Raw genomic sequence first — 67,712 nt, 5'->3', positions numbered from 1 at the left:
TGAGCAATATTAGCAAAGAACTGATTAAATATATGTGCATTAATTTGGTCCGGAGGTGACTCCACCTCATAACTTGCACCATGTTTTTTTATGACTTGCCACATGGCAGCCTGAGGATTACTAGAATTATTGATAAAATAGTCGTTAGCAGTTTTTTTTTGCTTTAGAAATTTCACGCCTATATCTACCCCTAACGGAATTTATCACATCTTTAGTGACAAAACTAGGATCTCTCCTATAAATATAATTCAAGAACCCAATGTAATCCCTCTCATTCTTAAGATGATCATCAAACCAGGATGTACCAGGCAAATTAAAACTGCTACTAAGTTTAGTTTTTAGGGGAAAGCTAAGTTCCACAGCTGAGGTTAATATATCCATGAACAACTCAAATTTCATATTTAAATCAATGGTATCATTTTTTAAAAAAGTCCAATCCTGTCTTTCTACAATTTGATAAAGATGAAAAAACCCGGTAGCTGTCATTGGCCTTAAGTTAACTCTAGAACTGCTTTTTCTTTTTACATTAGATTGTTGAATCGCAATCAATATGCCGGCATGATCTGATAAACTCACATCACAGATCTGAGCAGCAAAATATTGTCGAGGCATGAATTACATCTTGTGCAAGCCGTAATAGTTTTCGACAGGCCATATGAGTGGCAAAGGTTCAATAACAATAGAGTGTCATTGTTATCACAATTATTGAAATTAACATTAAAATCGCCAGTAAACACAATTTTTTTATTCTTATTGAGTTTATTTAGAACTAAATTTAGACGATCCAAAAAAATATCAAAATTACCCTTTGGGGATCTATATACTGTAATTATTTGTAATCCATCACATTCAATACCGCAGAATTCACAGTGTATTTCAACTGAAAGCTCCCTGATACTAGATAAAATGATTGGAGATTATACAGCATTATTTACATAAATACTTACACCACCATGCACAGTGTCAGTTCTACAACAACTAGAGACAGTTCTATAATGTTGTGGCTTTATAACATCAACTTCATGCTCAGTAAGCTAATGTTCATTTATGCATAAAACACTAATAGTGGTAGTATACTGGGATCCATTCACACATGCACACCGAATATTTGTTTTAAAAACACATTTTTAAATCAATTCTCTTCATAAATCCGCTAGGTTCATGCAAATCTATATTCAAAGCAAATAGCAATACTTACATTTTATTCCACATTCATGTAAGATGCAACTATTTTTGTCACACTTAATTCTTGGAAATTTCCTTTACCCTTTTACGTGATACTTTACACACTCTTAGTACAAGAAATGCTAATCATATTATTATTCAAAATTTCAATTTAAGTACCTACTATGAAAACATTTACAATAAACTGTCTGTAACAATTAAATATTTTTCTATAAAACTAAAATTTAAAGAGAAGTTGCATGACTATGTGTAAACATGCATTCTACTGATGAAATTTGTTCTTATATCTCATTGCCACGTGTATACAGGGTGATTCACAAAAAATTTGGGAATAGGTGCGTCATGAAAAATCGAGTCAATATCGTAAAAAAACGTTTGTAAAACCCGAAAAAAAATATTGGAGTTGTAGTATTTTCAACCTCTACATCGCTGGGCTATTGTAGCCTCTAGCGTCATTGGCCCACGTGGCCCCAATTGATTCCAAATACCGAAATCCAATTTTAGTATTATCGTGGTTGCAATAGTGTTTAGATTAGTTTTTCAAGTGTCAAAAATGGCTTACGTGTATAGCAACTCGGAGTTGATGAATATTGTTTTAATTTATGGCAGAGCAAGATACATTTGTATTAGTTCGTAGAAACTGGATAAGACGGACCCAAATGTGTTTACACGTCAGTGGACAAAATTTTGAACAGTTGTTATAACATCAGGTATGTAAATTATTTTATTAATTAAAACCACAAATTAATTTTATTAATTAATAATAACAATAGCACAATAGCAGTTGACTTTGCTGATATAAAATAGATGTTATAAAATTTCATTTATTTCTTTTCTTGGGGAAATAAATTCTTTAAATTTTTTGTCTGTTAATTTTTTATTACACTTTATTTTTATTACTTTTGCCTTGCGTAAGGTTAGGTTTTACAGCGGACCACTTTCTAGTGCCGTGCAGAAGTGTATTTTTAAATCATTTTCGAATTGCCCCTTTTGTTTTTTTTTACAAAATTGTATTTGTAAGAGTCTCCTGTACATCCAAATTTTTTTGGGTAAATTCTGAATCGCCCTGTATATGATTGAGCTTGTAAATAAGTTATTTTATCTGTTACTTTATATATATAGTTTTTACAATGTGAATTTTAAGATATATTATATTTTTGATGATTATTGGACATACTCTAACGTTTCAAATTCTGTATGGTCCATGAGAGTAAAATATTACTACTGCTACTACTATACAGGATAGTCCGAATTTTATCTTGTTTAGTTGCTGTTGCTTGGTAAATATATTTTTATTATTATTTTGATTTAAATTATTCTTATTTGTAGAGAATAAGAGCTCCAGGAAAAAATAAAACACGCCAGGAACACTACCTCACAGATGGTGTAGAAGGGATAGTGCAAATCATTTTGTTGACGTGCTTACAAATTGCACTTACTTTTAAGCATAAACATAAATATTTTTGTAATAATATTATGGTTAGAAGTGTCTGCCACAAGGGGATTGTATTGGTATGAATAACTTGAGAACGGTGAATCTTAGGGAAAAATTAAAATCACCTCTTGTTACATATTTTGTGCATTAGAATATAAATCCATTACAATAACTTGTAAAAAATGCAGTGGCGTATTTTTTTTTATAGAAAAGAAGATGACCCCTACCCAGTTGTACACCACTGGTTGTAGGGAATGTAAGGACTACTATCATAGATTATCTGTACCAAATTTTATTGAGATCGGTTAATAGATACAGAAGATATAAAAAGAAAATCATTTTTTTAACAACTTCAACACCCTGTATCTCTAAAACGGGACTGCTCCAGACCAAAGTTTATAAGGCAAACACATATTATTTTAAAGAGATCTATCTGCCCTCGAAGTTTCCTGCATAATTTTCGGATCACCCTGTATAAAAGGAGAGATTTTATAGTCTTATAGTGTAAATGTAAACAATTATCTATTACTTTAATGGAGATATTTTAGATGAGAAAAAAAACTAAATTTATAAATTTATTTCCTCGATAGATTCTTTTGACACATGGAGTTATCTACTTAAAATTTCTTTTTCTTTCCAGTATGGCAGAAATGCCCAATTAAATTAATTAATTAATTAATTAATTAATATAATTAATAATGTAATGTAATTACAAGTAGTAGTATTTATAATATGTCTTTTATTTAAAATGTTGTAATAGATACTTCTGCAAAATCACACAACAATGTGTATTAAGCTTCTTCTGTAACTATATATATATATATATATATATATATATATATATATAGCTTATATTGGGGAGAATTCGGAGGTGTTTGTCATTCATCAGATCATCAGATCAATCAGTATGAATAATCTTATTTGTGTCTCCGTAATATTACGTAGCTATTTTGCATGTGATAATATAATAAAATAGATAAAGATAAAAATAATTTATTTTAAATGTGTAGAATAATACAGCAAATAAATTATATAAAACATATACATGTATCATTAAAATCTTACGGTTATCAGTGCAAAAATTGATTATAAGCACATTGGTAATTAAAATATGACAGAGAATACAGTTACAGATAGTGCAATATTTATAATAATATATTATATAATTGCTTAGTTTGTGCCAAAATACGTCTTGTTCCCTCTAATATATTGCTGTGTAGAAGATGTACATTTGTTCTGACTTTATATTAAAGAATAGTATCACAGTATCATCTGCAATGATCCAATATCTTATATCTTTAGTAAAAATCATGCATTCACCATTATTATTGAGGTGTAGATAGATTGACAGAAAATCACGCACAAAATTCTTATATTTTTTATTTAAGTGTACTGTTTGAATTTAGTGAAATAAATTTAGATGTTTCTACCAATATAGTGATGTCACAATTAGTTTTTTAAATTGCAACATGAAGTAAATTAAAATTAAAATTTTAATTGGCTGTGGGAACAAAATTATTATTTCTGTAATAATGCATATTCAAGCAGGAAACCCAAATATTTATCTATAGGTATTCTTAAGTTTCTACATAATATTCTTTATGGCGAGTTGCGAGTATTTGACTTCAGATGGACATTTCCGTGAAAAACCTGTTTTGATGTTTTTCGACTGCCTCATAAAAACCAAACAATTTATGACCAAATTTAATCTTAATATAGAGATTTTGTTACGGAAAACTAATCATAATAAATTGTCTTATACTCGATAATACCTTACTACATAGTGTCCATAAAAATGTTTGTAACATAGGTACATATAATATTTTTTATTATTATTAGATATGATACTTCTACATGGATAATCTTTTGCAGTGGCGGCTTGTAAATCTAGAAATACGGTCTATTTTAAACAGTTACTAATTATTTAATATTTGTGTAATGTGTGTAATAACAGTTGTCTCCGTACCTATTAATTTGTAGTTGCTGTCAGTTGCAATAAATTGTTGTAAACATTGTTGATTTCATACCAAAACTGCATACCGACGGGGGAACTACAATGAGTACAGATCGGAAGTAAATGTGGTACGGGGTTCGCTGTAGTCTGGGTTCTTTTTTATATAATTTTATTCAAACAGAAAGTGACACAACCGTTGCCTTTTTATAACTGCTCTCTTATATATTTTTTGCTTTTATATTATGAGAATATACAGCGCTATCCAAAAAGTTCGCAACATATGGGAAAAAACTTTATGTATAAATTTAATAAATTCCTTCGATTGTCAGTTCTCTCTGCATGTCGTCAAATCAAAATAGCACCCATCGAACCTCATAAAACGTTTGTTATATACGGGAGGGGGCTGACGAAAACTGCAAGTCGGCCCAAGAGTAAAGTAGGTACCTACCCTTATTTTCAACCCTAAGTGAATATGTTATAAAGAAAAGTTATTTCCCTCTAAATGATTAACACGATATACAGTTTCAGTTCATTCTGTTTAAAAAGCAATTTCTGACATTTTTGCAACTTTCCCTCGTCCACACAACATCCATCACAAAAGTCACGTTTTTTTAGTACGCTTCTACGAGAAAAAACATTATACTTCTTGAAAATAAATCGAATCAGGAACTAATAAGGCCGTTATAAAAAATGGTGTAGAAAATAAGAACTTTGGTGCAAACTTTATTTTATGTTCAAGAATAATGTAAAAGTAGTTATTTCCCATATGGTGCAAACTTTTTGGATAGCACTGTATATGTAAACAAAAAAGAGATAGTGCTTATTTTTCTACACTAAACGCTTCACATGGAATTTACTATAAAATAATAAGTACTAGCAAATTTTTACTCAAAAAGGATTGTAGAAAGTAATTAACAGTTGCCTTAAATCAGCGGTCGGCAACTGGCGGACAGTGGTCCAGATCCGTACCGCGGAACGTAAAAAACTGGACCGCCAAAAATTTGTTGGAACTATAGTTACTCAAATTATTTAAAAATTTATATTTTTCTATAGATAAAAATACGTTTGAGTGCTACCCTTATCATTTTTTAATGGTTAGTAGGTCAGTAAAAAACTGACTCAATACAGCAAATGTAATTTCTCCATTGATTTTTTAATGCAAATTGCCTATCTGTTGTATTTCATATTATTTTGTGAGTGTAAATTAAAACAAAAAATTAGTAAAAAATATGAGTTTTTTTCTGGACCTCGATAAAAAGTTTCAAAAGTACCCGGACTCCACTTAAAATTACTTGCCGACACCTGAACTAAATGTTCCACGATTAATCGGCTCCGGTGATCGGTAAATACCCATTTCAAAAAAGGAAATAAACGTTCAACATTTACCGAGATCACAGGCTCATATCTAAAATAGTAAGATTTTAGTAGATGCTATTTCTACTAATGAAGGCGAAACATCAACTGCTTCACATTTTAGTAATCCCACAATCCGTGTCATTGTATAATAACATGTACATGTCTGCCACTGATCTGAAGCTTCGCATTGATCAATTTATTCGATACGTATCTAGCGTATCTAATTCCTGGGGCCTTTTGTAGTTAATCCTTTCTTTAGGGATTTCCTAAGAGATCTCTCAAGGGCTTTTTTTGGAAAAAAATACTCTAGATTTATAGAACATGATTAACATTTTAACTTTTTGTGTAAGATAGGTATTGCTTTTTTTCTTAAACATAAGTGAAATCAATTTATAAGCAGTGTAAATTTTACGTATAAATCAATTTTTTATAACTTTATTTTGTAATATAATGAAATTGAAAATTTAAATTTCATAACAATATGAAAAGAATTTTCTAGAGCTGCCTTAGGTATAATAAAAAAAAATGATATGATTATAATTTTTTAAAATTTATTTATAATTTAAAAACAACTTTTTTTATTATATTTTTTTATGGACTTCCATATCTAGGTTTCTTATGTAAAACTGCTTTATCGCTGTCGCATTCTTAGTCTTCTTCGTTATCTTCGTTATCCTCTTGAGATTCTATAACATCATCTTCCATAAATAAAAACATAATAGGTTCAATTTCAACAACTTTATCTTCATTATCTGATGTAACTATATTATTTTCATCTACTGGATCATCAATATTATCCTTAGTATCATCAATTACTTGGATTGAATTTATTATGGCCATCTCCCCATTGAAACAGTCCATGCCTTTACAGGTTCCACAATATTTATTGCACTAAATCCAATTGTCTACAACTGCACCTATTTCTGCAGTTTTTTTACAGTTACAGAGGCTGTCATTGTTGACTCTCCATTCAAATTCGCAAGAATCCATATTATTTCCTAACCAAGTTTGTCACTGCATGCTTTCTGACGGCACCGGCGAAGAAAATTACATTAGTTGCAACTTTTTAATTTGTGTACATTCTTTTTCCAAGAATTTTCCACAATTTCACTTTTGTTATTTAGAAATGAATTAATTTTCTCATAGTCTGTACTTCAATTAAAAAATATACGAGAAAACTATTGGCAAAAATCGAAATTTTTCATAGGAGCAATTTTGTGGGAAATTTAATTTTGAACGTTTGAAACTTTTTTTCGAAAAATTGCATCTTCATTAAGATATTGGCAGTTTTTGACCAAAAAACGCAAAAAATCATATATTTAAGCAAAAATCGAAATTTTTCATAGGAGCAATTTTGTGGGAAATTTAATTTTGAACAACGTTTGAAACTTTTTTTCGAAAAATTGCATCTTCATTGAGATATTGGCAGTTTTTGACCAAAAAACGCAAAAAATCTATCTTATATTTAGATATATCAAAACGCTGGTTGCGTATGTGACACATGTTTTCTGACCTCAAAACCTAAACATTTCTGTAAAAAAATCTCAGAGTAAAAAACATCGCTCATTTTTTTCGTTATTTTTCCTGGATTATATGTTTAATGATCAATATTTATTTAGTTCAAGTTCAGTTCAATATGCACAAACATTCTTACGGACACTGTACAATAATTTATAAAATGTACAAAAAGTAGAATTTCCTTAGAATATTTTCATTTAAAATTAACAGAAAACACTTTTAATGTCTACTTTCAAATACATTCATATAATATAAAAATACAACTTATTAGGCATTTATTATTTTTTGGGTTTTACAGAAACTTATTATAATTACCATATGCTTTATAACATTTCAAGGCGTATATTTTATACAAGGTGTAACACTAGACACATACATCTTGGTCTGTAGATTTGCTGACAACTATTAAACTTTTGAGTAAGAAAATTATGAACACATGCAGTGTCATTGCCTGTATTTTTTCGAGTAGTTCATAAAAGAATTATATAATTTTTTAAATGGGACACTGCATATATTTTTAAAGATCGAAATTTGATATAAAATTTTAGGAACAGTTTTTGAATTTGTTTGTAAAACATTATCTCGACAAATGAAAAAACAAATACGAATCAAATAATAAAAAATCTATTCCATATACATAACACGACCTACATGTTACTGCTTTTCATCAAAATCCGCTTTTAATAAGTTATAAATGATAATCAAATGACATCAAATTAAATTATCGATGAAAACTGAACATGGAATAGAGCTCTAAAACCTGATATAAGACGATCAGCAAATCTTTTGAGATCAAAATATATAGGGTATTTAAAACGATTTACTAAAATTTTTTAAATGAATGAATTAATTAAATGTATTGTTCACAACTTCATATTATTCAATATTTTTGAAATATGATGAATGAACGATACATATTCGCCTTTTTTAAGCTTGAGTATTAAATTTAGACCAAAATGTATGTAATGTGATACTCCGTATAGTAACTTTTTTCTAATCTTAAAAAACATTTGCAAATAAAGTTTTATAATAGATATACTAAGGGACTTTAAGTTACTGTTGGACAAAAACTTGCTTTGCAGGCAAGTGTTAGTAATACTGATTAACATATTACGCTTATGATACATTCTTTTAATTTATTAAGTTTTACCGTGCTCCTATTGACTTGCCGGAAAGACTCACTAATAGAGCAGCAACAAAGTCAGGTTGATGGTGATGGTACCGTTGTTGTGTGAAATTTTGACTCGCGAAATGAGCAATGCCGCCAATAGATCACGTCACTCGAGCCAGATTAACTGAAATAGCTTTTCAAAGAACAGTATATTGTCTGTTAAAGTTAACGAAACAATTTTAATTGTAAAAAAACAGCGTTTTGTTCGTATATGCGTAAAAAAATACGAAATTCGTTAAGTTTCGAAAAAAGTTTTACTAACAAATGTTCTGCGGTCAATTCTCAACCTACATTTTATAACGGCGTTTCTCTTTGAGCTTTGTTGTTTGAATAACACTGTTAAATAACAGAGAAGTTCTTTCTATGAGCATGCCACTATACGTTATCTGTTATTGTTCGCCAGTGGAGCACCAAACCAAGCCAACGAGCAATTCTTTTGATGTGGTGATATCATTCTCTAGTGGATCAGATCCTTGAGAAAGCGTTCTATTGAAATATGTAAAAATATACAAGGTATTTAATTGAAAAGAAAGACAAACAGAATGGACCCCGCACAGACCTTATGGGAATTGGCTCTCGGTTAAATTCGCTGTAACTTTTTGTTCCCCTCGACCTCCTGATCGAAATTTCTCATTGAAACAAGGCCCGAAAATAGAGTTTTCCAGATATCAGATGCTTATAGATTATGTCGTCAGAAAAGACAATGGATGTTCCCTGGGAGTTTCTAGGTGTCCTCTTGGTTTTTCATTATGAAACAAACATCTGGTGACCTTTTCGGTTGCTGATTTCAGATGCTACTAACAGATCCGACCACTGAAACGTTGACAGCTTTAGTAAAACTGTCAAAACGAATTCAACCTCAATAAAAATACCACCAAAACATATGTGTGGATTTTTTCTACTTTTCTTGATACGATACCTTGCTGCTGAAAATGGGTTAGTATTTATAGGCAACAGGTATGCGCAGTAGGTACAAAATCGTCGCAGACATACGCAGTTGAAGCCAAGTGATCGTATAGGCTCGGGTTCTGTCTACGATTCAGAGATTATAAGTATGCAAACTTTCCAAAGTCGTGAATGTTCAGGTGAACAGGATCTATATATTATCAAGGACCAGCTGACCTCCTTCGCTTCTCTCTGCCCTTTAGGAGGCACTTGGGTTGAGGGGATCAAATCGATTATGTCAAGAGTGGATACTAATCATTTTATAGAAAACTGATAAACCTTCAATGAGAAAATTTAATCTTTTCAACTAATACTCGATGTTCTTTTTCTTCCATTTATCATTTTACATCTGTGACCAATCAGTCCAACGTTAATTTCAAAACTGTATTCAATTTTGAAATAGTTTCCTCCATGGAAATAATAGCGAACTGGTTATTTAATTCTGCTTTGTAATACCTCTTCGATATCCTCATTATTCCTGATATGTATCATACCTGTAGAACAGAATAGTTATTTCAAACATCGAGTAATAGCAATGGCTCAAAGACTTCGTTGTTTTGCTTGTGATCTTCAGGGTCATGCCCTTCAAATGCCTCGTATTGGTAATGACAGAGATAATAAAAAAAAAATTATGATTTTCAGGCGCGATGCACTTGATTTACCAGATGCAGATATGAATGAGAACACTCGGCTTTGCTTCAATCATAATCTTTTTATAAGAAATTAACTCAGCTTTTCATTGGTCGGGTCTGTTAGTACCATCTGAAATCCGTATCCGAAAATGTACCCAGATTGAATCAAAGACCAAAAAGACACCTAGAAACTCCCACGATCTTTTCTGTTGGTATAATCGAGCTGCAAAAAGTAGTATTTTAACTTCTGTTATCTAGAAAACTGTGGATTTTCGGGCCATGAGAACAACATATTCTTTGCTTTATATCTCTGAAGCATTAATTAGTTTATCCGCATTGCATTGATATCGGAAGAAAATTTACTAAAACATTTTTTCATAGTGAGGTGCACAGTTTTCACTAATTGTATGTTGAAAGTTCCGCATGAGGCACCTAGTTTCTTTAGTTGCCCGTAAAAAGATCTACTTGAAACTTGTGAAATATAAAACTGATCGTATAAATTTGACTCTGGAGAAAACCATCAGTATAAACAGACCTAATGACGTACAAGTCCAATACGGTCAAAAGAATATGCCATAAAAGTAACGTACAAACATTTGGCTTAATAGTATTGTTAAAGTGCAATTTACTAAATAATTACATTAGCACTTTTAACCTCGGATATATGCTATTGCGGTATAACGGTATGTTTTATAAAACTATACTAGTTTCAAGAAATTTTGTAATTAGGCCAATATCAATATACGTTTGTTAAATCGTACATACACAATTGTTTTAGAATAAACTTTTACGATGACAATGTTTACCTTATTTTAACAATAAATATTTATTATTACTATTAATAAGGAATATAGTACTACTATCTATATACATCTTTGCTCAATACATACTAATTATTATTGAATACTATGTACTGCTTTCTCAAATTTATTTTGGATGAGATACGAATAATATTTTATAATTTTAATAAGGGGAAAGTGCAAAGTGAAAATATGAAAGTGGAACTCTTTCCTTTAACAATAGATGGATATATCTATATAGTAGAAAATCAGTCTCATATACAAGCCTTCATGGCGCTATAATTTGTTTTGCTTAGATATATTTCAACATATTTATAAGATTTACTTTTATGATTAATGGACAAGTTTATATACAATGTTTTATATTTATTTATTTTTTTAAATCAGTTTACTAACAATAAATATTATTTAGTAACAGGAATTACCTAGGTATTTTTAAAATATTATATAGTTTGCTCTAAATCCCTTTATTTTTATAAATGAATGAAGCAAAAATACAATTTTCTTTTTAATTAAAATATGGACGACTAATAATTAATTTCGAATGTCTATTTAAGTATTAATATCCACGTTGAAACAATTTGCCAAATAATACTTAAGGGTGAAAATACTAGAATTGGGTATAAAACTAGTAATATTAAATGTATACAATTAATTTAATTTTTCTAGAGATTTTGTATTCATATCTTCATATAGATTTTTTTATTTTCTGTTTTATGCTATGATTAATTTCGTTTTTAATTATATCCAATATTTTTGCCATTGCGGTCGAAATTACTATTCGTCACTTTTGTAAACGTTTTAAAATTTCATTTGAAAATCACACTTCAGTTAATTTTGCGTTTTCAGACTCTATATAATAATTATTATGTAGATAGGCTTCGTTGGCAAAATGGATCATTTTTCTACTTTTCGGACTAAGATTTTGAATAATGGTTAAGACTTATTAGGCTGTGAATAGGTATTCATATATATTTCATATACTTTTACTCATAATTTAATTTTAGCTTTTTCTGAGCAGAAACAACATAGCCAATTTGTTTTATCGTACCACTACAAGTCTAATGTGGCATCACCAGATTGGTGACTGGCCTGCCTTGATGAACACATAAACGCTGCCCCCTCACGCCAGTCTGCGTTCTGTATGCCCAAGCCTTAACTAAAATCAAAATACTGACCCTTAAATTAATAAGAAATAATTAGTTTCTTTCTGTGTAAAAATGTTGCAAAAATTTCATGTTCTTTCTTATTAGTAAGTATATGAAGTACACAGGTGTCATTAGAGCTTAAATTATTTTTTTTCTATCACGCGCGCTCGCTATGGGACCTATAGCTGGAGCGTTGTGCTATGAAAATAACATCACGCTGTTGTACTTTGTAGCACTTTCCGTGCACCTAACCCCCTATGCTATAGGTCCCATAACGACTCGCACTTGTGATAGAAAATAGTATGTGCAACTCGTTCGGAAAAGTTGCCATAGCGCCACTCGGGCGCTTTCCGCACTCGCTTCGCTCGTGCGTCAACTGCGTCCGCGTGGCGCTATTGGCAACTTTTCCCCACTCGTTACACAATGTACTATTAAATTTATCTCAAAATATCCTTTCTTTTTCGAGCAACAGCTTGTTTAAATAAATAATAACTGCCTTAGTAACTATTACTTGTAATACATTTTTCCCCTTCAAACGTTTAGTACAAAATATCTATTCTACACATTTTTTTAAAGTGATACATTTTAAATATTACAAGAATTTATTGCATCTTTTGTAGGGACATTTTAATTATATGTTTACTTATAAAAAAATATATTTTATATTTGTTAAACAGGTTTTTTTTATACCAAAAATCTAGGTAAGTAAGATATTTAACCTAATTAATAATTATCTATATTAAAAGTTAAAAATGGTATGTGTAAATACTATTAGTATAAAAATACACCTGACACCCTTGATAAAGACCATGGGTATAGTTACAATTTTTGCTTGGGGTGAGTCTACGGCTGCTGCTTTATGATGGCTTCTAGCAAAAAACTCTCGCAATCAGCGACGTACCCATATAAAATTTGAACACGTTTTGATTTGATTCTAAAAAAGTCACGCAGTCACCGATTTACCGATATGACAAACATCTGTGAAACAATGATTTCTGACTACCAAAACGTCATGAAACGCGTCATTACTGGAGAAGAAACTTGCATCTACGTTTACGACCCGGAAATAGCCGATCAATCGATTGAATATCGTGCAAAAGGTGAACCAAGACCGAAAAACCACGCCAACGTCACTCAAAAATCAAGGCCATGTTGGCAGTTTTATTTAATTATCGTGGTGTGGTGCACTGTGAATCTCTTCCAACCGACCAAACTGTTAACAAGCAATATTATTTGAGTGTTATGCTTCGTTTGCGTGACGCTATTCGCCGCAAAAAGCTGGAATTATGGACAGATAATTATTGGTTTTTGCATCATGATAATGCACTGTTTCGCACAGCATTGATAATAATTCAAGAAAATTTCTCCAAAAATTCAACTCGTATTGTTCCGCAACTACCGTATTCGCCTGATTTAGGACCGAGTGACTTCTGGCTATTCCCTAAACTCAAAAGACCACTCCGTGGATACCGTTTCGACTCGATTGAGGAAATCAAAGCTGAATCGACGAGAGCATTGATACCGGAAAAGGACTTTTTAGACTGTTTCGAGAGTTGGAAAAAACGTTGGGATAAGTGCACTGTATCGGGTGGGGATTACATTGAAGGCGACGAAATTGATTTGGAAGCATAAATAAAGATTTTTTATTTTTTAAACATATTCATCTTATTTTTTAGACATTTTTTGTATATAAACGCGTATTGAAAATATAAGAAATTTCTTAGGCTGTTAATTTAAAATTAATTTCTAAAGCTTGATGTGCTAAATAAATGTTTTAAGGGGTGTTTATTGCCGCGCTAATTCGTGACGTAATTTAGTGCGATCGGGAATCAAGAAGATGAATGACAAGAATAAGGCGACCGACAACATGAGCATAGTAAGTAACAAGAGTATAGAGAATATAGAGATAGTAAAATTTACTTTGCTTTGAGGCTGCCTACATGCGCTTTCTTTAAATTAGGTTTCGTCTCTTCGGTATGGAAGTTGCCGAGAGGAAGGTTGTCGCTCAAAAATTCTAACAGAAGTTAAACAGTGTGTTTTATTGGTGTTGGATATGTTGTACATACCTAGATTTTTGGTATAAAAACGTGTTTGACTTCATTTGATAAGATTTAAAAAAAAATCAACTTATTTAACTTTAAAATAAATTAGAAATGCAAGAGCAGAGAGCAAATTATATATTTTTAAAATAGAAATTCTGATTCTAAATTTAAGTGAAATTGAAAAATTCAACGTTTAACGAACAAAATAATAAGAACAAAAATAATTGATTCTTCTTATAAATAGGTATAAGTTTTTGTCTGATCTTCCTTTGAAAGTTCCAAAGTTATTTCGTGAAAATAAAAAAAAAAATAAAGAAAATCTGTATATCGTTATTTTTAAAAATGTTTATACGTATTCTTTTCAGATTTGAAATATATTCTTTTACACAAGACATAGGCACTTATATAGAAATTGTAAGTAATAGTAATTACTTAAAATGTTTATTTGTTAAGGCTCATTTTAATTAGTAGGTCCAGGGCTAAGAATCGATGTGGAACTATTAACAATATGCATCAATGAGTCATTGAGCACGGAGAATAAATCCTTATAACAATTTAAAAAAGCTCCGATCACTTTACAATATTGCGCTTATATTTATGATTGTTCGATGATTAGAATTGTATTAGTAAGTTTTCAATATGAGTATATATTAGCTATCAATATTATTAAACTTATTAGAATTAATCTGAAAATATATTTCCAGAAGTGGTTACTTTCAAAAACATTTCTTGCGGCAATAAAAGTTCGCCTGATTTGTGTCTGCCTCTTTTATAATTTTTGGTTGAGTTTATATTACTTTTTTGTAATTTACTAATACTACTACTCTTGAGTATTTCTACTTTTGGTCCTTTTGTGTGTTGTAGTAATGGGGACGTAGCTCTTGGGGATTCCTCTTCACTTTCAAAACTTTCTGAAGGACTAAGCGGTCTCTCTTTCTTCTTTAAACCAAGTTCTAGCCTTCTGAGAAACCTAAAATAGTGATACAAGGTGTTTTTTAATTGTGATAACTTGATGAGATTGTTCCTCGGGTCATTTTATATTTTATAAAAATCCTTAATAAACCAAAAGTCTAAAACCACAGTTTTAAGAAATACAGAGTGTTGAAGTTTCAAATAATATCACGTTTAGCCAAATATCTCCGAAGTTTACCAATATGTCAACCAGTTGCGGAGATACTAATTGAGAATACGAATATTTCAACTCCACTGAATATTTTGGGAAATTGGTAAGTGCGTTTCAGTCATAATATTGATACAGGTGATATTTGATAAAAATTTTAAAATTTCCTAAATGTACTTTTTCAAATTCAACATCGGATTTAGATTTGTTGATTCATTAAGTCGAATTAGAGTTTACAAGTGAAAAAATTATTAGTAGACATTTTTTTGCAGTTTATGACATGTAGAATGATAATATCAAAAAAGTAACTCGAAAGAAGTGACGTTGGCATATTGCAAATAAGTGGCAAATTTATGTGTTCTTTCACTTTTTTTACTGCACACGTAAATCTAGGTGGCCTATCGGCATATTATTTTACGTTGTAGGCAACTAAATTACCTATCATTCTAGAGTAATTTTTCATTAATTTGTTAACTGTAAAATAAAGGTCGAACGCGGAAATATCAGTTTTGGAAAATTTCACATTATTATTGCAAAAAGCGATGGATGTTGATGATATTTATGGAACAGACGGTCAATTCAAATATATGCCAAAGGCCGATTCATTTGACCGTAAAATCGATGCTCCAGCTATTTGTTACTTAATTTCGTTCGTTTTTTTGCAACGTTTAATTACTAAACGTTAATTTTAGAAGTTAATATCGTAGATATAAGTTCTAATTGATCCAAAGAAACGTATCGAAAAAGAAGAATTTCAAAAAGTTGATATTAAGTTTACTTTACAACTAACAAAGTAGGACGCGTAAATCAGCGTTATAAACAAATTGTCCCAGGGTCAAGCAAAAGCTTCTCGGGAATTCACTCTTTTTGCATTAAATGGAGTTTATTAAAAAAGAGAAATCACCGATGCCTCTTTGTTCCCAAGATAACTTTTGTTTTATAACGTTAATTCTTAATTAACTATTGGACGTATTGAACTGGGATTTTAGAGACAATTAAAGAAAAGTTAAACTTTTATTTTCAAAAAATTTTACATTGATAGTTCATGAAATAAACGCGCTAGCAGCAGTAAAAGTTAACTTTAATGAACGGCCTGCACGTGAGAGAAGGAATTTCGTGGGCAGTAAAAAAAGCGAAAAAAAAAACGTATACTTGCCAGTTATTTGCAATTTGCCAACTTAGCGTCAGTTCTTTCGAGTTACTGTTTTGATATTATCATTCTACATATCCTTCTCCGTAATAAAGTGCAAAAAATGTCTACTAATAATTTTTTCAAGTTTTCTGGTATTGTGATTTAATTCGACTGGAGTAAAGAAAATATTTTTTGGTTCAAAATGACCTAAAGAACAACTTTTTAAAGTTATGACAAAGGCTTAGAAAATACCTGAATACCTGTATATTTTTTGTTAGTATTTGTACTTTTGATATGTTTATTTTATTATCAGTTATTTTTAATTGTTGTAATTCAATTTCAATTTACCTATTAGGATTACAAAGAAAACATTTATTTTAATATATCACGTCCGATGAGAAAATTGAAAAATGTATTGTAAAATTGTTAAAGGTTATTTATTTCATACTGTACTGTAATGAGTTATTTCCCGGACTCATTTAAGTCCGGGAAATAACTCATTACAGTACTGAGTCCGGAAAATTTTTACTTCCCGGACTGCTTTAAAAAAACACGTTGAAGAGCTGGTATTCCTTCTCATAACGAGCAGAAGACTTCGTAGGCACCAATTTACTGGTTGCTTCAGCACATTTTAGCTCGATTTGTTTCATTTTTTACGAAAATTATCACAAAATACGCACGGGATGACAAACTGTCAAATTTGTTATTTTTGTTTTTAGATCACTAAGCTAAATCAAAAGCTATGCGATAAAACAAGAATGGAAACCACGCTAACACCTACATACAGGCAGGTTATGTAAAATAAAACATTAAAATTTCATTTTTAATACAATACAGTATGAAATAAAACGTTGTACGATACACGGCCGTGAAATGTCATTAAAGTACTCGTCTAGAAATTCCTCCGTAAACATCTAGACTTGTACTTTAATATACTATTTCCCGGCCTTGTAACGTAAATAACTATTTCTTAACTATCAGATAAGGAAAAAATAAATTTATGTGAGAATGTTGCTACTGGCCGGAACTTCTCCAAATTAGTGTGCTATTATTTACCAGCAGATACTATTCCTAAAACCAATAATACGTTTTTCCCATAAGCATGGTTCGAAAAATGCTTTCTACAAGAAGGGAGCTCCAAGAAATGCTTTTCTCTAAATATTTTCAAACCTAGTTGACGTAGAATTATGAATCTATGTTGAACTCTTATTAAATGCTAATGAACAGTATAAAACTATTTATAAAATTTAGTGAGGGTTGTCCTAAAAAAGAGGGCTCTCGTGTCAATATTTTCAAATGTCGACATCAGATTTTGTAACGGTAAAGCGCCAGCGGCACAAAAAGGTTACCAACATTACGCCTCTTTCACACGGACGTTATTTTGCCGATCGGTATTTAAAACAATCGGCAAAACAACTACTAAAATTTTAAATTACACATAGTTAAATAGAGCTTTACGCACAGAAACGTCGCCGTCAAGTCTGACGGTCGGCTACCGACCGGCAAAACAATGTGAAAGAGGCGTTAGATGTCCATAGACGACTGACAAAAAATGTTTTTTTTCGAAATCTGCATCAATAATTTTGAAGGTGCAACCAATTCGAAAACGATCCAACTCTACGTACTGTTAAGAGCTACTAATATTCCACTAGCAACAATACACAATGACAAATTAGTAAGTGATGCATATAAAAACTAATGCCAGCTTTTCATTTTGGATAACACGAATAGTCAAAGTCTAAAGGAAAGGGATCAGAGTTAAAAAACCCATCATTTTCTACCTAGGACAGAATTGTCTAGGTGGAAAATGAACAATGAAAACGTTTCCATCGATTCACTGAGCTGATAAGGCGACTTTTAACAAAAATAAGCTAATTAATTTTCATAATACACCTGCTCGGCTAATAATAATCTGAAAGTAGTACGGTGTAATAATTTCCAGCACAAGTGAATCAACATTTAATTTTTTTTACAAAATAATTTGAAAATTTCTTGAAAGACGCACCTGCCAATGTATTAGAAGAAACATGTATTTTGAAGATCGATGAGGGTCCAGCTCATAACAGTAGGGACATAAGAAAAGGTTGGATGAATACTTTCCAGAGAGGTAGATTGGACAACGTCCTACAATCTGACCATCTCGTCTGCCTGATCTTAATCCTCAAGATTACAATATATGGGGCATATGGGACCATTCAAAAATTATTTTTGTAACCCGGGAGGAATTATTAGAAAGAGTATATTTGGCCACTAACATGCTAAGTGATAAAGAATTTGAATTTCTTCGTGTTTCTCAGGGAATAAGAAGTAGGGTTATGCTGCGCATTCAACTATTTTGAACAATTGTTAGAAAATGTTTATTTCTTTTAAATAATTTGATAACCTTGAAACAATTTATTGGCGAAAATATATTGTAGTGGTGAATGACGGTAGGTGTAATGGGGCAAATTAGAGACTTTTTAAATTCAGAATAAAAAAATATTCTATTTTCTTTTCTACTAGCTTCGGCAACATTGAAAAAGAAACTGCGATATGCAGGGTGTTTCGCACCCAAAATATGGTGATTTAACGCAACTTACGTTTATACTAAGCTGCATCCCTGAAAAGTCCTTGAAAGTTGGGTTTCAAATTTCGAAAATAATCAATATCTTAGTAATATATATTTGGCCTTAGCAAAATCAAATTTGGTACAAGCTTTAAGTGTACCACGAGTATTAATCATCAACAGTAAGTAGAGTTCAATTTAAGCATTTCAAAGGGGTTGACGGACTTAAAAAGTTATTTTATTTTATGGGGAATTTAATTCTAAAACTTTTCTTACTCTTGTAAGTTTTCAAACAAACTTCGTCGTTTTCAAGAAAAACTCGAATAATACATATTGTAGCTGTTATTTAAAATCATCGAAAATTCAAAAGTTGGCTATGACAAACAAACAAACAAACAACAAACTTGACGATCAGGAAAAAATCATTTATATTAGTAATTGTTTGCTGAGTGTTTTGAAAATGGCAGGGAAGTTTTCATTTAGCGAACCAGTTGACATGCTATTAAGCACAGAACGCATAAAGCTTTGTTAAAACTGTGCGTCGCAGACGACATATGCGGTTACCAGAATCTTTAGCGTTCAACTTTATCGGTTTTGAAGGGGGAGTGTTTCAGTAGATTTAGTGCTTGTGATTGTATGCTGGTAAATGCAGACGAAAATATTTATTATTAATTGGGCAAAATTTATTTTTATTATGACAATGGCGGTGGAGTTTCCTCCCATGTTTTCTAATGTATGCATTCGCACTAGACGTTCCCGAGCTCATCGCGCTCACATCGCGTTCTCCACCGATCTTTTCCAAAGAATTTCGGGAGACTGCGATGCAGTCGAGACGAGTTTCCTCTTCCATTTCATTTTTTTAACTACTAAAACAATACCTCAACTATACAAGAAGAGCGTGAGCAGGATTGTGTACGATTGCCAAATGCCACTGATTTTCTAAAAGACCGTGATCAGCTCAGCCCAGAACGGACCGCGATGTGACGGGAGCTATGCGTCGCAGATGACATACGCGGTTAGCAGAGTTTATAGAGTTCAACTTTATCGGCTTTGAAGGGCGGTGTTTTGTTAGACTTAGTGCTTGTGATTGTATGCTGGTAAGTGCCGACGAAAATATTTATTATTATTTTGGCAAAATTTATTTTTATTATGACAATGGCGAATACTTTTTGCTGACAATACTTATTGAGGAAGAAGAACAAGAAGAAGATCTTCTTTTGAATTTAATTAGCTGTCGTTGTCAAAATAAAAGTGAAGATCGAAGGACGGTATACCATGGGAGATGTTCACGTACGAGATCGATCAATTTCTCGTATTCCTCTGGTGATAAGTTGGTTGCCATTTTAAAATTCGTTAAAAATAAACGCTGTACGCTGTGACCTCAATTGAACGACTGCGTTGAACAAATAAAATTTGATTTCGACTGAACCGACGATGCACATAATTTTCTGCCTACGTGAGTCCACCTGAGCAGAATCTAACAAACCAGTTACGCATCTTCTTGTGTTCTATATTCCAACGTAAGTCCGATGCGCACAACTAACTGTCTGCTTTGCGTCGCCTATAGCTCTAACAAATCATAGCTTAATGCGTTCTCTAGTTTAGGTTTCTGTAAAGGAAATTACACAAGAAGTGTTGAAGAATATCGGAGAAGATTTCCAAATTGTGTAATCCCCCAAAGAGAAACATTTTCCAACGTTGAAAGACGGGCTCGAGAACAGGCAAGTTTTTCAGTAACACTCGAGAACGTGCTATTGCAATCATAAAAATAAAAACGTTAGACGGCTCTAAACTTTCGATACTTTTTTGTTTTTTTTTATGATTACTTTTTATGATTTGTTTTTACAAGCATCTAGGCCTCAAAAAATGTAACAAAAAACATATAAAGATTTTTGACGTGCATCGTGTATTAAGTGAGATACATAGGAGTGGCCCTCTTATATTTAGTAGACAGTCTGACAGTATGTATATTTATTTATCAAATTTAAATTAAGTTGAAATAAAAGACAATTTAATAAGTATTCTAGTATTCCCTACATTATGCAATAAAACCTTTTAATCGATTATCTGGATTGAAATTTAAATTTTTTTATTTATACCTCTTGTTAATGTGCAACACAACACCTTTCGATTCGAGCAAACCAAATTGTCAAATACATTGAAATAAATAAACTTTTGTTTTCGTGGTCTACCAAACAAATTAATAAATCTTATACTCACTATATTGACATAACTGGGCAAAGATCATTCTTAACACCGAGAATGCGAACTGCTAAAGTTTATCGGTCCAACAAAAATCCTGCAGGTGATTAGAATGTACTCACCCTACTAACAAAAAGTAACCACCACTAAACCAGCCACAAATAATACTCAAACCTAACTTATCCAGAAAAATAACTAATCAACTCAAAACAACTATCGCAGGGCGGACCTATAAACTGCCACCACTCCAACGACTATGGGTCACGCGACTCGAAATCTTGGCCAAAATACGAAATATCAAACGATTGGACTATAAAGTCTTACTTGGGGGTTTTCGAGGTCGTTGATTACGAATTTTTGGTCAAAATTACAAAATTCAAAATGGCGGGTTAAATATGGCGGTGAAAATTTAGATACGTTGACAGATTTGGCTATAAATGCTTACTCGGGGGGTTTTCCAGGGTCTTCCGCGTGCGCAATGACGCGGTAAGTGGTGCCGCCGAAAATCCTGAGTCCATTATAATATCTATGAAAATATACAAATGTTTATTTGCTAAATTTACATTTACATTAACTTATAAAAAAGTGGGTCTCAATATTACAAGAATTCGAGCACATTTTACCATTCACGCATTTTAGTAAAGTTCAACATCGTTATTTGCCAGAAATCGTGGATTCTAAATACTATTTATGTTTGTTGGATATGTTTTGAAAAATGTAAGCATTTATATCTTAGAATCAATCAACGATCTTATACTTCTACATTTCCTACCGTTTACATAATTCAGTATCAATCTATATATACCATTTACCCTAATGCAGTTATATTCAAATTCATTAACTTAACTCAGTTGTTCATTCTTTGCCGAACATTCCAAACAAAAAAATTTAAATTTCAAAGCACACGCACACATATACAGGGTGATTTCATTTTAAATACAGAAATTGCAGATTCATTACCAAAAAATAAGTAGAATTTGTTCTATAAACTTTTTTCCTGCGGGACTCGGTATTCGAGATACTTGGTGTTAAAGTTTACAAAATAATATATATTTTCTGTCATCTCTTCATAATGCCCTGTCGGAATTGAATGAAATTTACTACAGAGTATTCACTTAATTAGACCTTTTATTGAATGTAATATTAACCTTGTAAACAAGTGCAATTTGTTGTATTCTGAAGTGTTTACAAAATGATAAATAATTTATTTTGTTCAAATTCCATACTTGGTTTTTGGCCAGGATTTCGGGTCGCCTGGCCCACAGTGGCAACGGTCACCGTACGTAACTACCCAAGGGCCAACCTATTTGTTACACTTATATGGAACTCTTTTCCGGATCTCAGGGCCGGCTATGGCTATTTTAATTTCTTATTTCGCAAATTTTTTCGTCACAAATATTTTCTATGTTGGTTTAGGAGTCATTCCCTAAAATACATAATAGGCACCACCCTTTACCAGCACGCGTATACAAGCTTCACTTTGTGGATACATTTCACTGTGCTGATGTAAATATCATCAGTAAATAAATTTTAATAGAGCTATTATATTTATATGTTACATTAGCTGTTTGTATAACAGACGACGTGCCTATGAGACTTAATTTTCCTTTTTTTCTGTCTTTTTGTCATATATTATTTATTACACCTCACTGTTGAGGTTTCTAGTTCATGGTCATAAATATTGTGAACGAAAACAAAAATAAACAATTGTGTGTGTAATTAAATCTAGCTCACGTTACTGCTTGCGCGATGATGTAGTCTATCCAATTATTTTTTGAAATACCTTGAAAGTTGTTCAACCGATTTCGATGAAATTTGATATCGTGTTATTACTCAGCATGCGTAATACGAAAATGGTATCAATTTCACTATTGCCGCTAGATGACACCACCTACAGCACCATTGGTCCATTAACATGGCCATAACTTTTTTGTCCGCCTGGTATGTACATTCTCGAACAACATAACAATAAAGAAATAGCATTCAATTTTACACAAACGAGAGAACTTCTTTAAAGAAAAAAAAAGTAGACCGTTTCCGAATTAAACGTAATTTTTCAATGAGATGATTAAATAAAGAAAAACTGTATGTCAAAATAAAAATGTAAAATGATCGAAAAAATATATATTTTTATTAATACTTTTACAAAGTAATTAAGTAAAAGGAAAAGTAAAAAGTAATTAAATAAAATTAAATGATTGACAAAATAATGATCGAAAAGATTGTTCTAAATTAAATTAATCTACAATAATCTTGGAAACAAAACAGCAACAAATTACAATAAATGTTGAAAATGTTCACCAATTACTACAATACATTGTTGTTGTGTTTAATACCAAAACATACTTTGCACAAAGTAAATACAGACTTATGCATCTCATTGAAAAATTATATTTAATCCGAAAACGGTCTACTTTTTTTACTTGAAATTAATATACCTTTTCTTTTGTGTGAAATTTAATGCCATTTCTTTATATTTGTTCGAGAATCTACATACAGGGAAGAAAAATTTATGGCCATGATAATGGACTAACGTTGCTGTAAGTGGCGTCATCTAGTGGCAATGATGAAATTTATACCATTTTCGTATTAAGCATGCTGAGTAATAACACGGCATCAAATTTCATCGAAATCCGTTGATCAGTTTTCAAGATATTTCAAAAAATAATTGGAAAAAAAGTTAATAAAACACCCCGTAGAACGAAAACAACTAACATTTTGCTATGGCATGTTGGGCCCAAGCGCTATCACCCATTAGCTAATGTCCAATTAATTATAGGACACCCTGTATAATACTAAATTTATTTTAGACATACAGGGTGGGCCATTAGTATGAGAAAGTAAAATAACTCCCTTGTTATCTATACTAATATTATAAAGAGGAAATCTATACTAATATTATAAAGAGGAAAGATTTGTATTTTTGTATGTATGTATGTTTGTTACGAATAATCTCAAAAACTACTGGACGGATTTCGATAATTCTTTCACCATTAGAATGTTACATTTTCCCTGAGTAACATAGGCTATATTTTTTATATCCCAAAATGTTTAAAATAAATGTCCATCCGTGCGAAGCCGAAGAAGTTGTATTAGAATATTAACTTTCTACTACTAACACTTGGAGCAAAATATTTGACAGAGTTATAGGCAAATGTTAGGCTAATATCGCTATTTTATACAGGGCATTTTTTATAATACGATCATTTTAAAAAAGTTCAAACTTGATTTTCTTAAATTTTTCAAATGGAACACCCTGTATTTTATTGTTCTATTTTATTCACATATCAGTCCACTTCAACTTTTATTAAGTATGTTCTAAACCTAAAGTTGTTAGTTTTTAAGATATAGCAACATTTCTGGAAAAACCTAATTTTTATTAGTTTCGGTCGGACGAAATGGCTTTGGAAAAAAATGTCACATTGTGTCAACTTGTCAGTTCACAATTTATCTTTCCATTTTGAGTTAATTTTATTGGTTAATATTTATTTGTGGTATTTTATAAAATAATAAAAATTAATTTTTTTCAGAAATGTAGCTATATCTTAAAAATTAATAATTTTAGATTAGATCATGCTCAATAAAAGTTGAAGTGGACCGATATGTGAATAAAATAGAACAATAAAATACAGGGTGTTCCATTTGAAAAATTTTAGAAAGTGAAAGTGAAGCTTAAAGTGAAAGTTAATATAACTTCTTCGAAGTCATGTTTTTTCCAAAATTCGAAGAATTTTCTACATAACTTGGCATCCCCGCACTAAAATGATAAACTGTTTATATTGCCATATATAGAATTTTCTCGGAAATCCATATGTTTAAAAATATACAGGGTATTCCATTTAAAAAATTTAATATTTGGCATGTCCCGTTTTTACTCATCACGCTGTATGTATCAAATTAATTTTGTAGTAAAGGTTTCTTGATTCGGTTTATATAAACTTTTTTTCTGTATTATGAGTAACAAGGGAGTTATTTTACTTTCTCACACTAATGGTCCACCCTGTATGTAATACTAGATAAAAAAATATGTACCTATTGGTCATTTAATTATTCATATAAATTTCAAAATCAATGGCGAGCCAGGTTTTCATAAAAAATATAGATAGATTTTAGGTAAGTTTATTTCATACAAAAAATAGTATTCGAATCATAACATTTTGCACAGGGTGCCCATACTCTCAAATTTTCTTAAATTTTTCATATGAAATTGTATAATATGCAGTAATAACGTTTCTTTGTTTAGATACTAAAAAGTCTTTCCTTTTTTTAGTGGTTTCTAAGATATGACAACTTAAACAATACACAAATATTGTTTACTTCATTAAAAGTTTGTTTTAAAATCAATAAAATAACGAGATGCAATGTTGCGGAATATGATGACGAATAATTTGCCAAAGATACACTTTTGAACTACCTTTTTTATTTCGAAGTTATCAATAAAATTGAAAATTTTGACTTTTTCGTTTTTATTCTTTAATTGAAAGCGAAAAAAGTATCTCTAACGTTATTAGGACACTTTTTTGTGTAAAACGCTTTGCATTTTTGAATTCCGCGTATTTTTTTATCACGTGACGTATTATAAGATATAGTTTGAATCTTCGTTTCTTACGAAATATACAGTTGTTGTATTCAATTTAGAGATAGTGTTTTGAAACATCCATTTATTATTCAAACGAAATTTTTGATGATTCAAGCTTTCCTGTTTAATTAATTTCAAAAATATCTAGCTTTGCTTCATGTTAAAATTTGAGCTTTGACATTGTTAATGAGAATTAAACTAAGCTGAAATTTCATTTAAAGTAATACATAGTTGGAAGTTTCGTTTTCAAAGCACTCTTTGTAAAAATAAATAATGCCGAAATGCGAAAATCCAATATGGCGTCCATAAAAAAAAACAAAATTGAATGTTGTTCCTTCATCCTGGTAGGTGCCACAGCTAATACGACTATATAGGGTGTTCCAATTAAAACTTTCCACCTAGAAAATATCGGAATTAAAAAAAAAAACAAAAAACCTTCGATTTTCATTTCAAGGAGGACACATGACAATTTTGGTATTTAGAAAGCTACCCCTTAGGCAGAGGCGTAAAATACCCTTAAACTTTAAGTGGCACCTTATGTTGAGTGTCACCTCATTTTAAAGCTTTTTCAATTCTGCTCATGACGGCATACGACTTTTTAAATTTTGGTTTGGTTATAACAAAAAAATCATCACATATCAATGAAAATAAATATCATTGAATGAAAGAATGTTATTTTATTCAAATTGGTTTCCCTCCGCTTCCATACAATAATAAAATTTTTGCTCCACTTCCGAACGAACATTTCGAAGCATTTCGGGCGTATTTATAATTTCTCGATAAAAAAATTTGTTTAGATTTTTCGTTTATCATCTGTCAATACAAAAACTTACTCTATCAGTTCAACCTTTTTACCTGTCTTACTTTAAACGTCGTCTTGTCTTGTTGAAACAATATCTCGTAAAATCATGACAAAATCGATTGAATTCCAATTCGTGAAGATGGTATATATAATCTTTGAAAAAGTAAAAATAATTAGTTTGTTTTACAAGAATAATGACTGTGCACGGCAGGCAGCACAGATTTTTAATGATAGTCATCCTGACAAAAACACTTCGCATCGGTACATCCTGAATTTGGTGCATAAATTTTCGGAAACTTGATCGGTTGCAAACAGAAAGCATCAACGTGAACAGGTCGTATGTAATCAGATAGCTGTTCTGGGTCATATTGCAATGGAACCAAATTTGAGTCTGGGGAAACTAGCAAGTATTTCAGGAAGTCCTGTATCTAGTTGTCGACAAATCTTAAAAATTCATAAGTATCACCCATACAAAATGGTTTTGGTATTTTGGTATGGAAATGGTGGAAATTAATGAAGACAATCCTGATTGCTGTTTGCAGTTCTGTGAAGAAATGAGTGATCGTCCTCGAAGGAATCCAATTTTTTTGTACTCAATCTGTTTTTTCGATGAATGTAAGTTCCAATTGGATAGTCGAGTCAACCGTCATAATTACCGCTACTGGAGTGACGAAAATCCAAGCATTTTACATGAAACTCATACGCAGCATCCGAGGAAATTGAATGTTTGGCGGGTATACTGGGAGATCACCTCATAGGGCTTTTCTTTCTGCTGGGAAATATGGATAAAAACATGTATCTGAATCTACAGAAAACGAATATCTACCCGATGATTGTGGAAGTATTAGAAAATGACAACGATTTGTCAGAAGAAAATTTGTGATTTCAGCAGGATGGTGTTCCATCACATTATGTCGTAGCTGTGCGTGATTTTCTTAATCAGAACTTTCCAAATCACTGGATAGGACGCAGATGTTCAATTGAGTGGCCTCCCAGATCGCCAGATCGCCAGATCTAACGCCCTTTGACTTTTTTCTATGGGACACTTAAAGTCGAAAATTTATGCAACAAGACCGAACTCACATGAGGAGCTTCGTCGGCGAATTGTTGAAGAATGTTGTCAGATAACGCCGGAAATGCTTCGAAATGTTCAATCGGAAGCGGAGCAAAGATTTTATTATTGTATGGAAGCGGAGGGAAACTAATATGAACACTTAATAAAATAAAATAATTCTTGTTACTTTGTCTTATTCTTGATACTTAGTCGTATTCTTTAAGTGATGATTTTATGGTCATGTCCTAACCAAAATTTAAAAAGTTGAACGTCCTCGTGAGCAGAATTGAAAAAACTTTAAAATGGAGTGTCACTCAACATAGGGTGCCATGTAAAGTATATTTAAAGGGTATTTCCACCCCAACCTAAGGGGTAGCTTCCAAGACGTGGCCCCTTTGAAAAGAAAATCGACGTCTCATTTTTTTTAATTCCGATATTTTCCAGGTGTGAAGTTATAATTGGAACATCCTGTATAGTTGAACTCTCTACAAATAATTGTCCCAACAATGTCTGAGTTTAAAATTTTCTACCGAAAAATTAAAAAATTTTTAGGATATTTTAAATAGAATGGTGTGGCTCAAAAACCGGAAATAATATAAATGAAAAATAAATGAATATATTTTAACCTTTTGAGTGATTTAGATATGGGTATTCGATTCATATATTAAATACTTCTAATTTTGATAATACAATTAAAACACTTTCATTAGTTTCTGCAATTCTGTAAATTTCTGTAGAATATCTACCTCATATTTTGTGTTAAAATAATGTCACTTTATATAAAATTCTAACAATTACCTTATTTGATGACTTATTGCTCGTAATTTGCTAACTTTTCGATTAGAAATGTCATTTTTGTAGTCAGAAGAGTTTGGCACTTCCGGAAAATTTATGTCTTGTAATTCCTGGAAATTAAAAAAGAGTTTACTTATATAAAACAATTTAACTGTATTATTATTTTATTTTAAAGGTAATCAAGTTTAGTTTAAATAGATAGAAGAAAATTCTGAAGATTCTATAAATATATAAATAGGATTGTTGGAAAAATTTTCAATTTATTTGAATTAGCTTACCACTAAAATATTTTTGTTTTTAAATTGACGTCAAGTTCAGATATACTAAAACATTCATATCAATACTTCTAGTTGTTGAAAATCTATTAATAGTATATTACACTATAAGATCCTTATATCGAAATAGTTCAACATTTTATGTTATCCTGGAACTTTTTTCGTCCAAAAGAGAGAGATAGTTAAATCAATTTTTGTTCATTCTTATCACTACGACTATTATTCTAGCATTTTTGGATAGTAACGGTATTTTTTTTTCATAGCAAAGGCTAACAAGACTTATTAATTTCAGGGATTATAGGTAGGTAATGATAAAAAATTACCGGTCTGGCCCATTATAAACTCTTTACATAGATACTAGCATGCATATTAGCATGATTACTGTTAGTGTATATGGTTCAGGATATCATAAAACGTATTAGTATAGTATTATTGATTACTACTATTGCTACTGTACTATATTTTACGATCATTCAATGAAAATTAAAATATAACGTACGCCACATGAATCCTCTAGTGATTCTCTGTTTGATTTAGAATATTTCTCATTCATCCAAGCTACTGGTGACGACAACAGAATTGTATCTGGACTCGGACTTGAAAGTTTATTTTCTCTAGTTGAAGTAATACTATCAGAACTTGAAGATGAACTAACTACTTGAGACCTAGTAATTCTACGTTTAGGACTTAGTTTTCTAGGTGGTGGAACTTTGTGTAACGGTTCTCTATTAGGAACATCCAAAAGGTTGCAAACAGTTGCGAAGTGATGTGATTTTGTTGAACTAGGTGTTTTACAATTTCGTAATAATTTTTTTTCTCGTTTTCTTCCTACTTTCTTGTGTTGTGTACTACTTGTTATATTTACTTTATCAGAACTAGGAAAATCATAAAGCCCATCTGAATCAGTGAAAGGTAATATATCTTTATTTTTTCCATAAAACTGAGGTGAAAATCTTCCCATTCCTGAAGTTCGATCACTTAACGGACTTTCACTTCGGGAACTCATTGGACTTAAATGTTTTTCATAACCTGGAGAATCGAACTGCACCACGATTGAAGGTAACTGAAGAGAATTTTTATTATTTAAATTTGACGGTGATAAATGTTCACCAGGCTCTTCTATATTCAAACATTTAAGTCCAGTTCGCGGTGTAGTAGAAACTGCAGACAAACTTAATAATGTATTTGGTATATCACCTTCTTTGGTCATAAAAACCTCCAGTTCTTTAGCACTTTTCACTTCACCATCGTCAATTTTTTCATCAATGTGATCTGTACCTATTCCCTCATCATTAGATTCAAGAAGAGGATCATCCGACAATGTTTCTGAATCTGAACGACCTCTTCTTTCATTTTGTATATTTTTATCAGTATTAGTAGAACCAGACAAGTTAGATACAAGCTTTATAGCGGGTGCCAAAGATTGTCTTCTCTTACATCCAGCAAATCCAGGTCCTTGATCATCCATTTCTGAGGGACACAAAGGATTATTAGAACTACACCTGGAAGGTCCAGGACTAGCCATGGAACTGTATCCAGAAGAACTTAAATTTGACTCGGATGCAGTATGATCTCCACGAGTATTCATGGAGAAAGGACTGAGGTAAGTCATGCCACTAGAAGTTACACCTAGATGGACAGTGGGTTTTACAGCAGGAGATTCTGTGTCAGATTCAACCTCACTTAAGTTGCAAGTGATTGTAATCATTGGAGGAGCACAAGGTAAATCCAGTGATGTGGGCTTTTCGAAGTCTTTAAACAATTTTTTAGATTGCTTAGGAGCAGGAAATTGGAAACAAGTTTCACTCTGTGATTTATGAGGTGGTGGTGAACCAGGAAATAAGACCGAGGGTTTAGGAAAGTGAGTGGGAGAAGGGGTTTGAATTGTCAAAGTTGGTATAACAAGAGGTGGCGACTCTGTTATCTCTTTGCTTTCCCTGGGCTGACCAAGAGGTGGCAGTCGATCCTGAAAATTTAATTTATATAATATAAACATATACATTGTGTTTCGCATAAAAATCGACACAGAGCAGGGGTATATAGCGGAATCTAAAATATGGTGATTTAACGCAATTTACCTTTATACTAAGCTGCACCCCTGAGAAGTTATAAGTCTTGAAACAGGGGTTTCAAATTTAAAAAAAAATGAATAATATTATTATTATTTGATATACCATTCAACAGAATATATTCAATTATTGAATGTGTGGGAACACAATACGTACTCGTAATATAAAAAATAAAAATAACAGTAACAATTGGTAAAACAATTCGAAGAAAAATAGCTATAAATAAATTCAAAAGTAATAAAACTTAATAAAGTGTTTTACAGTAATTAAAATATCAGTAGTGCAAAACAGGCATATTATGCTTTAGTAAAATAGAATAAAATACGATAAACATTATGCATATACACAAGCTAAAATGAAAAATGCCCATAAAGACACAACATAAAATGAATAACAAAACAAACAAAAGCCAATAAAATAAGTTCGTAATATCTCAGTTATAGAAAAACCAAATTTGGTACACGGTGTATCAAGAGCATTAATCGACAGTAAGTAGAATTCAATTGAAGCATTTTAAAGGGCTGATAAGTGATGGTGCAGCATTAAAATGTGACACAGTTTTTTAAACCGTTGGAGGATTTAAAAATTTTATGTGGAATTTAATTCTAAAACTTTACTTACTCTCGTTAATTTTCAAAACTGGTCGTTTTTCAAAAAAATACCAATAATGAATAATACGTAATGTAGCTGTTATTTAAATTCACTGAAAATTCAAAAGTTGGCTGGAACGTCTAACGTGACGATCAGGAAAAAAGTCATTTAATTTTAGTAATTGTTTGTTGAGTGTTTTGAAAATGGCCGAGAAGTTTTCATTTTGCGAATCAGTTAACATGCAATGTTAGGTTTCTTCTAGGAAACTACAGAAGAAGTATTGAAGAATATCAGAGAAGATTTCCAAATCGTGTAATCCCCCAAAGAGGATCATTTTCCAATGTTGAAAGACGAAAATTCTTCAGCAACACTGGAGAACGTGTTATTGAAATGAACGTACAAGACGAAGAACTTATTTTGAATACAATTGAATATGACACACATATTAGTACTACTAGAATTCTATCTCGACAAACTGGTATATCGCAAACTTCTCTGCACCGAGTGATCAGACATAATCTACTACACTCATATTATATCTAAAAAGTGCAAGAATTGTTACCGAATGATTTGGTTACACGAATGAAATTCTGTCAGTTTATTTTATATCAAGGCATTAATTTTCAAAAGAAAGTTCTCTCTACTGATGAAGCTTGTTTCACACCCGCAGATGTATTACAAATTTACATAACTACCATGAGTATTCCGAAGTAAATCCTTTAGTAACGCCTCGACATTTTCAACGCGTGTTTAAAATAAATGTTTGGATCGGAGTTATTGATCGGTATTTAATTGATCCAGTTATTTTACCGAATCGAGTAAATTGGCGAAACATATTTAGAATTTCTCCAAAACACTCTCCCGGATCTACTTGACGAGGTGCCACTATAACTCAGACTGAACAATAGTTTATGCAAGATGGAGCAGCCCCTTATTTTAGTAATATTGTTAGAGACTTTTTAAACCACCATTATCCAAATAAATGGATTGGAAGAGGAAATAATTGCCAACTAGTTTGGCTTCCACGATCAGCAGACTTCAACAAATGTGACTTTTTTCTTTCGGCAACGTTAAAAGAATTTGTGCATTCCTCGCTAGTTGCGTCTCGAGCAGAATTGCGGAATGATATTAAGGATAAATGCACATTATTGGAAACAATCAGCAGTTATTGGACAGAGTAGATTTTAATTTTCGACGAAGATTAAACTTATGTTGAGAGAAAACGGTGTCATTTTATTAAATTATTTTTAATCCAACTTTTCCTGGCCGTTTAAATTCATAGCCAACTTTTGAATTTTCGATGATTTTAAATAACACACCTACAATACGTATTATTAGCTATTCGTGTTTTTGTTAAAAACGACAAAGTTTTTTGAAAGCTAACAGGGGTAAGGAAAGTTTTAGAATTAAATTCCCCATAAAATAAAGTAATAATTTTTTAAGTCCGCCAATCCATTATCAACCCATTAAAACTCTTCATTTGAACTCTACTTATTGCCGATTAATGCTCTTGGTACATTCACATCGTGTACCAAATTTAGTTTTTCAAGTTCAAGTATAATTAAGATATTGATTTTTTTCGAAATTTGAAACCTCACTTTCAAGGCCTATAACTTGTCAGTGGTGCAGTTTAGTATAAAGATAAGTTGGGTTAAATCACCATATTTTGGGTTCCCCTACACGCCCCTGCTCTGTGTCGGTTCGTATGCGAAACACTCTATATTTTAATCTATAATTATTCTAATAAAATAATTATAAGACAAAACGTACTTTTAATCTCATTAATGAAGACTGATGCATTGATGCAGCTTCTTCCAGTATCAGTCCATCTTCTGCATGTGGGTCTATAACAATATCAGAGCAGTGTACATCGTCATCGTCAAGATCACTATAATTGACGGATATATTAGGTATTTCTATAGATATTCTGTCATCGCTCAAATCTGCATTCTCTAAGGATAATATGACATTGCGTCTCATGATAGGGGTTAAGGCAGGAGATGGCATCGGTGAAGGTAAAGGCGTGGGTAACTCTCTAATAGGTGAAAGGCACTTATTGATTGTGCTCGGTATTTCTAACAAAATTGTAGGTGGATGTAACAAATTCCCACCACTACAAGACGACTTATGTGCACTTAGGGGATCCAAAACGGGGACTTCTATGGTGCCTTGACCAAAATCGTGATGCTGCATTATGGGGCTCTCTGGAGGGCCGCTTGAAAATGACACAGGTGTGTGAATTGAAGATGTTGACGATTCGTCGTCGCCTACAATTTCATCTTGCGGACTGGAAGCTGTGGGTGTGGTAGATGGAGATACTTTTAAAGAAGGTAGGTTGGCTCCTGCGGAACTAGATGAAAAATTTCGGAACATAGCTAAAATGGAATCAGCACTGGTTGGCTTCAGTCTACCGTTTGGAAGTTTGCTGTTGCGTCTGTTGATAAGGAGATCTGAAATACTTGAACTCAAAGCACTGGGAATAGCAAGATCAGAGCTAGTGAGTGAATCGCTACCTTGGTTGCTAGAGGTGCTGTTTGGAGACCTAACTTCGATACCAGGAGAGGGCGGTGTGCTAGATGGACGAGCAAACATACATCCTAATTTGTTAGTTTGCATGATTCCGAGCTCTACTTCCGACCCTGAACTCATTTCTGCAGATACTTTATTTAATAATCGTGCAAATGTTACTTTCTTTTCCAATTTTGGGTCATTCAGTGCAGTTTGTGCAGGGTTTTCTCCGAATGTAGTCTCTGCCATTTTAAGTGCGTCCTGTTTAGAGTGCGATGAGTCATTTATTTTTACGTCGCTCAATTGTATTAGTTCACCTAAACTAACTTTCTTTGTATTTTGTTTATTTATAGGAGATATTAACTGTTGTAAAATTTGTTTCTTTTCGGCTATATTTTTCTTAGTTGGCGTTGAGTTATTTCTTTTCTTTTTTGGTGAAGGTGTGCCTATATAACAATAGATGTATAAATATAAAAATTGAAAATATTTAATGTCGCATTATATTTTAAAGCGACATACATATACTCTGGTATATAATTAAGCTTGAAGGAAAATAAGAACCTATTGAGTTGTTTAATAAAAATATCTTAACATAAGGATAATGAACATGGCAATTGATCATATTGTTTTGGACATTGAAGAAGAAGAAGAAGAAGGGTTATAAAGAAGTAAAGGCTGACTGAATATTTCTGAACGTTTTTAGTTTTTTTCCTGCTTTAAGGTGATATTAATTAAATATATTCCTCCGTTAGATCTATTACCAGGATAATAGATTATTTTATAAGTTGGATACCAACAAATGCACTGCAATTTTTTCGCAGTAAGTACACAGGTATTGGAAATTAGTATGACATATTTTAAACTACATTTCAAAAATACACTAAAATACACTAATACAAATAATAATTATGTATATTTTGTATTGCTACTTTCTATAGGCAGGTATATAAAATACAGGGTGATTGGGGAGGAACCCCCAATATTCCGAGGAGGTGTTCAGGGGGCAAAAGTAAACAGAAAAGCCTAATAAACATATGGTCAAATATCAACGGTTACTGAGATAGCAATAAAAAGCTCTTTATTGTGAAATTTGTTATTATTTGATATTTTATTTTGGGGCGGCCATGCATCTAAACAAAGTGATTAGTAAAATGTGACATTTATTCTGTTCATGTTCACTGATGAGGTTCAGTTCACTCGTGATGGAGTAAATGAGCATTCAGCATTAACGTGTGGTGTGGTATGTTTAATCAATCAATTACTTGGCCCAGTTGTGCTAGATACTCATCTTACTGGAGCTAGATATTTAGAATTTTTGGAAAATAATTTGACATATCTACTGGGCGAAGTTCCGTTGGATATTAAGCAAAACATGTACTTTCAGCATGATGGTGCCTCTGACCATTTTCGTCGTGTTGTGATCAATCATCTCAACAGTCGCTTTCTATATCGCTGGATTGGCTGTGGTGGTTACCGAAATTGGCCCACCAGATTTAAATACCCTTGATTACTGCATTTGGGATGGTTTAAATCATTAATTAATTCAACAAAACTGAATACAAGAGAGGCACTACTCCATCGGATTTTCAATTGTGCAGCACTTATAAGAGAAAATCACCGTGCACTTCAACGAGCTACCCGTGCAATCCACACAAGAGCTGATACATCGAGGTGGATGGTGGTATATTTGAACACCTAATTAATTAATTTATTAAATAATTTAATAATTCATTTTTAAATTTTTGATGTTATATTTTATAATACAGAATAAATACTTTTCTGTACTGACGCATTTCAATAATTAACTTATACAAAAATGTTTTCATTGCTATCTCAGTAACCGTTGATATTTGACCATATGTTTATGTGGCTTTCCTGTTCAGTTTTGCCCCCTGAAAACCTCCTCGGAATATTGGTGGTCCCCTCCACCAAATTGTTTGTGACAAAATTTAAGAAAAAATCCTATGAATATGAGTCCGAACAAGCTTGGTAGAAAACTTACAGGGAAAACATTTTTTTTTTTTAAATTTGAACTCCAAAATGACGATTAGAGCCAGTTGCAAATGGCAAGTCATTATTTTACTATTTTGGAAAAAAATTTGACATCTATTGTTTTATTAATCAATAATGTTAAGAAATTAGAAAAAAAAGTATTTCTTAATATCCAACTAATAGTTTTCGTTTTCAATACGCTTTAGAAAAGTTAACTTGAAACGAATCACAAATATGTATGTTATATCCTTTTATTTTATATTTTTAGTAAACAATTCAAATAGTTCATAAACCATATGAAGAGCTGTAAATTAGTTCTGGAAACAATATCAATATCAATATTTAATATGATAAAATACACAATACGACATATTTAAAAAGAATTTGTTGATTTTTCTGAAGTGACTCGCGACTACTGTTCTTTAAATAATCCTGACACACGCACGTTCTCTTTTAAAAAACAATATATTTATAACATTTTGTCGTTGCGTTTTTTTGCATAAAAACGTTTATAAAAAATTATATAACGATATATTGGAGTAGGAAACATAAGCATAAATCTACAGACTGTCTTTTATATGATGGCACAGTTCGTTTGCTACTAGCATTTTTGTCACAAAATCACTGATTCAATGCTCTATTGATTGGCCTAGTAGTATTTTTTATTAAAATGTTCTAATCCTCTATATTTTACACAATTTCTACAAATGTAGATATATTATTCCTTGATTATATGACATTACAAGTGTAATGAAAATTATTTTGTGGCCTGTCCGCTTTACTCATTTGAACATTTGTTAACATATTCATTCGATTAATTCATATTAATTCATATTGATGATTTTGTAAGTTGTATTGGTAGTGGAAGTGGAGTGTCATTTTTATAATATTTTACCAAAATTTTTATAAAAATGTTAATATCGCATTTTTGATGCAACACACATGTGTTGTTAATAAAATTCGGTTTTCTCAAAAACGGTACAAGATATCGACTGATATACAGTATACCTTTTTTTAAGCAAAGTGAGAGAGGAATAGAACTATGAAAGAAAAATGCCAAATTTGGCAACGCTGTCAAAGATGTATAAATTTAAATGGATAATTTCGTCTGCTCCTGTATAATCCAGGCATGCTGAATATCAGTTTAAACTTGGAAATAAACATTACCATGAGTTACTTCAATTGCCCAAATTTCATTTTTGTTATGGTAACCACTTAGAAGTTATAATTGGAATTTGTTTTTCAAATTTATTTATTTGAAAGCGAATAACTCCACAACGAAGCCCGATAGGAAAAAAAATTATATGAAGTACTACATCTATTTTGACCTCCCCTGTATACCCCTTCATTTTTAACATTACCTTTCCGGAGAACCTGTATAGCCATCAGACACTGGACCAACAGATTTTATTTCATCGGTAAGTAATGTTCGATTTGAGGTTAGATCATTGGCGTCCGCGTCTCTAGAAAGCACAAAAAACATATACATAATTGCCATTTTATTTTATTTTCCGAAATTAATTGCAACAATTGTGTCAAGATTTGAACAAGTATTAACTGAAAAAAATAAACGATGAAAATTACTGACTAAAGCAAGTAAAAATTAAAAAATTTTTATTGCTAGTTTTTCCTAAAAGACGAAGTCTTTGGTTATCAGCTCTTGGATTTCAAGAAGGATACCAATTATTAAAACTGGTAGAAATATGTTCAAATTACTTTAACCAAAATGATTTTGAATATCGAAATGATGGAAGTAAATATTTGAAACGAGAAGCTGTTCCATTACAACTTCATTATGTATTTCATCCTCTAGAACGTACAAGGTATCCATTGTTTTTATCTTTTTTTTTCATAAAGGAAATAATTTAAAAACAGTATTCGTTACACAATCGACAAATGCTCATCATTGAATATTTATTATGTGTCAGGTGCAAATTATCACTGAAGTTGTTATTATTAAGTAATTTTAATTAAATATTTGTATTACAGTTCAAATTCAAGCATTAGTAGTAGATCTCCAAAAAAAACAACTAAAATCTATTTCGTCAGGTACATAAGTACCGTATTTCATCGATTATAAAATGCACTTTTATTTTTCTAAACTAGAGATATAATGAAGAATGGTTTTACCCTAGTAAGATGCTACCGAATATAAGACGCACCGTGAATACAGACACCAAAATTTGAAAAAAGCATTGGTCTTGTAATCAATAAAATACTATTATTTTTATAACTAACTAGAAAAATTGAAATTAATACCTAAATCTTTCAATTACACATTTTATAATCAATATACTGTAAAAATTATGTAATTATACGAAAAATCTAGCCTCTAACGAGAATTTAAGTTCTATTTAACTCCAAACATAAATTATATGAATCACCTATGGTTAATTTAAAATATGTGGAGCATTCATCGACATTATTGTTTCCTCCCTTGATTCCTTTTCCCTTTACCATCAAGTAATGTTATCAAGCAAACAAGAGCTATTTATGAATGACTAACGTAGTCTGTAGTTTTGACCCATAATTGGACGTTTTCACCCAAAAATTTCACTTTTCTATGAAATTCGTCGGCAAATCATGTCATGAATTGTGACTAGGTACAGGATCGTGTTCAACGCATCAATTCCTTTGTAAACGATATATGGGTCTCTTGAGTTTGGACTTTTTTTTTGTCACTATTAAAGAAAAGTTATATGCTTTTCAAAATACATACTTTTTTGTGCAACGTGAAAATTATTATATAGTACAATTCTTCATATGGTTCCTACTGATAAACTCAAGTAATATGTAGATATATACAGGTGTTGTATATGTACAGTAGCTGTAAACAGTGCGACAACAAAAAAAAATATAATACTGTAATGTGCAACCTACCAGCCACACGCAATAGAGTGAGGGAAAGGAGTATTTTACAAACAACATAGAGAAAAGAGAGATAGAATAGGTAATGAGCAAATACTGTACGATGAAGTATAAGTGTTGACAATTATAGTTCAGGCACTTGGCCTTACGTCTAGGGGGAGGTTTTAGCAAATCGTCCAAACTGAAAGTTCGGGCGGTAGCCGGAACATAACCACTGGCGTGTGGACTGGTCAGGCTAAGAATGGATGGCTTTCGGATACCCAGACGGCCAAACAAAGTTCGTGATGCTCCTGGACCTGGACTTGGATTGACGGCAACGGTCGTTGCTCCAGCAGCTGCTGCTAGCTGTTCTCGAACCGAAACACTTCTTAAGGTGGCAACTGTTTAACATAGAATATTTTTCAGTACAATATGTTCAAATGAAACATTCACATAGAGGTTGTTCCTAAGTAGACTAAAATATATGAAGGGTGAAAATTTCATATAAACACAGCACCGCAAATAAGAGCAAAATTATGTTTAAAACCCCATTACGTGTTTATAAATCGATGATTAATTAATTTATTGTGTCAGTTACATTAGCTATTTAAAGTGAAAATATTTTTTTTATTCTACTGTGTGGAAAGAGTATTTAAAGAAAGTTGCATTACAGGTGAGATGTGATACTTTTGGTGATACAATTTCAAAAGTTGACATTTAAGAGATTAAAAATCCTACGTTTAGTTGCAGAGTTGAAATCAAATTTGAATAAATATATCAAATAAACTATTACATCTTTATTATTACCGACGAGGATCTTCGGCAGTATGAAACGAATCAATAGAAGTTACTACATTTCTGAACTTATGGCAAAAGCAAATAAATTCAATTTTTTACTTAACAAAAAAGCATAATTAAAAAATGTGCATCTCGTCTTAAAACCGTAACTGAATAAGCGATAATCAACCTGATGACTTTTTAAAGTTCAGCACCCTGTATTTCAGAAATACTGCGTTTTAGTACATACCAATATGAAGTGTTCTTCTTCAAATAACATAAAAAATAACCCTTCAAGTATTTTAGATTATTTAGGAAACATTCTACACTACTATTATAATATCTAAATGTTTAATTTTCTGAAACAACCACTTCTTATATTTATCTTTAGTAATATTAATACTAAAAACATTCTTCGCTCTTGCTTTTTTTTCAGTTAGGTATTGTATACAGTATATATAGAAATTTAAATATACCATTTTTTAAAATTTTCCCTTGATATACTTTGAAAAAAATCGAACCGAATCGAATCGAAAAGTCGACAGGGATGCAATATACCCGTCTAAAAACTGATACGAGTTTATTTTTAAATAATTTTACATGCATGGGTGTCCAAATTTTTGAAAAATATCACATTTATGTAAACGTCTCGCGAGATATTTGACTTACAATTAGATTAGTTAAACTTGAGTTGACGATTTTATTAAGTAAAAGTAAAAGAAGCACTAAATTATACATCAAGCGGTGATGGTAATACTACGAAATATCCTCAGAATTCCAACGTCACTACAGGTATATATGAGGATGCTGGTAATAATAACGGCGACGCTGACGATGACAATACAGATGTTGATGAGATGTATCGACGACTACAAGGGCGACAAGTGCGATGACGATAAGGGTGCCGATGACTATGATGATAACTGTGGCGGTGGTGATGATGGGAGTGGGGAAGAGGACGACAACTAAGATGACTACGACGGTGACAATGGCAGGAACGACGACGGGGACGAGGATTAGGACGCGAGTGGAGACTAGGAAGAGGAAGAAGACGACGCTGAATACGAGGAGAACGACTGAGGACGATGACGAGAGCGAAGACGACGACGATAGCGAAGAAACTAAAACGATGACAACAACAACGATGAAGACAAGGATGAGGATGACGACAACGACGAGGACGACGAAGATGACGAGAACGAAAACGATATCGAGGACGACGAAGATGACGAGAACGAGAACGATGTCGAGGACTACGGCGATGACGACTATGATAACAATGACGGTGACGTGACGGTGGTGGTGGTGGCGATGGCGATGATAGGAACGGAGGAGACGATGTGTAAGCGAACGGGAACGAGGAAGAGGACGACGAGGACGAGGAGGAGGAAGATTAGGAGGGGGAGGAGGAGGAGGAGGAGAAGGAGGAGGAGGAGGAGGGAGAGGAGGGGGTGGAGGAGGACGACGACGACGACGACGACGATCGTGACGATCACGACGATGACGATAACGATGAAGATAATGATGATGATGATGATGATGATGATGATTATGATGATGATGATGATGATGAGGACGACGACTACGACGATGACAGTGATCACGACGATGATTGTGATGATAATGATTATTATGATTAGTGAAAATCATTCAAGTGCATTTCGTTTACACATTTATTCACTTATTAGTTTCATAATAGTTTTGGAATGTTCTTAGAAGCTTAGATATTGTTATATATTGTTCTTAGTTGGTAATTTCGAGAAACAATGAAATGTATACAGACGTTCACACTAATGCGCGAGTGGTAGTTTTGTGTAGGATAAGTTGTAAGTTTTGTATTGTGAAACAATAAAGTCATAGTTCAAAGTTTTTAAACTGTATTAAAATTGTGCTGAATAAAGGAAATTTGGTACAAATTGGTGTTACAAGTGGGTTTCTAAAGATTATTGAAAAGAATTGACAGTGAACGCCAAATCTAAAATAGCATAAATGGAAGAGTACACGAAACAGCATATGGAAATGATGAGGGCAAGGAGAATAAATTTATAATAGGGAGGATGCATTAAGATATGATAGACAATATAGGGTTACAGGAAGATTTGATATTAAGAAAGGACAGGATGCATTAAGAGCTGATATGGGAGTAATGAAATACGAACTTAAAAGTGACTTAAAAAATCAACTAGACAATATGAAAGATGACATGATGAAACAATTAGATTAGAACTAGTCATTACGACAAACAATATCAAGATGGAAATGGATAACCGATTCGAAGAGGTGGAGAGCAGATCCAACAGCATATAGAAAGAAGTAGAAGATATGAGGAATTAGAAAACAATGCGTGACTTCATGAAGGGAAGTATCAACGGGAACTGTCCAAATCAAATAATTTTATCGAAACTCGGCCAAAATACAGCTCCCAGTTTATTGTGGTAAATCAAACCTACATGAATCAGTTTGATGCCGCAGTGAACTGAACTGATAGTGAGAAAGCTGCAGCCATTATAGGCATCACAGGCATCACTGAGAGGTGAGACCTTTTACAAATTTTAGGTGAAGGTAGACACAACAAGTATGACCTAAGTAATGAGAGTAACACAGCAGGTCTAAAAAGTAGGACTCAAAGAACAAATGATAGTTTCCAACAGTATGAGGACGACGACGATAAGGCAAATAACCAGGGACAAAGAAAGCAGGAAATTATCAACAAATACTGTTCAAATTTTGGACGAGGTGAGACATGAAGTAAATATTGGATCTGCCAAAACTTTTACAGTGGCGGTAGCAGAAGTTTTCGGATCAAGGCGAAATTTTGATTCGGATGTGTTCCAAAAAATTTACCAGTTAATTAATATACATCAAAATTGGTTTATAGATCAGCAGATCTTGAGACTACCGGAATCTGACAACATAGTCTTTCGTAGATAATAATTGAAGCTATCTTACGACATTATTTTTTGTTAGCAAGAAGATCGAACTGACGTGCTGGGAGACTAGTATTTTTCAAAATTATCCAAAAACCCAGGGCGAAACTGGAAGTCGTTTACCTGATCGTTTAACCCAATATCAGACATTGGTCAGAAAGGTCTTTGATTGCTATATGGGCCGATTATTTGTAGGAGGGAGGAGCAGTGTAGCGAAAACCAGTCTAGTGTACTTTGTTTACTAATTTATTCACTTATTAGTGATGGTTCTAAAATGTTCTTAAAAACTTAAATATTGTTCTGTATTGTTTTTAGAATACTATGGAAGCTTTAAGAGACAATGAATAATATATAAATGACTCTGCTAATGTGGAGGAGGTTTTTTTTAAGGAAATTGTAATTTTGTTATTATGAAGCGTCAAACAAAAATAATAAATAAAAACTGTGCTAAATAAACTAAAATTGGAACAATAATAGTATTTATTTCCAACAGGTTACTCCTAGTTACACGAAATGAGAATAAATAACATAGTAGTGCCGTAATAGAATAATATAATTAAAATAAATAATAAAAGTACTTAAAAATACAAAAAAGAACAGCCATTGTAAAAACTAAAACACATAATTGAATTAAATATGTATAGATACATTTTATAACAGTTTAGATATTGCAGTATTTAAGATTGCTATAAGAGATTCATTATAAGTGCCAGAAGAACTACAGATTTTTCAAATTTTGATACATTAATACATCGTACAAGGATATATAAAACTTAATAGTAGTTTTCTTCTATTATGCAACAATATTTCATCTAATTTCAATACGGGTAATGGGTGATCTTTCTTATAGGCTAAAAACTCAGAAACCGTCTTAGGATAAACTCAACCCTACTGATATAGTAGTTATAAATGGGTGACCAAATCAAAGCCTCATAATCTAATACGTATCGGACAAAATTTAAGTACAGTACTTTAATGCATTTATTTTTAATATTAATAAATACCAAAACTTTTAACGTACAAGTCTTTTGTTCTGTATGGAATACAAACGCAAGGTTCTAATCAAAAGATATTCTTGAATTGATGACAACCGAATATGTATGTATCTACTCATATATTATGATTGTTATCATTATCATAGTCATTGTCATAGTTATTACCATGATCACTATCATTGTTACTTCCATTTCTATTTCCATTGCCAATACCATTGCCATTGTCATTGTCTTTATCGTTATAGTTACCGTTACCGTTGTCGTTATCGTTGTAGTTATCGTTGTCCTTATCACTATCACTAGCGTCATCGTTTCGTCATCGTCCTCGTCGCCGTCATCGTCATTATAATTATCGTTATCGTTATCATTATAATTATCATTATCTTTATTGTTGATTTCATTATCACTATCATCATCATCATCATTCATCATCATCATTATTATTATTATTTTGAATTTTATTATTATCCAGTTTCATTCGCTTTTTGTTGTTGGTTTCTTCTCAAATCCCAGGTAGCTTCCTGCTTCCTGATGGCTTTAATTTGTTTTACAATGCTCTTTTTAATATGGCTCCTGTCCCGTATTTCCTTCATTTTTCCAATTCTCTGGTCCTTTGTTATCATTTCTATATTCTTCTTCGTATTGTCAGGTATTGTTCCTAGAACACCGACTGTAACTATTTTTGTTTTCATACCCCACATTCGTGAACATTCGATGGCTATATTTTAGTTTCTTTTCTGTTTCCTTTTTTGTAACATTATTATCGTTAAGTACCGCAAACTCAATTATTAAGCAAGTTTCGTTTTTCTTATTTTTAATTTTCGTCAATCTTGTTGATTCTTATTTCTCTGTCTGTGTGAATCTGTTGGTTCTAAATGATTGCAATCTCATCATTCGTTATAACTGATTTGGAGATATGTTAATACCATAAATGAGTACTTGCTGTGGGAAATCCTATTTTTTTGGAAATAGTGAAATGTATGTAAGTGCATATTTTCAATATCAATAATTCATAATTCCTTGTTCTTGAAGCCTGGTTTTGTGCAACTGTTAGTAGGGCTTTTATTCTCCTCTCGTTAACCAGGCAATTGTAACATTTTTATTTACACCTTTAGAAGTTCTATTATGTTCTATTATTATTGTTGTTTTTGTTATTGTTATCGTTATCATTATCGTCATCGTTATCGTTATAGTTATCGTTATCGTTACTGTTACCTGCACATTTACTGCTACTGTGTCTGTTAGTTACTGATATTGTTACTGTTATTGTCATTTTTACTCTTACTGTTACTGTTATTGTTACTGTCACTGTTATCGTTACTTTACTACTTTTACTTTTACTTTTACTTTTACTTTTACTTTTACTTTTACTTTTACGTTTACTTTTACTATTACTATTACAATTACTGTTATTATTGCTATTAGTCTTAGTGTTACAATTACAATTAGTATTACTATTACTGCTACTATTATCACTTATTGTTATTAATTTTGCTTTAATAGACAGTAATCAAATGACTTTATTTTCGTTAAAGGTTTGACCTAACCTAACTCATCGTCTGCATATATTTTCTTCACATTATTCTATCCATTCCTCCAACAAATAGTTTATAATAACCATAAATACATAAGGGGCAAACGGTGGAAATTTTAAACCTTCGACTAAGTGAGCTGTGGTACCAAATTTTTACAGTTTGTATAAAATGGTCAATTTGATCAAATACTTTCTGGAAGTCATATTGAAACATGAATTTGTCTCTGTTGATCCAGTTCTTCACATGTACTGAAGAAGATTTTGGAGAAATTGCATAATATCGATACAGGTCTATAATTATTGACAAGTGCATGTTCACCCTTTTTCTAAATTTGACACACTCTTGCATTCTTCCACGTATTAGAAAATATGCAACTCTTGAGCATGAGAATAAAGACAAACACCCAACAAATATACAGTACTTCACAAAAAAGCTAGGTATGCCATCAATACCTACTGTCATCTTGTTTATGAGTTTATTGCTGCATGCAATTATATGATCATAGTTATTCTCAAGAGAGTTTATGAATTTATATTTACCATACTTCTCACTCCATGTACGTGTATATCTACAGTACTCTAATCTATATCTACAGAAAGATTAGTAAGTATACATATGCTTTATCTGAAAAAAATGTCGGTCACCAGCCTGGAAAACCACGAAGGAAATTTACGACGACCGTAAGTTTTCTTGTGCACACAAATTTGAAAACTCTTACGCTTGTCATAATTTAAAACGGTAGGTATTGAATTGTTTAACATAATTTATATCGGGATATATCAGGTATCATTATAACATTTTTAGTAATTAAAGTAAATCTAAAAACGCTCCAAACTCATTGTTTGTGATTGATGGTGGTGTGTATATACAGGGTGATTCAGTCATAATGTCATTAATTTTAACCACGTATTCGGAAGGCTTAATAAAAATAGAAATTCGGATTTTTTTTTTACTCGACTTTTAAAAATAAAGGAAATCAACCCATAACTCCCGCTAAGAGGGCGGCCCTGCCAGATGCCCGGATGCTCGGAAATTTTTGTAACATAATGTCACGAATCAGTCGTCAACTGAAGCGGACAGCGTTGCCAAGTTCACTCGTAATATGTGGTTCACATTTACTGTGGGTTCCGCGTTCCGCGTTAAACGTATGCAAGTAAATAAAGTAGCACTGCATTTTATTATAAATAATTTTAACAATTGTATTAACTTAGTGCAAAATGTTTTAACAAGCCTGACTTCTCGAAGTCAACTTTCGTTAAAAGAAAATAAGTAAAGCAGATGTAGTTACCTTTTTGTAGGCACACCGTATTTTATCAAATAAAAGAGTCGGCACACTAAATACCCGAATATACAAAATACACTACACACGGTTACAAAACCATTAACAATTTAAATCTACCACCTTCCATATCTCCCGCATTTTTCCAACTGCTTCGATCATACCATACCGCGCAGAGAACGTGCAGAACATCGACAAAATGATTTAAATGTGATAGAGGCTGTTTTAAATTTAGTCGAGGTGCAGCCTACTATTTCCACAAGAACAATTTTAAGGCGACTGGAGATATCACAAACCAAAGTTTGGCGGATATCGCGCGAGAATTCACTTAACCCGCACCATTTTCAAAAAGTTAAAGCTTTAGCTTACCAGCTCATTTCCCCAATCGTCTTGAATTTTGCAGTTGGTTCCTAAATCGAAGTGCAGCAGACCCTAACTTTATTAACAAAGGACGGGTGAATTCTATTTTACTCGTGCTGGAATTTTAAACAGGTAAAAGACATATTATTTTCTCAAAAACAATAAGTACCTACCTAGGTTACACCAAAGTTTACATTTATTATGTAAACTTTGGTTATACACAACTGCATATTGAATAATAAATTGAATATAATACTAATACTGTGTTATTTAACATAATAAATTATAAAACGTGAAAACGTTAATAATATTAAAAATTATAAATTGTATTAACCGTACATTCAAAAACAATCATCCCTATTAATTTGTTGTTTTAGCATCAACATTAATGAATAACAATTGTTATCACAATATTTAAAGTAAAATATCTATTTATCATGTATCGAGACGAAGGGATCAGTTCACGTCTGGCACCTTGTTCCTACAAAAATTCTTTTATTCCCATAAACTATTATTTTAAATGCAATTTATTATAAATCCAACTTGTTGTTTACTTGTTTTTTTGGAGGCGCTCTCTGATTTACGACCAAGCTCGCCAGGTTAGTATTTGATGTATAACCGACCACTTCGTACACTCGATGCACCTGGGCGACTACAGCTACTACCAGAACACAGTGCGTACACAGCGATATTTCAGATTTTACATTCAATTTCATTTTAAATTTGAAATGGTTCATCTTACGTCTCTTAAAAATGACGACACGATTTTCCTTTGATAAAAGACCGACAACTTTTTGCTCTACTTTGCATCGAATACGATCCAACTAGCAAGTGAAAAGTGGGTTAAAAGGTCCAATGCCTTGGACAGATTAGCTAGGTCGGAAACACGTACCGAGTTATTTATTGGAATTTGTCTCCGTCCGATTGTTTTTTTTATGGAATATACAAGTTTCTCTTGCATTACTTACTGTCAATATTTAAATACTTTTCACTATATCTTATTATTTATCTAGCGAGTGATGGTTTTTTATGTCATTATTTCTGTAATAAAATTAAAATGGTTATGAAATGAAATTTAAATTATTTGAACTCTTGAAGTTTTGAAAGTAACTTCAATATTAAATTTTATTTAAAGTGAAACAGAGCTAATTTATTTGCAGCCATAATAGTCACATTTGGTCAGATGAAAACCCGTACACTATTCGTCGGTTTAGCTTTCAGAGGAGATTCGGTGTCAATGTATGGGCAGAAGTATATGGCGATCGTTTAATTGCGCCGCATTTTCTACCTGAACATCTGAATGGGCCGCGTTACTTTGAATTTTTAGTACAATTGTTTGAAAACCTTCTCCTTCAGATGCTACGGGATATGTGGTATATGCACGACGGAGCTCCGGCCCATTTTGCTCGCGATGTCCGTGCCATTTTTAGACGATCAATGTCCAAATCGTTGGATATAGGGAGACGAGGGCCCATAAGATGGCCGGCGCGCTCGCCGGGGTAGAGAATGTAGAGCAGTTGCGGAATAACAATTACAATTTAATATGTTGATTGCATAATTTAAAAAACAATTTATAGCATTTTAAATTCTTATTGGCTGACGTGAGCAAACCGTTTATTATTGTCTTTACATGAGCGAAAATATATAAATATGGCAACGTTGCATCTAGGGCGCCCTGTTCATACCGTAGCCGTGCGCAAACTGCGAATAACCGGCTGACGTCAGCCGGTCAGTAACAGCCTGAAAAGAGGGTTAAATAATGATTTGAAAATATTTTTTTCCGCTTAAATATGCATTCAATTTTTTTTTAAATCATGCCATCGTATTATACTCATTTTTCTCTGTCTGCTCTTAAAATTAATGACATTATGACTGAATCACCCTGTATATAATTAATATATACACCATAAAAAAGTCAATGGTTAACTCAATGCAAGGAGAAATACTAAGTTCGATAAATCCAATGCCAGTATTATACAGGGTGTTTCAATCAAAACTTCCCGCCTGGAAAATATCGGAATAAAAAAAAACTGACACACAGCGATTTTCTTTTTTAGGGAGACACATGAGGGCGTAAGTTTTGGTGTCTTAGAAGCTACCCCTTAGGCAATAGCGTAAAATATCCTTAAACTTTAAATGGCGCCCTATGTTGAGTGACACCTTATTTTAAAGCTTTGATTCTGCTCACGACGGCATACGACTTTTTAAATTTTGAATTGAATGTGACAATAAAATCATTCCTTAAAGAATAAGAAAAAAAATGAAAGAAATAATGTTATTTTAATGTGTTCAAATTGATTTCCCTCCGCTTGTTGAAAAAGGGGAAATAATTAATTTGTTCTATAAGAATAATGTTTAGAGCGTATGAAAATATATATATTTTTTTTATATATATCCGCGGTTGTCATGAACAAAAAAAAAGGAGTTGTTGAAATTGAACAAAATTACCGAGGTCAAGAAAAAAGTCAACGACAAGTGTTTTTTCCTCTGTGCTGTTTCTGTTGTTCAAAAGAACCCGTTCCCGCTTTTCGCTGTTTCGTTGTTTATGCTGCATCGGAAGATCCACTATATTGCATCCGCTAGATTGGTGAAGGAGGATCGCTGTGTCGCGTCGGGACACTTTTGAGGGTGAGTTCAGTTTCAGCACAATCGCTTCCATCTATACCGCACATTTGTTGGACCTCCGAGTCCGGATTAATAATTTCAAGATTGTATTTTCATTCGCTGACATTTTGCCTATTTTCTTGGTTACATATTTATTTATTTAATAATTAAATATATCGCATATAAATTTATATCACTTAAAGACTTTTTGAGGTCGTATTTCTAACGCTAATCATACGATATATTGGCATTACTTTGCTGTTCTCTGTAAATTTTATAGGTATTTTATTTTTCTTTTTTGACATAGGATATAAATTTGACATTAGTAAATATGGCTACTACAGCTAATAAAATAAAGCAGTCTAAAGCTCTTCGTCAAATGTCGATTAATCAAGTAAATGAATTGAAAGAATTTGCTGATAGAGCCGCGGCGGATGATGCATCGCGAGTGCAATTTCAAATGTTGTTTACCCAAATTGGAGCGATTTCATCTGATTTTAGAAATCATCATCAAAATTTATTAGCACTCATGGCACTTCAAGATCAAGATATTGATTTAGAGGAAGAAATCAGAAAACAGTTTGAATTTGATTATTTCTATGTTTGCGCAATTAATTATTCGCTCGTTGAAAAGTTATGGTAAAACTAATGTAAAGTTACCTAAGGTCGAAATACCAAAATTTTCCGGTGACGTTACTACATTTAGAGCGTTTATAGGGATGTTTAATTCAATTGTACATCACAATAAATCGATTTCTAAAATAGAAAAGTTTAATTATTTGATCTCCTGTTTAACTGGTCCCCCTTTAGCTCTCGTACAATGCATAAAATTATCAGCAGAATGCTTACGATTCATTACTTAAACGCTATAATAAAAAGAGAATTATTGCCTTTGCTCACTTGCAAGCCATGGACGATGCTCCATTTGTTTCAAACTCGAAACATTATTCTGACTTAACAAATTTGTTACGACACCTTTACTGAAAATCTAGCTGCTCTAAAAAATATGGAATATTCTGTAGAAGATTGGGATTTTCTATTATTTTATATGTTTGCAAAACATCTCGATCAGGACACTATGACACGTTAACAAACTAAAAATATTGTCATAGGATGATGATAACGCAACATTCGAATCATTAATAGACTTTGTTTCAAAACAGTGCGATGCACAAGATACTACAAAATTGTCATTAAATACAAGATCACAAAGCGTTATTAGACAAGGTTATGTCCACAATAACTCAACAAAACAAAGAACTAAAAATACATCTTAATTTTTTAGTAATAAAGTTAATAAAATTCAGTGTTTCTTATGTCGTAAATCTGATCATAACTTATACCAGTGTTCAAATTTTCACGCAAAATCCCGCATGAGAGGTTTAATTTTTCTAAACAAAACAATTTGTGTTTAAATTGTTTAAGTTCGCAACACGGCATAAAGAATTGTAAGTCGTCATCTAGCTGTCGTAAGTGTAATTTGCGGCATCATACGCTGCTTCATCTGTCTCGCGAAAATAATCAATCAGAAAATGATTCTGGTAACGCTTCTGATATTTCTAGGCCTACGCAAATTAATAGCTCAATCGATAATTCACCTGTCGCCTGTTCATCACAATCTAACAATTTTTGTGGTATAATTTCCTCTGCTACTAATGTTTTACTCTCTACAGCTATTGTAGAAATTTTAGATGTTCGAGGTAACTATCAACGTGTCCGTGTTTTATTAGATTGCGGTTCACAAACCAGCTATATTTCTCAAAAATGTTTTAGCCGACTAGGCTTATCTCGCTTTAATTGTTCACTCTCTATACGAGGTTTAAGTTCAATGAATGAAACTACTTCTCGCGGCGCAGTAACCTGTAGTATGAAGCCTGTTGGAAAAAATTCGCCTAACATTAATGTAGACGCAATTATTTTGCCCAAATTATGTACGGATATGCCAACCGCTACAATACATAATAAAAATTGGTCCCATATAACTAATATTAACTTAGCAGATCCTCGGTTTTATCAAGCTGATAGTATTGATTTATTATTAGGTGCTGACGTTTTTCCAAATATATTACAACATGGACGTATAGTCGGCAATCCTGATGAACCAATCGCTATTAACACTATATTTGGATGGGTTCTAATGGGAAAATTTAAATCTAACGATACTCCAAGTGTCAACACAACTTCGCTTTTCTCATTAGCTACTGATAGTGATTTGTTTACATTAGAAAACAATATAAAAAGCTTTTGTGAGTTAGAGGAAATTCCTTCGTTGAAATTTGTGTCGCCTGAAGATGAATTATGCGAAAATATTTTTAAGAAAACACATTCTATAACTGAATCAAGTCGATATAGTGTAGAATTACCCTTTAAAAATTTGGAGCCTCATTTTGACTTCAATAATTCTAGATCACTAGCATTTCTTTCACTAGAACGGCGTTTACTTACAACTCCAGATATTTATAAACAGTATTCTGAGTATATACAAGAATATTTAGATTCCGATTACTTGGAGCCAGTTCATGAAGACGCAAATCTAAAGAATATTTTTTATATTCCGCATCACTGTGTTTTCAAACAAGATAACACTAAAACAAAACTGAGGGTTGTTTTTGATGCCTCGGTAAAAACTTCTAACGATTCGCTAAATGATTCACTTTTACCTGGCCCTAAATTACAAAAGGATCTTATTGGTATTCTTTTGAATTTTAGACTACATTCTGTAGTATTTACAAGTGATATTAAAAGTATTTTTACACAAATTTTGGTAGCAGAAAAGCATCAAAATTATCAACGCATGTTATGGAGATTTTCACCTAACGAACCGGTTTCAGATTTTCGATTAAAAAGAGTAACTTTTGGATTATCTTTATAGCCTTATCTCGCAAATCGCACTATTATTCAGTTAGCTCTAGATGAAAACTCTAAATTTCCACTAGCTTCTAAAGTTTTACAGAATGACATTTACATAGACGACATTGTAACAGGGTGTAATTCCCTACATGAGGCAAAAATTATACGCGACCAACTTATAAATTTGTTAAAATCTGGTGGTTTTGAACTTAGAAAATGGACCAGTAATTTACCTGAATTTTTATTAGACTTGCCTGAGTCACATATTCAACTTCAGTCTCTTTCATTTGACGCCGAATCGCATGTAACCATAAAAATTTTGGGCTTACAGTGGCAACTTCTTCTGATAACTTCTGTTATAAAATTGAACTTTCAGAAAACAAATGTACCAAACTTCTTCTTTCTGACATTGCTCGTATATTTGACCCTTTAGGATTCTTAACTCTAATAACATTTTTCGTTAAACATTTTATTCAACAACTTTGGAGTCTTGTACTTGATTGAGACACGCAACCTCCGACTTCAATTTGCAAAAATTGGCTACAATATAAGTCAGAACTTAATTTATTGTCAAAATTTAATATGCCACGACGTATATTACCAGATACATATCAATCATGTGAATTACATTCATTTTGTGACGCTTCTGAAAAGGGTTTCGCTGGTGTTATTTATTTCCGAGTACAACAAAATAATAGTTTTCAAACATATTTCATAACCGCTAAATCAAAAGTCGCACCCTTAAAAAAAATCTCATTACCTCGCTTGGAACTTTCAGCTGCTTTTTTACTCGCGAAGCTAATATCGTTTGTTTTAAATACTTTTCAAAACAAATTAATATTTTCTAAAATCTTCGCATATACAGATTCTACTATCGCTTTACAATGGATACAGTCCTCTCCACATAGATGGAAAACCTTCGTTGCTAATCGTGTATCTCAAATACAAGATTTGGTATCACCCGCTCACTGGTATCATATTAAGTCAGCCGACAACTCCGCCGATTGTGCTTCCCGAGGACTTTTACCATCCGAGTTATTAAAAAATCGGTTATGGTGGGCAGGTCCGGACTGGTTAAAATGTTCACAACACCTTTGGCCAGTTTCTAAAAATTGTAATAATTCCGATGTAGTGCCAATTGTTCTCTCTGAGGAGAGAAAAATCACTTTACATACATTTATACAACCCAATTTTATCACTACTTTACTAGAAACTTATTCGTCGCTGCCAAAAATCAAAAGAATTCTTGCTTATGTAATTCACTTCATTTTTAACTGTCGCCATCAAACCGCAAAGAAAACTGGCTTTCTTAACATATTTGAATTGAACGAAGCGCTTTATTTATGCGTTAAAAATGAACAATATTTTCATTTCGCAGAATAAATTTCTAAATTACAAAAAGGCCAGCTTTTATCAAAGTTGTTTAGAAAATTAAATGTTTTTATTGACGACAAAGGTATCTTACGAGTCGGTGGTCGGCTTTATAATTCTAAACTAACTTATGATCAAAAACATCCCGCTATTTTACCACGTAATAGTCGATTGAGAGTTTTAATCATAGAATATTTCCATATAACTTACTTACATCCAGGTGTACAGACATTACAGTTTTTATTATTACAACATTTTTCGATCTTATCTCAAAAACGCGCTATTTGAAAAATAGTTACAAATTGTCAAAAATGTTGGAGATTAGCACCAAAAACCTTTCAACCACCGATGGGAAATTTACCAGAGATGCGCATTAGTAAGGTTAAACCATTTTCTTACGTTGATTAGATTATGCAGGACCTTTTTTAACTACGTTAGGTAAAGTTCGTGGAGCTAAAAGTTTCAAATAATATATATGTGTGTTTGTCTGTTTCGCTACAAAAGCGAACTTAGAACTTGCATCCGATCTAAGTAGTGAAGCCTTTATTGCAGCTTTTCGTCGATTTATTTCTCGTAGAGGTCGGTGTTCTAAGATTTACAGTGATTGCGGAACGAATTTTGTAAGTGGAAACAAACAAATTCAAAATTTAATAAAAATTGCTGCAGAGTGCGAAGCTCTTGATTGGCATTTTAATCCGCCTTCTGCGCCTCACTTCGCCAGCTTAGTAGAAGCAGGTGTCAAATCAGTGAAGACACATCTCTATCTAGTAATTGAACAACAGATTCTAACTTACGAAGAGCTTATACTGTACTTGTCCAAATAGAAGCGTTATTAAATTCCCGCCCTCTTTGTGCGGTAAGTTCTGACCCTAAAGACTCATCAGTTCTAACTCCGGGACATTTTTTGACGCTTGAACCACTAACAGTTCTTCCTGATTCTGATCTGTCACATCTAAAATTGAATTATTTAAATCGATGGCAACTTTTGCAACGCCTCCACCAAGATTTCTGGGCCAGGTGGCATAAAGAATATTTACATACGCTGCAACAGCGTCAGAGATGGTTGAAACCAATGTCTTCTCCTGTCATGCCAGGCACTTTGGTGCCGATAAAAAATTACTCATCTCCACCGCTGAAATGGCAGATACGACGAATCGAGTCATTACATACCAGTTCAGACGGTATTGCACGAGTTGCTACTGTTTTTACAAAACGGGGAACTCTAAAACGACCACTGGTAAAGCTCTGTCCTTTACCAACCTCTTAAAGTCTGTTTTATAGATATAATTTTATATTTTTAATTTTTGCTTAGATTTAGAGAGTTATTTAGTTTATGAAAAATATGTATATTTTTCGGTGGGCAGAATGTTTAGAGCGTTTGAAAATATATGTTTTTTTTTTTATATATCCGCGGTTGTCATGAACAAAAAAAGAAGTTGTTGAAATTGAACAAAATTACCGACGTCAAGAAAAAAAGTCAACGACAAGTGTTTTTTCCTCTGTGCTGTCTCTGTTGTTCAAAATAACCCGCTCCCGCTTTTCGCTGTTTCGCTGTTTATGCTGCATCGGAAGATCCACTATATTGCATCCGCTAGATTGGTGAAGGAGGATCGCTGTGTCGCGTCGGGACACTTTTGAGGGTGAGTTCAGTTTCAGCACAATCGCTTCCATCTATACCGCACAAATAATGACTGCACGTCAGGCAGCACACATTTTTAATAATCGTCATCCTGACAGAAACACTTCGCATTGGTATGTCCTGGATTTAGTGCATAAATTTGTAGAAACTGGATCCGTTGCAAACAGAAAGCATCAACGTGAACAGATCGTACGTTACGAGGGTAACCAGGGAGTTGTTCTGGGTCATGTCGCAATGGAACCAAATTTGAGTCTTAGGAATCTTCAGGAATTCCTGTATCTAGACCTAGTTTCCGCAGAATCTTAAAAATTCATAAGTATCACCCATACAAAATTAATTTGCTACAAGAAATTAATGAAGACGACCCTGATCTCCGCTTGCAGTTCTGTGAAGAAATGAGTGATCGTGCTCGAAGGAATGCAAATTTTTTGTACTCAATCTGTTTTCCCGATGAACGTACGTTCCAACTGGATTGCCGCCTACTACAGTGATCCAAATCCAAATTATTTGTACTAATGGATGATGAAAATCTACGTATTTTTCATGGAACTCATACGCAGCATCCGAGGTAATTTAATGTTTGGGCGGGCATACTGGCAGACCACCTTATAGGGCATTTCTTCCTACTGAGAAATCTGGATGGAAACATCTACTGAATCTACTGAAAACAAATATCTACCCGACGATTGTGAAAGTATTGGAAAATGACAACGGTTTGCCAGAAGATGATGGGTGGTTTCAGCAGGATGGTGCCCCATCACATTATGCAGTAGCTATTTGATTTTCTTAATCAGAACTTTCCAAAGCACAGGACGCAGAGGTTAAATTGATTGATTGATTGTTAATTAACCTTTCAAATCGTCAGATCTAACGCCCTTAGACTTTTTTCTATGGGGACACTTAAAGTCGAAAATTTATGCAATACGACCGAACTCACTTGAGGAGCTTCGTCGGCTAATTGTCCGTTGAAAAATGTCATCAGAAAACGCCCGAAATGCTTCGAAATGTTCGTTCGAAAGTGGTACTAAGATTTTATTATTGTAAGGAAGCGGGGTGAAACCAATTTGAACATTTAATAAAATAAGATTCTTTCATTCATTGATATTTTGTCTTATTCTTTAAGTGATGATTTTATTGTCATATTCAAACCAAAATTTAAAAAGTGTATGTCGTCGTGAGCAAAATTCAAAAAGCTTTAAAATGAGGTGTCACTCAACACAGGGTGCCATTTAAAGTTTAAGGATATTTTACGCCCCTGTTCAAGACACCAACACTTTCGCCATCACGTGCCCCCCTTGAAAAGAAAATCGACGTCTCAGATTTTTTTTTTGTTTTTTTATTCCGTTGTTTTTCAGGTGGGAAGTTTTAATTGGAACACCCTGTATAATAGTCGGTAACATTAAATAAGACGTATTGGTTCATTACAAATCACAGCGGTATCTATAAAATCATCAGAAAATAATTCGGAATTAAAAACGTGTTCTTTAATCCAGATCTTGGGGATTGCTGTAATATGAAACCCACTAGCAACAATAGACTAACGAAATGAGTTTTAGTATTAAGTCCACTGTTATTTTAGTAACATAGCGACACTGCTTTAGGAAAATAACTGGGTACACAATTCAGTTTAAATTAACGATTTTAGAGGCTCCTTTATTTGACATATTTAATTTTTATCAGTCACCATTTTTAACACGCTCATCAAATAGTTGTTGTATGTCTCAGTAGTATGGCATCAGTCTAGAAGTTTAAAATCAGATGAATTTTTCAAAAACTTGGACATAAAAGTTCCTGGATATCATTCAAAGTAATTTTCAGACATTTTTTTCGGATCATTTATTTCACGCATTTCCAAATCTGTTTGACGAAAAACAAAGTTAAAACATCTTTGGAATTAGTCCAAACCTATTTTTTAACTTATGAAATTTAGTTCATGAAGCTATTAGGAAACAAAATAGAAATTACAGGACTGCGTTTTCACATGACGAGAGATTAGCAATTTATCTCAGATAAAAAAATTCCATATTACAAAAAGTTAATGAAAATCAATAAATAAATAGAAGTCTCCGCGTGATTGGATTGAATGTGAGAAGTTCAAATGTCTCAATTGCAAATGAACGTTAAGTGAATTGAAATTACATAGTTACTTTACGTAAATTAAATAATTTGCTGTTGAAATAAAGTCATCATCTAGTGTTAAATAAAATTCTTATCTCTGCTTTATATTAGTGGATAAACAGTGTGTCCCCGGATGGGGTATTGCACTGTAAACTTTTTTATTGTTGATTTTTCTTGATAAAATGTTTTGCTTATCTTGGGAAACCATGGGAGTAATCAAATATGCAATAGAACATACAGGTCGTTCAAAAAATTCGATTCTGCTCACGACGACATACGACTTTTTAAATTTTGAATTGAATGTGACAATAAAATCATCCCTTAAAGAATAAGACAAAAAATGAAAGAAAGAATGTTATTTTAATGTGTTCAAATTGATTTCCCTTCAAAATGTGATAGTTTCCCTAAGCAAAGTGCCTTTAATTTTTTGTTTTCTTTAAAAACTGTAAGTTGTTCGAGAACGTAAGAAATGCTTAAATATGAGGTTTAGTAAGAAAAGAACAATAATAACATTTTTTGTAAATATGAAGACGCGATTGTTAACTATCTTACTTAAAGCAGACATAAATTGTAAAAAATAAGTAAACTTTTATTTTAAATTTAATATAATATAAAAATAGCTTGGTCGAACAATTTCCAGCTTAGTTGCCACGTCGTCAGTATAGGTTTCCTGACGTTGCGAGAGACATATCGCTCTATTTTCCAGAAGTAACTCTGAAAGTTTTCGAGTTTTTGAAAAGAAATCTAATCCGTCGATGTGGCAACCAGTCCGGAATTTGTTTTACCATTAGCAACTGCCACGGTAGTCTGCAAACCAAATAATTTCAAATTTTTTCTAATTAAAAAATAAAAACATCAAATTAGAACTGGAATTAACAACAACGAAACAAGACCTATTCAACTTGTAAACCTCCAAGTAATACACATTTTTCTAATCTTTTTTTAAATTCCTTGTACACAGACGAGATCATCTGTTCGTTTATGGTGGCAACAACTTCCTGAATTTTTGCTTAAGTAAATCAATGTAATCGTCAAAACCGTTTGAATATATTTTTTGCTTTAGGTATGCGGATAAGAAATAATCTAATGGGGACAAGTCGGGTGCCCGTGCAGACCAAGGTATTGGTCCATAGCATCCGATCTACTTGTTCGGGAAGTGAACGTCAAGCCAGTTTCTCAATAGAATTGTGGAAGGTGCAGGGCAATCGTCTTATTTAAATATTAGTTTTCTTCTAAACTCTAAATTTACGCTATCTAGTTCTTCCAAAACGATATTATTGAAAATTTCCAAATACGAATTTAGATTAAGATTTTCTTCTAAAAGGTAAGAGTCAATTATTTTATGATACCACACCAGACATTTACTTTTTAAAATTTTTGATTATTAGTTATCAATCGAAAATTTGCATTATATTTAGCCCAGTATCTACAATTTTGGAAGGAAACCACGCCATTAGTTATAAATGTTGATTCATCAGTAAATAAAATATTGTGATGAAAGTTGTTTTCAATCGGTATCTCACCCATTGTTAAACAAAAGTCGAAACGACAATCATCAAGGAATTTATGATTAAACACTGATTTGAATGATAGAGTTTGTTGTATACTTTTTCTTTGAATATAATATCTATGTTTGCTGACCTGTTCTGACCTTTTCCTGAGTGATATCTTTGGATTGTCTTGTACAGAGTCCATAACTACAACAGTAGCAGCATCGTTATCATTGTATTCTTTTTGTATTCTTTTAATATTCTTTACATCATATCTAATTTTAAAATTAGCTTGTGAACTAGTGTACGAGTTGCAGTTACATTTGGATACGTCTCATTAAAAATTGGTATTGTATATCGATATGAAACATTACCGATTCCATAACATTTAATAAGATAAATTCATTGCCCCTTGGTTAGCATTATTAATAAAAATTATTCCGTGGACAGACTTTGACATTGATAAGGAAATCCATGGTAATTATAAGGTAGGTATGTAAAATAGTTTGCGGGGTGTTTTTATTTGCAAAATGTGATTATTGTTCTGTTCTGATTAAACCCCGTATTTAAGCATTTCTAGAGTTTTTGAACAACTTTGTTAAATACAATTTTTGACGAAAACAGAAATTAAAGGCACTTTGCTTAAGGAAAACTTCACATTTTGAAATTTTTTGGACGCCCTGAGTATTTTAAGCAAGATAAGCAAAATATTTTATCAAGAATAACTTTTCCTCGAAAAATCAACAATAAAAAGGTTTACAAGAATGCGATACCCCATTCGGGGACACATTATATATCTTGTTGATCCAATAACGTGACATGGACGCGACTGGACTGATTTGGTTTTCTGTGAAATGATCCTTAGGGAGTTTATATCTGTCGTTTTTAGCAACCTGTCAACCTGCCGGGTGACAGACTTGAAGTATCTTAATTTTTGATAGTGGTAATGTTGAAAGGTGGTTTAGGAGCACCTTTTTTTGGAGCAAATGTGAACAAAAATAAAATTCTGAGGAATAATTATTTCATATTTTCTCTCTCTTATGAGACAAGAAATTTGTTCACTGTTTAGTCATGCACTGTCATGGTGTTGAATTAAAATTTTTTCATAATAATTATTACTGTATTATTACTGTTTGTTGTTTCTTAACTTTTACATTCAATTAAAACTGATGTTTTTACTTTATTCTTAAAAAAGAAAATAAATTTTTCGGAGGGAAAATTATATATATTCTAAACTATAGGTAACAGATCCCCTTTAAGAGTTAATCAAATTTAACTATTTAAAAAATAACCATAATACAGTTCAAAAACAATTAAATGTAAAATTAAAATGAATGTTTAAACTTATCAAATAATGTATTACGTTTTTCGAAAAATGTACGAACTTTTGTTTAAGTTTCAATACTTTCCACTTCTCTATGTCAAATATGCGGTTTTCATTAGATGCTAGGTATTTATTATTATCTTTAAATTATACAACTGGTTTATCGATAAATATATTTGATATTCTTTGCTCAGCTTACGTATCTTCTTCATTGTTAGGTACCTGTTGTTCCTAATTGAAAATTATAGGTCACTGATTATTGTATTTACTCACAGTTCATAGTACATCAAGAAATTAGGTGCGTTGAAACTATCGAATTTTTATATGAAATCCATATTGAATATTTATATTTTTCATAAAAGATTTAAAGTATCCCTTATTTTAATTTAGCAATTATTATTTTTTGGAAGTTTTTTTGAGCAAATTTCCAAAATTAAATGACAATATATTCCTACTTCTATTTCTGCTGTCTTCTTCTGCTAACAACTTCTCGATCTTTTCCGGAAAGTGCCGCTTCGCACACCATACCAAGCCTATTACGCCCAGAACAACGAAAACTGTCATAAGTCCTAGCCAGAAAGGTTCATGGAGCATTCTTTCACTGAGCGGTTTGTAGGGAATATTTAACATTCGTTTCTCACATCGAGGTCCTTCCCACCAAGCATGGCATTGGCACAGGAAACCATCTCCACGTTCTATACATATTCCTCGACCCTCGCATGGGTTACCTTCACAAGGCTTACGTTTCTGATCGCACATGGACCCCATATATCCAGATTTACAATGGCATTTGTAACTGGTTTTCGTAAGCTCGCAGGTGCCAAATGCACATGGTTCTAATTCGCATTTTGTAAGGCTACAAAATAACCCTAAAAAACATCTTAAATTATAAAGTGTGAAAAAGAGAAAATGATGATTATTTGACTAAAAACCCAAAAAAAGTCATACAAAGATGAAACGACTTAGTTTTCAACACACTTTTTAAAACTGAAACATTCATGAAGTGCAATAAAATGTCTACTAATAATTTTTTCAAGTTTTCAGGTTTTAGGGTCTAATTCGACTAGAGTATTATTAGGCCGCTCCACGCCGTGTTTCATATAAATTTTGAGTTCCGGCCGCCTTATCTAATGGATAACAATTGTATACTCTCAAATTGTTCCCACAAAAAGTACAGTTGGGATTTTTTAATATGCTTTTCAAAGAAAATTACTTACAGCTGTGGATTATTTCTTTACAGTTATTATTTATATCACTGTATAAAAATGTATTTGTACTATAGTTATAGTTTTATGAAGGCTATGCACAATTGTTTAAGTTTGAAATACCTATTTAAAGCGTAGAAAAATAAAACACTTATGTTATTTTAGGTGATTTTCTATGATTTTTTTCCATTTATTAACCTTAATTTAGAACATATTTCGGGACATACAACGGAACTTTTGCGTGTACAGGTAAATTGTATTCCGATGTTCTCAGGACCGCTAATGCATCAAATAATAAGGGCACCTTTTTACATAAACTTTCTCAATGGACAATGTGAGAGATATATCTCTTTAAGGGGGGAATCATGTTTTTTGTGACATCTGAAAAATCTCTTGAAATGTTTCATTCATGTTGTATGTCTTATGTGGTTTTAAGGAATGAATATTACTATGATTCGAAAATTATGTTGCATTTATTTTTTCATCGAAAATTTACTATTTTAAATATAAATAACACAGGCCGACAAAATTTCAACCTAACAACACGAATATACTTTCGGAAAGGATTTTGGTGCACTGAATTCGAATCCGAGGTCCAAATTTCTCAGTTGGCTCTAGTTAAATCCAAGTGCGCTTTAAAAAGTAAGTTACGACCCCATTAAAGGTTTAGGAAATTACCTATCCATGTAACATAGCCTCAAATATATATATATATATATATATAAAATCGCGATTTTGACATTTAGGTTAGGATTTCTTGAAAACCATAGCCAATTGAGAGATTTGGACCTCGGATTCGAATTGAGCACAGCTAAATCCTTCGGAAAAGTACATTCTAGTTTCTGGGTCAGAGGGTCGGCCGGCCAAATTTTGTCGGCCTGCGTTATTCGCATCAAAATAAGTAGTACTACCAGAGTCTACATCTTCGCACTCGAGTATTTTTTTGTGCCGGTGTAACCTAAGAGATATAGGCTGAGACAAAATTTTTACTTTCGTCCCTGATTTTGCGTGTATTCTATTTGGATCGTAGCTAACTTTGAGTTACTTTGATTGTTAAAATGTGTTTATCATTAGGATATTCAGATAGTTGTATTTTATGTGTAAATATGTTTTTATATGTTGACATTAAATGTTACAAAATGTCTCAAATTCCGAGGGGTAAGGGAAAAGCAACAACGTACAACTTTCAAAATTGTCAGTTATCTTCCACAATTTTGCAATTGTTCAATTATCATATACACCTCAAATAAATAATTTCTCTTTTAATCCCAAATTCAGTCTAAAAATAATAAATAATCTAAGGGGACTAGGTATAGGCATTGGCAGCAAAAATGTCACATATTTTTCTTTTTTATTTGGGTTTTTTGAAAAACCGCTTATGAAAAACAAAGAAAATAACGATGTATGTAATCGACCCTTGCCCCAACAAGATCGGTCAAGTATTATTTTTATGAAAATAGTTTTGTCTAACATGTCACATTGAAAAAAGCAGACAAATATAAATTAAGGTACACGCATTAAAGTTTCTCTAGCGACTTCAAAATAAACATTTTTTGAAAAATTTTATCAAGACAAACATGCACATGAAAATATTGGGAATGAAATAGTACCAGTCTCCCTTAAAACTACCCTTTATGCAAGACATACCAAGAAGATATCTTGAAGAGTTTTTAATACAATTAAAAATATATGATATCCAGTGCCTTTTTTCGGAAAAAGTTTATAAAAAAGATATGTTTTTTAACCTATCTGTCCTGAAAATATTTGGAAACAATTTAAGACACGTCGTATGTATACACATATAAAATATATTTACCTGTATAATGGCCTATGCATTGACAATATCTCTTACGATTATTCATTAAACATTTTCCTCCATGCTGACAGGGGTTAGGATTACATGACTCTACACTTCTCCCATTATATTTGATCAATTTATGTTTATAATTTTCGTCCATTTGAATACGTAATGACCCATTAAGTGGAATTCCTGTAATTCTGTTTTTCTGCCTTAGGTGTAAAGTGTTTAGAAATGATGAAATATAAATTGGTGTCATTAGCGTAGTTTCCTCTCCTTTGTCAGAACATAATTTCCATAAAGTTCCATTTGTATCAGAGTAGTTGTCGTAAACTTCAATAACTCCATCATCATTTGAACATTCAGAGTCGCTAAGTTTGACGTAGTACAGTTCTAGAGAAATTATACTTCCCTGAGGAGCTATTAAATGTTGAACGAAATCAACATTTGCCGGTGGAATATCTGGATAATTTAAGTGTAATAAAGTGCCCGAGGTATAATTATTAAACGTAATAATTTTCTCTTCTTTAACAATACTTGTTAGTTTATAGCTAGCGCGAAATCCATTGCCTTGAGGATGATCACTAGTCCTTAATCTTAGTTTTAGTTTTTCTTCTGTCGATACAAAAGTTCCATCGGTAATAAGTCCCTCTATTTGAAAAGGTTTAAAAATTGAAGATTGTTTTCCTAGATTTATTTCAAAAACGACGTCTTCATTATGTTTGTTTCTAAGCTCAAACTCACTATACGTTTTATTTGATGGAAGCTCTAAGAATTCTAGCCATATTCTTTTTCCTTTCGGAGCTAGAATTGTTACGGAGCAATCTAAGTGAGCCAATAAAAAATGTGGATAATTTGGAGTCATCAATATGCCTTCTTTCGTTGTAAGTGTTTGCGTAGGACATGCCGATACATCCACTGTGTACCAGGTTAGTGAAAATCCACTACCTGATATAGAGTAATCAGAGTGAAAATATATTTCAGCTTCGTTAGTTTCTGAAACAAAATTAAAACGATTCATTTCGGTGTCGTAAGATCCACACCATTTCACAGCATTATTTAGTCTTTTAAGGTTCTTGTACACAGATTTTATTTCAATGTAATCGTACAAGCACTCTATCTGCCACTCAATGTCGATTTTTTCAAATTTAATCACCAATCGTGTTTTAACAGGACCAGAAATTTTAACAGAAAAGTCTAAGTTGTCATAATAATGTCCAGGATAATTGGGTGTGCTTAATTTACCTTCTGTGCCGCTTATTATTTTATTAAAATGTAAACCAGGTTCTACTAGTTGATGCGGTCTTTTGCAGATGTAACCACCCATGGAATTGCACATTTGAATTTTCCAGTATAAACCGCTTGGCAGTAGATGTGTAGGAGACTGTATCCATTGCAAACTTAAACAACGACTACCTTTAGAATGTTTGCCTATGTCATTTTTCGTTGGTACCTGTCCCGGTAACCATCCGGAGTATTCCATAACATTTTCGTCAGTCCATTTAAAATCGTAACCATTTTCGACTCTCGCTCCTAACCAATATAAAGCACTGGTGCGATATTCAGTTGCTTTACGAATATTGGCTGTTATAAATGTTTCCTCCTCAGGCGACAATATGGATGCTAAATTTGCTTTTAGGCCACTGCATATTTGTTGAGATGTATCCCAAGTTGCCTCTGGGTAACTTACAATAAGGTAGCAAAAGTTATTGAACATTAACAGGCGGTCATCAGCACACTGCACTGCTGCAAATGACAAATGAATAAAAAGTGAAGAAAATACACAATTGTATCAGTTGTAATCGAAATCTTTTAAATCCTAAGCACTGAATATTTTGTTTGTTGCCAATAAATTACTACATGATTGTATACAGTGCTATTTTTTTAAAACCTGACAGGCCAACTTTTTTATTTGAAGTGATAGACTAGTACTTCCAAATGCAAAGTTGGCAAAGTTGTAGGAAATAACTTGATTAAGAAAATTTATAAATAATTCTTTCCGGTGTTGCCAGATTTCTGCAGTAGCTACTAAAACGACATTTTTTTAAATGGCAACAGAGTATTTTTTTAACATAATTTGACAAACCTTGAAATTCTAAATAGAAAATGTTATGTCAGATTTCTTTATTGAAGTAGCCGTAAATGAAGCTAATATAGGCCAGAAAATATAGAGTTGGACGCGACTTTTTGTTTCGGCAAGCTGAATTTATCACTATAGATGCTAAATAGTATGTACAATAACATATTATTTTCCACAGTCATAACAATGACTTACGTAAATTCACGTTTTTCAGTAAAGTATTTTTTTTTTCATCTTCAAAAGACCTGCAAAACTAGCCCTCGAGCGTCAAAAAATATTGATTAGAACAAAATTTATAAACAGAAGAAGTTTATTTATGACTTTTGAATTAAACATTTATAAACTGCGTTATTATTACCAGAACGTTTTGGCATCGCATTCTCTCATTCCTTATCACTGTCTAATAACTGACACGAAATCTGGAATCGGTAAGTTGAATAGTTTACAAGTTATGGCCTTATAAACAAATTAACTAATTATTAGTCTGGACGATACCGAGCATCTTCCACAATCGCACTAATTTTTTTCATGGTAGATTTCATAATAATACATTGAAATCTATATTTTTTTTGTGTTGTGTAAAGTGTTTGTCAAATTGTGTTAGTGAAAAAATACATTAGCAGACCGTAAGGCTCTTATTTTAAAAATATGTACGGTTCAACATTGTAATTATGTCCAATAAAAAAATTAAAAACAAAAAATGGTGGAGGCTCCGCTTGATTTGCATTGCAAGAAGAGCGCCAGAAGAAAGGGCCCTAGCCGGCGGGGCCCAGCCAGGACAAAATGAGGTCCCACAAAGCGCCTACACCGGCCGCATTTGAGGTCGGGGTAGACGACGGATGGGGCCCACCTACGAAGGCTGTCCAGGCCTACACGAGATGAGGCAGGATAAAGAGGGATAATCCCCCTCGATCCCAAATCATTGAGGCCAATTTCTAGCCATGGAATAATGGCGCGCACTATGACAAAATCACAAATATTTCCTAAACGGTTAATTTTACCGAATTGAACCAAGAGGACATTATCGTTGGCAAATTCTTCAGGGAATTTATTTTTGATGCAAGCAGATTGAGATCGTCATTTATGCAAAAAATTCTGGGTTGTTAACCATTAGGCATAGTACGTAATGAAGCTTCACTTACAACATTAAAAACAAGCTGTACGCATGTGTTATCATGCTGAAGTTAAAAGTTTAGAGACTGTAAATAAAAATAACTTTTTAATTTTCTCCTTTAAGGACCCCTAACTTGTTGACAAAGGCCCGTATGAAAAAAATTTATATAACTGATATAATTTTACCTCATCTATTTATAGTCGACTTTTTTGTATCAAGTACCGGAACACCGTGTAGGCATATAGATATGTATAGGGTCTATCTAACAATTATTAAATTTAGGTAATTACTTAAAGAAATTAAAAAATATTTGTAGTTCTTACCATTTTCCATTGAAACTCGAGCTTTGAAACCTCCAAAATGATGGGAATAATCCGATATAAATCTTAAAATCAATCTAGAACTTTGACTCACATATCTTAAGAGTTTGAGTTTCGAGCTCCAGTCCCCACAGAGACGCTTAGAGAAAACTGAGTGGTTTGCGGTACTAACATTTGTTGTGTTCTCCAGAATTACAAGGTAATCATAACTGCAACTGAAATAATGTTTTTTAGTATTACAGAAATTAAAGTAGGTACATGAAATTATGTTTCACAAGATGATGGTCATTAATATTATATTGGAAGAAAACGATTTTTAATCTGTCTATGAAATTATAACATTTTTACAGTTATGCAAATACAACAAATTTATTTAGGTATGAACGATTATTACGTACTTGCTACAATTAATTGAAATAAATTCGCTTAATCTGAATCTTGAAAAAACGTGAGTAGAATAGGTAAATCCAAGAGACCCACATATCAATCCGAAGAAATTGTCCAGATATACATACCTATCATTTTCGTAGCATTTGGAGACACTGAACACCACGCTTTTAGTAAAGTTTACCCATTATCTCGATGTTTCTCAAAAAATCCACTATTTGAGTGAAATCTGGCCAAAATAATACAAAAAATATATTTGAACAAAATTAAGGAAAAAATCAGTTTTGGCTAATTTTCACACAAATAGTGGATTTATGAAAAATATCGATGTCGTGGATAAATTTTACTAATGGCATCGTGTTCAACGCCTCAAAATACTACGAGAGTAGATAAGCTAGGGGCGTACGGTGACAAAATCCCATGTATTTTCTTATGAAGGTTCAGATTGCAAATTTTTGGTGAATTTTACCCCCTCCACTCCACTTTTAGGCCACGCCCATCGACCAGTCAGAGCGTAGCATTCAAATTGGCCACATCTCTCGACCAATCAGATCGCGGCAAATTGGCGGTAAATTTAAAATCGAGTAACGATAGGTTGTTTGATCAATCAGAGTGCGGCAATAAAATTGGCGGTAAATTCAAATGTCTAGATTTAAACGTTTGCGCAATAGAGATCGGAGTAAAGGAGAGAGGTGGGCTGCAATTGATTGTAAATTTAAAGTTGGTTTCGAATTTTATTTAAATTAAAAAAGTCTTGCCCTGTCTGAGATTCGAACCCCGAACCTTTGGATTCCAAAGCGAGCCCGTTACCTCTAGACCACCATAGTAGCATTTAACAATAG

General features: G+C 32.5%; 1 protein-coding gene across 1 annotated transcript; it reads right to left on the bottom strand.

The window, feature by feature from the left end:
* Positions 1 to 14,867: 14,867 nt before the first annotated feature.
* On the bottom strand, positions 14,868 to 66,698 carry LOC108916195 (the record flags this gene model as incomplete). The annotated part of the gene is made up of 10 exons (XM_023455921.1): positions 14,868 to 15,156; positions 28,419 to 28,497; positions 29,186 to 29,809; positions 29,864 to 30,656; positions 33,121 to 34,304; positions 38,868 to 39,098; positions 52,539 to 52,544; positions 60,422 to 60,835; positions 62,988 to 64,715; positions 66,487 to 66,698. Coding segments are annotated over 10 exons (5,560 nt in total), but the record flags the coding sequence as incomplete, so codon positions are not given.
* Between the last annotated feature and the right edge of the window lie 1,014 nt (positions 66,699 to 67,712).

The sequence above is a fragment of the Anoplophora glabripennis genome, unplaced genomic scaffold (assembly GCF_000390285.2).
Source record: "Anoplophora glabripennis isolate ALB-LARVAE unplaced genomic scaffold, Agla_2.0 scaffold1023, whole genome shotgun sequence".
Classification (NCBI taxonomy): Eukaryota; Metazoa; Arthropoda; class Insecta; order Coleoptera; family Cerambycidae; genus Anoplophora; species Anoplophora glabripennis.
This window is presented reverse-complemented; position numbering and strand designations above follow the sequence as displayed.